This window comes from Parasteatoda tepidariorum, chromosome 6 (assembly GCF_043381705.1).
Source record: "Parasteatoda tepidariorum isolate YZ-2023 chromosome 6, CAS_Ptep_4.0, whole genome shotgun sequence".
Taxonomy (NCBI): Eukaryota; Metazoa; Arthropoda; class Arachnida; order Araneae; family Theridiidae; genus Parasteatoda; species Parasteatoda tepidariorum.
The window spans coordinates 74,602,958-74,675,046 of NC_092209.1; the positions used below are offsets into that span (position 1 = coordinate 74,602,958).

General features: G+C 30.2%; 3 non-coding genes across 3 annotated transcripts; all 3 read left to right on the plus strand.

Annotated features, from left to right (window-relative positions):
• The first annotated feature begins 40,172 nt into the window (after positions 1-40,172).
• On the plus strand, positions 40,173-40,243 carry TRNAG-CCC (transfer RNA glycine (anticodon CCC)). The gene has a single exon. It is a non-coding gene; the product is annotated as a tRNA-Gly (tRNA).
• A 593-nt stretch (positions 40,244-40,836) lies between these two features.
• TRNAG-CCC (transfer RNA glycine (anticodon CCC)) lies at positions 40,837-40,907 on the plus strand. Its single transcript has one exon. It is a non-coding gene; the product is annotated as a tRNA-Gly (tRNA).
• Positions 40,908-42,421: 1,514 nt separating this feature from the next.
• Positions 42,422-42,492, plus strand: TRNAG-CCC (transfer RNA glycine (anticodon CCC)). Its single transcript has one exon. It is a non-coding gene; the product is annotated as a tRNA-Gly (tRNA).
• The last annotated feature ends 29,597 nt before the right edge of the window (positions 42,493-72,089 follow it).

Here is a 72,089-nt window from a genome sequence, read left to right on the forward strand (position 1 = left end):
ATATTTTAATCAGTTATAAAGCAATTTTAATCGCTTCTTAAAAAAAGTATACTTTTATTTTTTAAACCTTTTTGGTACGGAATATTTTTTATTGTTTAAGTTTGAGTTCTAAGATTTTTTTTAAAAAAAAAGATAAAAAGTTCTTATAATCCTTTTTACTTTTATTAATTCTCAAAATAAATAAAACTTTCGAAATAAATCTCAAAATAAAAACAATTCTTGTCCTGCTTTACTGCTTATCTCTCAAAAAAAAATTTTTACTTTTATGATATCTAAATATAAAATAATAAACTTTGTTTCTTCTTTACTTTTGAATTTATATTATATTTATGATAATAACTTTTTGGTCACTAGTAATTTTTATATAAAAAATTTATCATATTTGTATTTCATAAATCAAAATAATAAATTAAATTAATTTTAATTTTACAAACATATGAAATGCTGCTGCCGAACAAGTAATAACTAAAAATGAGTGAAGGAATAATAATCCAAAATGGATGAATGAATAATAATCTAAAATGAATAAAAGAATAATAATACAAAATGAACCATTGAATTAAATATAATCCAAAACAAACCTTTAAATGAATAACAATTTAAAATGAACCTTTGAATGAATAGTAATCCAAAAGGAATAAAAGAATAATAATACAAAATGAACCACTGAATTAATTATAATCCAAAATGAACCATTGAATTAATTATAATCCAAAACAAACCTTTAAATGAATAACAATTTAAAATGAACCTTTGAATGAATAGTAATCCAAAATGAATAAATGATGAATAATCCAAAATGTATGAAAGAATAATAATCCAAAATTGACCTTTGAATGAATTATAATCAAAAACAAAACCTTTAAATGAATAATAATCTAAAATGAACCTTTGAATGAATAATAATCCAAAATGAATGAATGAATAATAATCCAAAATGAAAATTTCCATGCTTTATTTTGCTTGATAACAGAAGTAGAAAATTCAATAGAGTTAACTATTATAGAAATTCGAAATCGAACTAAGTGTAAAAATTATTCTTTTTCTCACTTCATTGACTGCTGCTTTTTAATCAAATAAGACTAATAAAGAATGATTTTAAAATATTGTACAATTTGTAACCAAAAATAAAATGCATTTAATAACTGAAAAGTTCTTCGGCAAAGTAAAAGTAGAAAACTGAAAACGGTTATAAAAATGGGTCGCTAAAATGAACGTTTATTGAATATATTTGTATTCTTTTCGACATTTTGAAAAGATATTTTCCTTAAAAAATAATTTGCCAAAATAATTTATCAATTCTACAAATGTGAAAGGTTATTTGAAAAATTATAATTATACTTTAACAGAATCTGTAAGTGTAATTGCAGATTCTTATAAGTTTGAAAAGCTCCTTAGTTCTTGATATATTAAGACCAACTCAGATTTGTAAAGTTTGGAAAACAAAGATAAGTTTTGGAAAACAAGGATAAGATTTGAAGTGAAGGAGTAGTATCCTCTTCAAGGTTATATATTAAAATGTTATATATAAAGAACCTTACAATTATAGTTTTAGGGGAGACAAAATGGTAAAGTGTCTTTTCAGGAACTAGGAACTTTTATCCTTTTCCAATGATAGACCCCATATGACTAGTTTTCCAAAGTTCCAAAACTTTATGAATTTTCCCCATCAGTTTTCCTAATTCCTTTATTACATTCGAAGAAAAGTACCTTAGTTTTTAAGATAAATACCAAATAAAAACAGAAAATATTAACAATTGGCACTAAAATGTCACTTAAACTAATGTTATTTTTTTTTTATTCCCCAAATAACATGACCAAAAAGATGTAAGTTCAGAAAGCCGTTGGCATTAACTGAATTCAGACGATAAAAGTTGTCAAGTTTCTAAATGTAAAATCTTAATGAATGTTAAAATATACTTTGACGCAAACGATAATTATACTTTTATTTCTATCTTGCATTCTGAGGCTTCATTTAAATCGAAGTTAACCGACCTTTAAATCTCTGTTTACTTCTCCAAAGAGGAATCGTTACGTGGATTGAATTAACATCCTGAGCAGACGAGTTTTGCATTTCCCATTTTAAATTTAATTGAACGTGAATGGAACGACTTAGATCAAATATTTACAGCCACATGCTGGCAACGATTGGGTTTCCAGGCTAAAATGTCAAATGCCGATTAGTTTTCGCTTCACATTTTTATGCTATTATTGTCTTCAAATTTGTATCGTTCGAAATCTTAAATTTACTGTTAGTCTTTTATGATGGATGTTGAGAACTGAAAAAGAAGTTTTGTTTGAAGAAATGATTTATATGAATTGCTTTTAAATTGTATTTTAAAGAATGTTCTTGACTGTTTTTAGTTGACATTAGAAGTATTTCCAAATTGAATTCTTTCTTACTTCTCATTTATTGACAAGTTTCTTTAACAAGATCTGTAAATATATATCTATACATATCGAATTTTTAGTAGAGGAAGTATAGAAAAGTAAATTGACGAGATTTTTGGATCTGATTCAAATTGAAGATGGGTTGTTGCAATGAAAACTATAAAAGAGTTAAACGGTGACCGTTTTGCTGGCTTCCTCAAACAAATAACGTAGTACACAGATTCCGCAATAAACATCTTTAATTTTCAAAGTGTTCCGTAATGGCTGCCCTTGATATATTTAAGAGGGTAGCAGATATCGTTTTTTATAATCCTTGTCAGACATGAAGTCGAAATGGTATATAAATAAGGATCTCAAACTTTTACTAAAGCTTGAAAAAACAAATACGCTATCGAGCTTCAACGAATAACCATTGAGAAGGCGGAACTGGAAATATAAAAGTGTGTTTGATTATCGGAGGAAGAGAGGGGTCAAATGTGACATCACAAGTGACGTTTGAGTAAATTTAGGAACATTGTGTTTTGGAAATACAGCAGTGAATAAATATTCACTTTTTAAAAATATCACACTTTTACTCATACTTCAAACCTACGAAATCATTTTCAAATAAATTTAAAGGTCTCGCAAATTTAAAATGCATTGATTATGTTTTTTTAATTCTCTATCACAGAATGTAATTTTAAAAAATACCCAATTATTAATTCTATGCACTTGTGGTTTCTTTTTTAATTGAAGAGTTTAGTTGAACTTAGTGGAACAAGGTTCTGAGTGAAATTTAATATATATATATATATATATAATCGTAAATTTAATTTTAGATAATTTATAGTCAGTCGAAAAAGTCNATTGGAAGTTACAAATATATATATATATTCTGCACCTCTTTCTCCGACGTTTTTGTTTGCAGTAAAAAGATTTTCAGAATATTTAATAGCTTGAAACAAAAAAATTTTAATTTTTACTAAAGCGATTTTAAACATTACGCAGTATCAGTATTTAAAGACAAAGTATATTAGTATTATTGCATTTGCATGCGTAACAATTTCAAAATTTTTAAAAGGCTTCCTCACTATTCTTTATTAAAAGTATTACGGGAATTAAACAGAAAACGTCCTCATAAGGATACGAAAACATTCATAACCACTTTTTTTAAACTCTTTAATTCCAATTGCATTTCAAAAATATTTTTATGATGAAAAATGAAATAATTTTATAATTTTTCGACTTTAAAATTAAGTTTATCTAATAATCTTACTACAAATAGACAGATAGAAATTTTATTACTTTCATAATTACATTTACAGTACTATAAGTAGATTTTGAAATTATTAACTTTAAAAATGAAATAAGCCTGTTTAAGAGTATTATATTGAAAATAATCAGCTTACTGGAGCTTTAAAGAAAAAAAAATACGAGTATAGTGTCATTTTTCAATTATTTTATCTAAAGGGCGAATTATATTCATGAAACAAAAATGATTACTTTTCTAAAAACGAACTAAACAAACCAATCAAAAAGGTTTATCTTAAGATTGATTTTATTCCTGCTTAAATCCTAAAGGCATATTTTTAAATTTTCATTTTGCATTTAATAATTAAATCAGTATACTCAAACAATATCGAAATTATGCAACGCATAATTTAAACTTCGCCATATTTCAAATATTTATGTACACGAAAAACTAATTATGTTAACTGACTTTCATAGTTCTATTTTTGCCATAGTCCGAATTTTTTTTCAAAAGCCAATTATAATCTAAAAATATCTAAAGTAAAGCCGGTAGCTGATTTAATAGTTATTTATATACTTATATATTAATAAATTTATATTTAATAAGAGCTTATATTTAATAAGATTATATTTAATAAGATCCCAGATAGTGGACAACCGCACGGCAAATGTTGCATTTTCATATTCGTTAGGTTAGCATAGAAAGGTTGACTAATTAATAATTTTTTAAACTTAGTAGAAATATTAGAATGACATAATCTTATTTTTTTTAGCTTTTACTATAAACCTTGTTTTTGTCCTTTTTCCTTCTAGCTTTATCCAAACTCTCAAATGCAACATTCTGTTTAGGATGAAAACTTAATGATAAAGCTTTAATTTAAATTTTTTTAAGTGTTTAAAAAAAGTTTATTAAGGCCTGCGTAAATAATCCATATTTCAGTGAAGGTCATAAACCTCGATTAAGTGAATTTATCCTCGGTTTGAGAAAGCTTCTTACGCTTGATTTGCGAATGATAATTTATCCTCGATTTTAGAAGGTCTTTCTAGTCTTGTTTCGTAAAGACTTCAATATCGATATAAATGGGGCGTATGTTATTGACAATGCCAACTTTCATCTATGAGAAGGTACCCCGACGTAGTATCGGGTTAATGTGTTTTATATACTAGTGAATTGGAATTGTATTTTTGCAGTGGTAGATACACTACACTACAGGTTTGTTCATGTAAGATTAGTGTGAGCCAAACAGCATATAAACTGGCATAGTTTAAATTAACAGTGTTTCAAGCTTACGTGGTTTATTTGTTAATCATTTATAAACCTTGTTAGTTTTTGTGGTAAAGGTTGCTTCTTACATTAAAATCAACCTTAGATAGCTATCTAGGATTCATTTTTGACATTAGAATGTTACTTATAGCAAACTTGAGTCAGCTGTTAACTCTATAGAACATGTTTTTTAAATATATATATATATATATATATATAGATATAGATATATATATATAAAGAAACTGCCTCAAAACTACACTGAGAAAAAATCATGATCAAAACTACCAGATTTTGGTTACATTTACCGTGTTTCTGAATCTAAGAGAACAGCAAAAAATTTGGTAATTTTTAACGAAGTGCTTTGATTATGATTTTGATAAAATTAATAACAAAATATAGTTTCATAATATGCGATAAAATTTGGTAAATGTGCTAAAATTTGGTAATTATATCATGATACCTTAGAGCATGGCATGAAAACCATTTATTCGGTTTAACTTACTCTTCTGCTTTGTATGTTTTACTAAATGTGGGGTGATAAGAACTATAATTTTGGAAACCATAATTTATTGAAAACCGTTACCATATGAACAAAACAATTATCAAATTAATGATTTAAATAATATATATTTTGGTTTTATTATCCAGAATTATGCATCTTTTTATCAGAAACGTCATTAATATGCAGTGGTAATTTTACCAGAATTTCTTTCTCTGTGTGCAATCGTTATTTTACAACCAACCATCTATAAACAAACATTCAAGAAAAAAAAAACAGATACCACAATTTTTAGACAAATAGAAGGAGTGAAAAAGTGTTATTTTCTGATTCAAGTTTCCAAACGCGAGTTGAATTGTGATTGGTTTTTTAAAGGAGTTAATCATTGAGGTTTGGACGTAAACTCCAATACTATTTATCATGCTGCAGAAATTTGGTAAGAATAACGAAATAATATTAAAGAAAGGTGAACCATTGGAATATTTAAGTAGATTTTCATGGAAGAAAATTGTGTAGTGCCACAAAATTTTTCACGTGTTTTCACGGAAAGATTAAGAGCGAACTTACTATATAGTAATGAAATGTTTGGTAAAAAAAAGTCACCCCACTGTATGCTAATGAAATTTTAGGCAATGATTTATTTTGATTTGAAATTTTAAGCAATTTATGATATTATGCAAAAATTGCTTAAAAAGTTCTCGAGACATGGAAATACGCAAAAAGTAAAATTCCCAATTTCCCAAATCCAATTCCCAAATTCTGACTATCCCGTATATTTTGGGGATCAGGAAACCGAATCCATCAAAAAAAAGGTATGTTTATTTAAAGAAAATACATTTTTGTGTCTGATTTCGTAACTTGAAATATCGTCTGCACTAATTTATTTTAGGTCGCCTTTATGAACCATTGAAATCAAGTCCTAGAACCTGAATATCTAATCATTAGATCAAAAGTTATCTAATGTGGTCCGTTTATTTTTTTGCTGACTGAACGTTCTTTTTGTGGGTAGAAATAAAATTATAGTAATCGTTTGTAAGTTTTGCAAAATTTGAAAGCCAAAATTAACATATTTACTCCCAAATTTATATATATATTTACACTACTATTTAAATACAAGCATCAATTTATCATAATATTAAAATATTTTTTCGTAGCAATTGAATAACATATTTAAAAGCGATTAAAACAATCTGATTTTTGAAAGTGTTTTCTAAGTAGAAATAAAATTTCCTCAGTAATTTATAAGTTTTGAAAACTAATATTTGTACATAATTTTAGAACATTTAAATATCGAACTTAGCAAATACCTTCATATTTATGCTTGATAATCTTAAGTACTTCATACAGAAGTAAATACTTTATTTTTACTGTAAGATAATCCAGCGTAGCCCATATTTTAATATTGCAAGTGCAAAACTTCATTATTTGCGATTCCTTTTAACCTTTTAGCTGACAATTTTACAAATGTCTCTAGGAATTCCAATAAAATCGCTGCCATCTAGACACCAGGCGAGACAAATATATTAGTTCCAGAAAAATGCAGGACACGAAAGTGGCGTCCATTAAGACTTGCGCCTATTAAGTGGTATTACTGTCTGGTTAATAATATATTACTACTTGGTAGAAACCTTGGGAGTGATGGGGGAAAAAAACGAAGTGCTAAATCCTCTAAAGTGCTCAGTTATTGTATGTATTGTATGTTATTGTATGTATCATCATAAAAGTTCAAAATCAGAACTGATTTCGATGCATTTTTTTCTTCCTTTTTGGGGAAATTAAATTTGTTTGTGACCATTGCAATTAGTTGATCTGGAACCTTTTTTAATGTCCTTAAGAATTCTAAGAAATAATCTATTATTCCAAGTCTTTGCACATGAAATTGGAAGTTACAACAAACACTTTAAAAGTAATATCCTTACTTTTAGAAGTTTGGGTTATTATCGTGATGACAATTTTAAATAATGGGATGCAATTGTTAATTAGTAACATAAAAGTAATTTGCACTTATAAAACTGTATTGTGGAAAACATACGTTATCCCTGTAATTATTCAACATAAAATAAAATATTTTAGTGCTAACAATAATTGATGCTTAAACTACTTTGATCACAGCAAAACTTTTAAAATAATATCTAATTAGATATTTATATCATTTTAATTGGAAAAAGCCAAAAAAAATTTTTTCAGATGATTGAAAAAATAACAGTTAAATAAAAGTAGATAATGATATACGATTTGTTGTGTCAAAGCTAACAGTTAATTTTTTCCAGTTTACGAAGTTATATTATTCCCAAATCTGATACTTGTTTTCGAAGCTAGTCCTATTAATTGAAAAAACTATAAAACAATATTTTTTGCTTCATGTCAGGCGTTTATAACTGAAATATTTGCCTGTAAAATTTGCACAAAAACTGCATTCCGTTGCAATTTGAGAACAAAATACAATACTTTATAAAATTGCTTCTTTGGTGGCGCCATCTGTTAAAAATCTCATAACTAATTTTAAAATTTAACGAGAATGACAAAGTAGTCTTCTTCGCACTCCGCAGCTAACCGTAGTTGTTTTTAATTTTACTTTTCAAATCACCAATCTTTTTTGCTTTCCCGTTGGTAGGTACATTAGAAAATATCCTATCAGATTTTTAAGACAAAACTCATATAAAGGAAAAATATTCAGCAACTTTTCTGCGTTAACACACATGTAGCTGATTTCGTATTTTTAAGTGCGTGTTTAGGAAACTGTTTTAGGAAATAAATTTTTCTATACTGAACGACATAATAACTTCCATGATTTTAATCCGATTCACTTGAAATCAAAGCTGCCAACTACTACGATTTTTACGAAATATTTTATGGAGTGGTAGACAATTAAAATCCAAAGCTTTAATAATTTTGGACCATTTTTGCCAAGTCTCCCCACGAGAATGCTGTAACAAAAAGTAGCGTTTCATATGATCTTTTGAATCATTTCTTTAAATCAAATATACAAAAAAAAAGAATCATACGTCAAGACATGTATTTAGCTACCACTGGATTGAATTTTTCGCATCATGTATACAACATACATAGTTTAAGTTGCACGTAGGATTGTTTCCACTAATTTTATACTTTTAAATACCAATTAAATATTAAACTTTGTTAAACCCGAATCGATTAAAATTAAAATCGCCTTTTAGGACATTGTTTGCTCAATATGTTTTGCAAAAAAAAAGCATCTTTAAAATGTTTTATTGTTTAATATTGTTTACGTGAAATTTTCATTTATGGCATTGTTTACATGAAATTTTGTATATACATATTGACACAGTGTTTATAAGAAAAAATAGATCATATCCAGTTTTCAGATGTTTTTTTATCTTCTAATACACAGTGTTTAAAGGAAAACATGTTATACGTAATGTTTATAAGAAAATACGTTATACACTAGAGCATGAAAATTATATTGATGGACATACCCAAAGCCTGTAAAAATTCCGATCGGGCATTATTTTTTCTTCTTTCACAAAATATGAAAACAAAAGCGCAAATTGAGCGTTACTAGAGGAATTTTGTTTTAAAGTGCCGTTCTTACTGCATTGCTGAAGTGCGTTTGATTTGTTAGTTACCAAGGATGGGCCCGAAATGGATGTGCGCAAGGTAATATTATACTGGATAATTTTAAGAAGTTGACCATAAATAATTATGGAAAATAAATATTTATCTAAGAAAAAAATATAAAATTGAAAAGAGAAACATGACTTGCCTGTTTTGCACATAATTTTTCGCCTCGGATTTGCCCGAAATGGATTTGCACNTTTAAAAATATTAATATTAAGAAAGTATTTAAAAAGTATTAGTATTAAGAAAGTATTCAAAAAATATTAATATTAAGAAAGTATTTAAAAAATATTTTTTAAAAAAATTAAGTACACTGATTATGTATTAGAAAGCTGGGAAACAAAATAATAAAGAAGAGATATAATCCCATCATCAGCTCACACGATTATATCTACGAAAAAGTGTGTTTTCTAATATTATATCAATTTAGCCAAAGGAAAATTCAAGTATATCAATAGTGTGAGAAGCACTCAAAAAAATTTAATTGAAAATAGAAAACATTAAGTAAAAAATATATAAAGCAAAAAACAGAAAAAAAATTTAAAGAAAATACCGAACAAAACACGAAACGAAATATGTAAAGCGAGTAGCAAATTCAAATGAACTTTACACGTGTATAAAAAAAGAGAGGAGGAGATTGTAAATAAATATAATAAGTCTAAAACAGTCATATTATTCTGATTAATTACTTTGATTACTGCGTGAATAAATATTATACATGTAAAACAAACATATTACCCTTATTTCATAATTACCCTTATTTTCAAAAATTTGCAAAATCCTTTTTTTTAAATTAAAATGAAAGCTTTTGAACTTCAAAGCCATTGCATTATAATGCAGGAAAATGAAACAAAATGCAAAGGGTTAGTAAAAATAAATAAATATATAACTGAATAAAACTAATTCTTCCGGAAAAAATTCAATCTCAAATTAAATTATGAGATAAACTTCTCGGATTAAATTTATTGGAAATAATTTCTTCTTTTCCATGCTTTTCAAAGTTAAAATATCTTCTTACAGATTTAAAAAAGTCTTTCAGCTATGCAGCTTATTAAATATAAGTGAAGCAAAAAAGCATTTTTCGAGAAAATAATTCCGAAATATATGAAACCAAATATTTTGTATATTGCTTTCAATTTTTTCATTCTTATACATTTTAAATTAATTTAATTCAAATATTTATTTCGCAATTTTCATAAGACAAAGGAAAAGTAATATTTTTAAATATAAAACCAGATATTTCTTAATCTCATTTTGGACATAATATAAAGCGATTAAATATTATTTTTTTAGTTGAATAATTATAAATCTGATTAAACCATATCATCGTGTTTTTAGTTATTGTTTTAGTGCAAATGGTCAGAAGATTGCCTATAATGTCATTAGTTTTCAAGTCCCTCACTATCTCTAATCTCAAGAAGGAAAGTTAAGCTGTAACAGATTAATCATTCCGCAGTATGCTACACGAGAAGTTTTTATTTAATTTTTTTTTTCAACCGTTGTTGAACAGTCGACCAATTTTCGGGTTTACGACTACTAATGTTCAACTCCGTAGCCTTGTAATTTTGTACCCAATCCAGAAGACAAGGGAATTCCTAGATCAAGTATAGAGAGAAATTTGCCATCATGAAGGACTTTTTGATAGAACTAACCCGCACTTGCGTTAAATGGAGAGAAAAACCACGAGAACCTCCCACGGTTAGCCTGACGGCTAGGGGACTTACCCATGATCCGTCTATTACTGAGGATATTTCACGTCAGTACTATGGTCGGTACAAGCTGGATGCGGAATTCGTATCGACCAGCCATCGCTGGGATTCGAACCCGGTTCACCTCATTGGAAGGCGAGCGCTCTATCCCCTGAGCCATCGAAGCTCGAATGCTAATATCACTGTGTTTTTTCTCAGGCAAATTATTTTACCACTGTACTTTCTCTATACATCATTAAACCTTAATCGCAAATAGCGTTCATCTTTCAATGAGGTGAATCAGATTCGAGTCTTAGCGGTGGCTGGTTTATACGAAAACGACTTTTTTTCCCATGAAGCATCAGATTGCCTCGGTGTTTCCAACACTTTCGGTAAAAATTGGAAATAAACCCAGGTAAAACTCAGAACATATTGGTAAATATCCCGTGATTGTGTTAAATTGGAATAGTGTTCTTCATTCCAAACACAAATCCTAGTCAGTTTTAAAACGTTTCAGTTATAGCGCAGAAATCAGTACAATCTGCATAACGTATTCTCTGCACACTTCAATCAATATCCCTTATTTGAATCGAAATAGATTTTACTTCTCTTCTAAGCCGATATTTAGTATAAAAAATGCATAAAACAAACAGATTACTTCAGCATTTTGCCTTCAAGAACAATTTTGCTTCCTTTTTTCCTCAAAACGATTCCACCAAAGGAGAAAAGTAGTCGGGTTTTTCTTCTAAAAAAGAATTCCAAAGAAGAACATCAGAATCATTTTTAAAATTAATAAGAAATAATATAAACAATTTCAGATTAATTCATTGCTACTGTCATTAATTTACTCACATATATAAATTATATGCATAGCGGAATGCAATTACTTTGCGCCATTTCTCTTAACCAATAATAAATGTCTAATCTGCAATTTTAAACGCTATGAAACTGTAATAGTAGTTATAATTTACAAAAAAAACTCGATTAATCAGATCATATTGACAAATATCAAGTAACCGTATTAAACTGAAATACTGTTCTTCACTCAAATGTAAAAGAATAAATCAGAGTTAGTTTTAAAACGTTTTAAATTACAAGGTATGCTTACTTTAACCAATATACTTTATTTGAAACTAAATCGATTTTACTTTCTCTTCTTAACAGATATAAAATTTAAAAAAAACGTCTAAAACTAACAGATTTATTTAACATTTTGCCTTCAAGAACAGTTTTGCTTCGTTTGAACCAAACGAGAAAAGAAGTAATGTTTTATCTATAAAAGAATTCCAAAGAAAAACACCGAAAACCTTATTAAAAGTTTAAAAAAATAATATGAAAATTTTAGACCACTTTATTACTATGTCATTATTTTACTCATGCATATAAATTATATATAACCTTTTGTTGGATCATAGCGGATTGCAATTACTTTACGCCATGGCTCTTAGCCAACAATAAAGGCCTAATCTGCAATTTAAAATGCAATGAGACTGCTATAGAACTCATAATTTACATTTAAAAAAATCGATTAATCAAAACCTATTGATAAATATCAAGCGATCGTATTAAACTGGAATGTTGTTCATCACTCAAACATAAAAGAATAAATCCTAGTCAATTTAAAACGTTTTCAATTACAGGGTATACGCACTCTAACCAATATACTTTATTTGAAACTAAATCGATTTTACTTTCTCTTCTAAATCGATATTGAATAAGAAAACTGCATAAAACAAACAGATTTCTTTAACATTTTGCCTTCAAGAACAGTTTTGCTTCGTTTCTTCGTTCAGAATTATTCAACCAAAGGAGAAAAGAACAGACTTCTTTTTTTTTTCTGTTCCATGAAGGAATTCCGAAGAGGAGCATCAGATTGCATCGGTGTTTCAAACACTTTCGGTAAAAAAGTGGAACTCGAAATGATTTCCGTAAAGTGGAAAGTTTTTCAAATAAAACTTTGAAATTCAAGTTAAATCAAGATGTTTCTGATGTGAGAAGCGAAAGAATATATCTAAGTTTGGCTTGAATGGATTTTCGAGAACGCTAAATTTCAGATTTGTTTTTTCAAGTCAATATTCACAAATACTTTGGCAGTTTTTGCATTTTTACCCCAATATTATATTTCACACGTATTCTTATAAATTTTATTTAGTAAGTTTGCTAATAGATTGGTATTTTTTTTTTGCAATCGTCTATTATTTATTATTATTTTATAACCGTCGCTGTACAGACAATCCAATTTTCAACTCCGTAGCCTTGTAATTTTGAACCCAATCCAAAAGACAAGGGGACTCCAGAATCAAGTATTGGGAGAAATTTACCTTCGTGGAGAACTTTTTTTGGTGGAACTAACCCGCATTTGCGTTGTATGGAGAGGAACACCACGAGAACCTCCCACGGTTCGCCTGGCGGCAAGGAGACTCTAACCCATGATCCACTGAGGATATTTCATGTCAGCACTGTGGTCGGAGCAAACCGGATGCGGAATTCGTATCGACCAGCCACCGCCAGGATTCGAACCCGGTTCAACTCATTGGAAGGCGAACGCTCTATCTCATGAGCCATCGCGGCTCCATTATCTAATATTATTTATTTATTTATTTATTTTATCCGTCGTTGAACAGCGAACCCAATTTCGGATTTACGACTACTACTGTTCAACTCCGTAGCCTTGTAATTTTGAACCCAATCCAAAAGACAGGGAAACTCCTGGATCAGTACCTCCAGAGGTATTGATCTGATTATTGATTATTTAATATTATTATAATTTGTAAGATTACGATTGGGTACTTGCACTTCAAGAAGAAGACCCACACATGTGACCTACGATGTGAGTGCCAGCTAATATTTATCAGCAAAATGGCGTATTAAAATTGAGCTAAGTTTCTTTACATAAGTTAGATTGAATTTGTTGTATCGCATATTGAATTTGTAAAAATGTAATTCTTTCTAGTCTACATCTTTTACTTTCATTATTTGTAAATGCATTTTATTGTAACTGAGATCTATTTTGTTTCATGTACCTAGTAACTTCGATGCAATAGTTTGCTTATGTTCTTCATGTCGCCTGCCTTTGTGTAAAGTTTTCGTGTAAATATATAGTGAAAGAATCTTTATGAATCTTTATGTGTAGAATGTGTCACTTAATAAAATTGATACTTGCGGCTTGGCTTACACGAAATAGAATGAAAAGAACAATTGCTAACGTAAACAAATGCCACTCTTCAACAGCCAATCAAGATCAAAATACCCAAACTACGTCACTTGCAAGTATTCCATTGAGGAGAAGATTTTACATTATTTTTCTTTACTCTGGTCTGTTATTTTTATTAAATTTATGAAGACCATAAATAAAAGGATGATTTTTTTTGTCTTTTATTTTTTTATTATTATCATATTTTCATTATTTTTTCTAGATTTCAAAGAGAAGGGTAGATATTATATTTTTCATTAAATATTACACTTAATTACAATTCTTTTTATTTTTTAACAAGTTTACAAGTAATTGATTAGTTCTCATATTTATTCTTAAATATTATATGATATAGTTTGTTAATATTAAATTTTCTTATTTTTATCAAACTTAAAATAAGGTAATTTCTATATTTCTTTCTTAACAATTGTATATGGTAATTTATAGTACACAATCACAATCTGTTATAATGGAGCCGCCATATATTTTGATATAGAGCGTTCGCCTCCGAATGAGGAGACCTACCTAGGTTCAAATTCCAGCGGTGACTGGTGGATACGAATTATGCTCCCAGATCACACCGAACCGGGGTTGCGTATTTTTTCTTCTCCAAGAAACGCAGATGTGATTTAGTATATCAAAGAGTCCTTCACGAAGGCTAGCTTGTTTCAATATTTGATCCAGGAACTCCCTTGTCTTCTGGGTTGGGCTCAAAATAACAAGACTACGGAGTTGAGCATTGATAGTTGTAAATGAATCTAATGAATCTAATAACATTCTACATACAGATCAACACGGTTTTCGGAGAGGTAGATCGNAGTCTTGGAATTTTGAACCAATCCAGAAGACAAGGAAACTCCTGGATCAGTACCTCCAGAGGTATTGATTAGATTATTGATTATTTAATATTATTATAATTTGTAAGATTACGATTGGGGACTTGCACCTCAAGAAGAAGACCTCTCAGACCCACACATGTGACCTATGATGTCAGCGCCAGCTAATATTTATCAGCAAAGTGGCGTATTAAAATTGAGCTAATTTTCTCTATATAAGTTAGATTGAATTTGTTGTATCGCATATTGAAATTATTAAAATGTAATTCTTTCTAGTCTACATCTTTTACTTTTATTATTTGTAAATGCATTTTATTGTAACTGTGAAATATTTTGTTTTGTGAACCTGGCAACTTCGATGCATTAGTTTGTTTATGTTCCATATGGCTTCATGCCTGCCTTTGTGTAAAGTTTTTGTGTAAATATATAGTGAAAGAATCTTTGTGAAAGAATGTAGAATGTGTCGCTTAATAAAATTGATACTTTGAGGCTTGGCATACGCGAAATAGAATGGAAAGAACAATTGCTAACGTAAACGAATGTCGCATTTCAACAGCCAATCGGGATCAAAATACACTCACTACGTCACTTGCAAGTATTCCATTGAGGAGAAGATTTTGCATTATTTTTCTTTACTCTGGTATGTTACAATTTATTTTTGTAGTTTTATTTTGACTAAGATTATAATGGTTGGAAAATTCTTCAACTTATTCTTAAATATTACATATTATAATTTAATATTGTTATTTTTTGGTTATTTTTGCAAATGGTAATAATGGCAGTGGGGGCCAAATAATATAATAAATCTGTAGCTCTTAAATTTATTCTTAAATATTACATGTTGCAATTTATTGTTATTTTTTATTATTTTTTCAAATTAAAAATAAGAATAATGAAATATTCTAATCTATAATTCTTTTTTTATAATTACATGTTGTAATTTATTGTTAATAATTTTTTTTTTTTTTGTATTTTTTTCTTAAATTAGGTTGTTAGTTTTTATACATTTTCTTTATTGTGTGTTACTATCTGTCATTAAAATTTTTACACATTTGAAAACAATTGAATAGTCTATTTGATTTGAATAGTCTATATTGAATTGTCTTATTGAATAGAATTGTATAATTGCAAACAATCAAATAATCCTTAGATTTATCTACATAATTATTTCTCTTAAGTAGCATCAAAAACGCGTGCATTTCTCTTTGCAAATTGGCAACACTGTAGTCCTCTATTATAATTCATTTTGTTAGATTTTCTTAAGTAATAATTTTAAGTAGTGTTAAGTAATTTATTATACGTTAAGTATTAGTTTAGTTAAGCTAACTTAAGTAATAATTTAAGTAGTACTGAATAATTAACTGTACATTAAATATTTGTTCAGATTCATTTTGTATTTTCATAAAAATAAAAACTTAGCTACGAATTAATTATTTAGATTTATTTTTGATCCTTTCTAAAACGGTTGTAGAAATTTTAAGCATAAAAGGTAACAAGGTGCTATATACTGCCATACGAATTATTGCTGACGGAGTTGCCTTTTTCGAGTAATAGTAAATATATTGTACGATGGCTCGAGAGGTGCGTGAGGAAGTAGTACAGCACGTAATGGAGTATTAGGATGAATTTTCTGTACTATCTCACTACAGAGAGTGAAATAATTTTAACTAGAAGGCTTCGCCACCTGCTGGCTGGTGCTCACCAACCCCCGGAACTGCCTTCGCAATTCATTTCGGATTGCTTCGCAATCCGATGTTTGCTTCGCTCGCTCATTGGATACGTTCTTAACGTCTAGCTTTTGTATACTTTTTTGAACACTGAAGTTCCGAAACCTTTTCACTGTAGAAAATTCTAAACCTGTGCATTTCAATATTAATTTGAAATTGCAAACAGTTCTCATATTTTTTTTAATCACACTATTCTAAATTTCAGTTGTTGCGAAAAGTAACTGTTGTAAGTTTTGTTTTAAAGTCTTTCCCACCAGAGGGCTAAAATCATGTGTTGTAAAACAATATGAAATAGTACTGAACGCCGGATGTAAAGCATCGGCTTCGATGAAGCTAATTTTGCGAGAATTTTTTTGATAATTCGGTGAGAATTCACCCGATTAGACATATGATGCTCACTACGTGCTCTTGCGCGCCGAAGCCTATCAATTAAAAATGAAAACTGTTGCCAACGCGAGAAAGAAATATCATCGGTTTTATTGATACATACGTATTAGCGTTTTATATAATATAGATATTTTTGCTGAAGGTACTGAACTCATATTTACTATGGTTTGGGTGATTTAATAGCTTCCTGACAGATTTCAAATTATCACTGAAATTCAATGCAGAATTTCAACAGTATCACAAACATCTTTTGAAAATACTTATGAAATCAAGCACTTCTGCACTGGCAACGCTGAGAGAAACAGATAGCTCTTAAATATTATATTACTATGTATTATTATGTATTATTATGTATTATATTATTATGTATTATTGTTGCTTTTTTGTGTCTAGCAATATTATAATAAGGTATATTTTATATTCTCTTTATACAATTGTTTGTTAAAATTTATTGTTATCAATTTTATTTTCAGTAGGATGACATATAGCTAGGTAGTTTTCAACCTCTAGTTTAATTTTGTATGCCTAATATTGCGCATTGTCTATTTTTATTAAATTTGGGAAGACCAGAAAAAAATGGGTTTTTTTTCCTTGTCTTTTACTTTTTATTATTACCATATTTTCATTATTTTTGGTTAAATTTCAAAGAGAAGGGTACATATTATATTTTTCCTGAATAATACACTTAATTACGATTGTATTTATTTTTTAATAAGTTTACAAGTAATTGATTAGTTCTCATATTTATTCTTAAATATTATATGGTATAGTTTATTAATATTAAATTTTATTGTTTTTATCAGACTTAAAATAAGGTAATTTCTATATTTCCTTCTTTACAATTGCATACTGTAATTTATGGTTATTAATTTTATTTTTTGTTCGATTGCAAATAGCTTGGTACTTTTCACATAATTTCTTTACTGTTTGTTACAATCGCGATTACTTTTGGTATAGAGCGTTCGCCTCCCAATGAGGAGACCCACCTAGGTTCAAATCCCAGCTGTGGCTGGTGGATACGAATAATGCTTCACCGATCACAGTGCTGATGTAAAATATCCTCAGTGGTGGATGGAACATGGGTTAGAGTCCCCTCGCCCTAAGGCTAACTGGGAGATTGGCTTGCGTATTTTTTCTTCTCCAAGTAACGCAAATGCGAGTTAGTTCCATCAAAGAGTCCTCCACGAAGGCTAGTTTGTATCAATATTTGATCCAGGAACTCCCTCGTCTTCTGAGTTGGGGTCAAAATAGCACGACTACTGAGTTGAACATTGATAGTTGTAAACTAAGAATCTGGACTACTGTTCAAAACTTGGTATTATAAAATATGCTGCTACTATTTAATTAATTTAGGAAGATTATAGATACATGAAAGATACATGTACGCTTTGAACAGCAAACATTTCCCAAATGGAATTTCTCAGCACAAGATCACGTTATCGATTCCTACACATTCGAAACTATCTGCATTACCATTCATCAGGATAAAATCATTCACAACTATCTGNATTGTTACTGTTTATTTTCTTTGTAGTGTTTGTTTCCTTAGTTTATTTCTAAGTAGCACCGTTTTCTGGATTTCATATTTAATATTCCACCTATTTGTTAAAACTCTAATTTGAAAATTTTGAATATGTTTGCTCATGTAATTGAACTGTTACGCTCACTTCGAACTTTCGGAGTGCCCCCGGATGCCCCCTTACGGGGGCGGGACGGGCTTAAGCTTGTTATTGATAGTTGTAAACTAAGAATCTGGAATACTGTTCAACGCTTGGTATAATTAAATATGCAACTACTATTTCATTAATTTTGGTAAATTATAAATACATGGAAGATGCATGTACATACGCTTTCAACAGCAAACATTTCCCAAATGGAGTTTCTCAGCACGAGATCACGGTACCAATTCCTACACATTCGAAACTACTATCTGTATTACCATTTATCAGGATAAAATCGTTCAAAACTATCTGCATTACCATTTATCAGGATAAAATCATTCAAAACTATCTGCATTACCATTTATCAGGATAAAATCATTCAAAACTATCGGCATTACCATTTATCAGGATAAAATCAAATTTCAACGCGTTTTTCTGTATAATAGACAGTTAAACTTTGATGTGAGCAATGTTAACTCCCTGTAGAAGTTGCTTTCGTAGTTATCTATATTATATAAAACATTTAATAATGCTTATTATTTCACGCGGGTAACATAACAGCTTAGATTCATATTTTAGTTTTAATGATGCTTAAAAATTAATACTCTTTTTAAGTACTTATGATTGGTATGTGTACAGTGAGCAAAAAAACGGACCACCCTGAATAACTTTTGATCTAATGATCGGATCTTCACGTTCTGGGACTCAATCTTAATGATTCGAGAGGGTGACCTCAAATATGCTATTTAGTAATTAAAAATAAGACTTAGTCAAAATTTGATGTCTCAGCAACCATTTGACCGATTTCGCTAAAATCTTGTACTTTGCCATGTGAAATTATACTCCTTAAAATGATCAAAAAATTTCATACCTTAGAATTAAAAATGTTTTTGACTATTATTAAATAAAATAATAAAAAAATAATAAATATTTACTAAAAGTTATTTTTGTTGTAGGTTATTGCTGTTTTCCTCTCCATGTTGCGCAATGTGGGTTAATTCCATTTAAAAGTTCTACACGAAGGCTAATGTCTATGTGTACTGTTTTGGGTTTAAAATTAAAAGGCTACGGAGAGTCATAAACTCAGAATCGGGTCAGTTGTTCAACACCGATTATAGTTCAAAATAACTTATTGAGACGTATTGGAGAGGGGGGAAAGCAAAATTTGCCGAAACCATGGTAAAAGAGAGGGTGAAAGCGCGGAGAGTGGGAAAATCAAGTCATGTAAACTTGAAACGCCTATTCTATTTAGCAAAGTGTATAGAAATAGGTAAAAGTAGATAATTAGAAACACTTTTAAGTTTTATCAGGAAATCTAACTTGTTTTGGCATTTTTAATTCGACTTGGGTTCGCACACAATGGGTTCGAAATATTTTAATAACGTTTTTGTTTATCCTCGCTCTATTAATAGAAAATTAATTCCTAAATTTATAATCCCTCTATTAATAAAAAATTAATTCTTGAGTTTATAATCGCTCTATTAATAATTTATATATCCTCGCTCTATTAATTTTTAAATTTATAATCGCTCTATTAATAATTTGTTTATTCTCGCTCTGTTAATAATACAACTCCAGAATAGTTCTTGACCATTTTACTAAAAAAATTTATATTAAACATGCACTTTTTATACGTACTATTATATGTTTTAAAATTAGAAAAAAGTTTTATCAAAATATCAATAGTGTGCCTTAATACTTATAAAATTCGTTTTCACATATTATTATACACACATATTTTGTCAAAATACTCGCATATTTTGTCCCAAAATCTTCCATAAATCTTTATTAAATTTTTAATCCACATTTAAAATAATATACTTTGTATAGATGATGATACAATGGAACAATTTAATAAAAACGATCATTTTTCAAATCCTAAGCTGTAATTATAAGTTTCAAGATTAAATTAAACTTAAACTAAGTTCGAAATTATACTTCTTTGTTATATGGGAATTTGAACGAATTGCGTTAGCATTTACCTAATTTGTTTCTAAAAAAGAATACAGGAGAAAATTGGATAAAAGTTTCTTTTAACTCGAAATATCTCTCTTATAAGATACACTCTCTTTAATCCAGTTTTTTCCCTCCATTATCATAATAGGATATTTAAACACGGAACCATTTAAACGAAAGTGGAATTTTTCGCGTACTTTCAGATGTTTCATTTAATTATTGTAGCTCGAATTATATTCGTTTTTATTTTTCTCGTTCTTATTTTATTTCGCAAAAATATTGCATTTGCGTAGTGTTACTTTCCTACACTAGCAATTCTACAACACTTATTATTAGTATGTGATTGGAGTTTTATCAACATTGTGGGAAATTCTCGTCTTCGATTTATAGAATTAGGTACTCTGAAAACTATGCGGAGTCTTTCTGTAATGACCACCCTAAATGTATATTTTTAAAATCTTTATCAAAAGTAAAGTAAAAAAGTTTGCACATTAAAGGTCTCTAATTATCGTTCGTGAACGGAAAAACTGAAAAGCTATCAAATTCTTACGACTCATTACTGAGTAATGCTGGATTTTAAACATAAAAAAGTGGAGATGTAAGGCGATTATTAGTTTCATCTGTTTGTCAAATTGTTCTTGGATTTTCGTTTTTTCTCAGTCGTTCCTTTCTGAGTAGTGGTTCAAAAGATTTCGATAGCATTTGGTTACAACTTAATCGGTGTACTTGATATAAATTGTGTACTTGATATAAGTTGTGTACTTAATTAAAACAAACATGATATAAATATTTTTAACGGTGTAAATTGCACCATATCCCTATTCAAAATAAAGCATAATATCATGAAACCATTTCTGCAACAGATTAACATGTACAGTTATAAGGTGCAATGTGGCACCTTACCATTGTTGCAAAACATTTTCTCTGTATAAAGGTCCAACATAATTGTAAAATTTTAATGGTGTAAATTGAACCATATTCCTACTCAAAATAAAATAAAATATCATGAAACCATTTGTTCGACTGATTAAATTGTGATATGGTAACACTTGATTAGGTAAGTGATATGGTAACACTTGACACCTTACTACGGTTGCAAAAGATTGTCCTTAGATAATGATCCAACATGCATAGATTTTTAACTATGTAAATTGAACCATATTCTCATTCAAAATAAAACGTAATACTGTGTAACCATTTGTTTGACGAACTAACTTACTTAATAGTATGGTGTATTCAGACACCTTACTATAGTTGCCTAAAAAATTACCTGATAACATGCAAGAAAGTTGCAAATTGAAACATATTCCCGTTTAACATGAAACATAATTCGGGTAACAATATGTACAACAGATTAACTTGCACGGCAATATGGAACAACATGACGCCTTACTATGGTTGCACCAAGCTTCCATGATAGCCTGATCCAACATGAAACTTTAATTTTTAACTATGTAAATTAAACCATATTCCCATTCAAATAAAACGCAATACTGAGTAACCATTTGTTTGACAAACTAACTTGCATGTTCATATTTTGCAACCAGACACCTTAGTATAGTTGCCCCCAAACTTGCATGATAACATGCAAAAAAGTTTTTAACAGTGTAAGATGAAACAATTCCCGTTTAACATGAAACATAATATTGGGTAACGATGTATGCAACAGATTAACTTGCACAGGAATGTGGAGTTACTTGACTCCTAACTATGGTTGCACCAAACTTACATGACATCATGGTCAAACATGCATCAAATTTTAAACGGTGTAGGAAGAAATATATTCCAGTTTAAAATTAAACATACTATCTGTAAACATGTATAAGACGGATTAACTTGCAGGGATGGGTGGTGCTCACGTGATATTATGGTTTAACATGCATCAAAATTTTTAGCAGAATAAATTGAACTAAATTCCCATTTAAAATAGTACATAATATCGAGTAACCATGTGTATGTCGGATTAATTTAATGCACAATCTGATAATTTACAATGTTTGCACCAAACTTGCCCGATACTACTGCAACGATAGATTGGGCCATAACCTTGTTAAAATAAAACCACAATATGGTTTCATCATGTGTATGATGGATTAACTTGCATTATGATATGGTACTTGTGAGGTTTTTCTTCTTTTATGGGAATTGCAGACTTATGTAAATTAGTTGTGCTATACATTCAACATATTTTATAACAGCGCTTTTAGTACAAATAATGCATCAAAACAAATTAGAAATGCGACCGTATGTGTATGATGGATTAACTTGCATTATGATATGGCACTTGTGAGGATTTGCTTCTTTTATGGGAATTGCAGGTTTATGTCAATTAGTTGTGTTATCCATTCAACATATTTTATAACAACGCTTTTATTACAAATAACTCACCAGAACAAATTAGGAATGCCATTGTATGAGTTCGATAGATTAACTTGCACTATGATATGGCACTTGTGAGGATTTGCTTCTTTTATGGGAATTGCAGGTTTATGTCAATTAGTTGTGTTATCCATTCAACATATTTTATAACAACGCTTTTATTACAAATAGTAAATCAAAACAAATTAGGAATTGCTATCAATCAGATCCTATACAACCTCTGGCATACTTTATCATATCACACCCAACGTAATTAAACATCGCTGACCGCCATCTGTGGGTATAAAAGGACATTGCTTACTGTCCCAAGTTGCAAAATAAGGTTTATTTTCACTCAAAAAACCTTTAAATGTTAATCTAAAAAGGTTTTTATGCGGTTTACGTGTAAACCTTCCAACCTTAAAACGAGATCTGTGACAATCTGCTCTATTCTATGCAAAACCTTGGAAAACAACCTTCTATATAAAAACCTTAAGTCAAGGTTGTCTTAGGGTTTTCAAGCGTGAAAAAATCTTTTAATAAGGCTAGTTTTAAGGTGAAAATAATCTTAAAGTTTCCTTTCGCTAAGTCTTGTATGCTGAGCTAAAATCCACCTTGTCATTAAATTTCAATGGACAATGCAATTTGATCCTATCGCTAGTGTAACATCAGTCAAAACATCATTATCTAAGTGACTATTTTACCTTAGAGACAATATTTTTTAAAAAAGCTTTAAGAAGTAAATTTTAATCCTTCTAGGATGAATGGTTTGTAACTGAAATATTTTTCCTTCATTGAAAAAAGGTTTTTAGTACAAACATTTTCTTGACAATAAAAAGAAAATACAGACACAAGGTTGTTGTAAGGTTGCCGTTACATGCTTTCTGGATATGATTCATACGCTACAGTACTGACTGTCACCTTACAAGGAATACGCGATACATGCAGAAAACAGCAGTACAACTTGCAGCAAAAGTCTAAACAAAGTCATTTCAAATACGTAAGTTGTAACATTTCTTCTCAAAATCAAAGGGCCTTTTCATTTTATTATCCAATTTTTAACAGAGCATTTAAATTGCGATGAACATCTATAGCTATCGATATCCATTGGTTTGCCTCTTTCTAAAGTATTCCTCCTTTATTCAACTTCAAATTAAACTGTTCGAAAAGTTTAAAGCCTCAGTCAACGTGCTTTGAATTTCTTATTTTAAGCTCATTTTGCGAACGTTGAAAAATATTTACTTTGTGACACTTTTAAGCTTTCGAAATGGTCAATGCAAAATCAATACAATCAAACATTTAAAGACATTTCAACTTAAGGATTTTACGAATAGTGTCTTATTTACATTTATAAGGATCTGATCGAGTACAAATTTAAATTTTAATTCATAATTTAGTTATCGCGGAGTTAAATATACATTTTCATTTTATATTCGATATGTTTTAATATTGCGCATGCATGTTTTATTGTTTATTTGTTAAAATAAATTCTAATAAACTTAAGTCTAAAGCAATATTCATTAATCATAGTTAGCAGTTAGAAATTTTTGAGAGTGTTAAATCACAATATCGGAAAAACCAGAAAATTTGCCGGAACCGTAATAAGATGCAATTTAAATTACCATGTTATATTACAAACTAAACCATATTATCCTGCAAGCTAAACCCTCTTTAACTTGATTTCATGATATTATGGTTTTACTAAAACGAACAAATGCACGCTTTTATCACATTATCAAGATTACAGCATATTTGCTAAATATTATGGTTCAAAATACTTAATGTTAAACTAAATAGTGTTAATTAAGTCTCGTTATTTACGCTAAGAAATTTTGCAGGTGGAATTTTAATATTCTTATTTTGTACATCAATCGTAATTTTAATTCAATTTAATTTAATTTAATTGAAATTTAATTTAATTTAATTTAATTTAATTTAATTGAAATTTAATTGAAATTTTATTTTATTTTATTTTATTTTATTTTAATTTAATTTAATTTAATTTAATTTAATTTAATTTAATTTAATTTAATTTAATTTAATTTAATTTAATTTTATTTTATTTTATTTAATTTAAATTAATTTAATTTAATTTAATTTAATGTTAAATTTAAATATAAGGTTTAACTTCGTCATTTTGAAAACAAGGTAATTTGGCCCTATTTGCTTCAAATAGAACGATAGTATCGGAATGGAAACACAGAGCTCAACAAAGGATGAAGCGAATTTGTACCATATTCCGGGTTTGCGTTACATGGAAACGAAAACCACTAAACCTTCTATGTTTAGCCCAACATCGAGGGAGCTTTAACTTATGACTTATCTACCATTACTGAATAGACTGAAAAATATTTCCAGAAAATTTTTTTAGAAAACTTTTATTTTGTTCCAGTCTATCAAAATCTGTACTGTAGATATTGAGGGTTGGTTGGTTGGTGTCGTATCCTCTATAGAATCATATTTCATGGTGTGCTTCAATAGTTTTTGTTATTTCTATGGCATTAAAAGAATACGAATCCTCTTCTGTGGGGTAGTTTAAGAGGTGAAGGCCTGCAGCGACTGCAGGGCAGTTAAAAACATGATATGGTGTCAGTTCCACATTAAGACAGTTGCCACAGTTTTGATATTTTCTAGTCTTAACTGTAGAAATTTTCATGTTTTTATGATGTTTTGTTCTTAGTCTGATGAGAGTAGTGGCTGTCTTCCAATCGATGTCAAGATTAGTTATTTGATCGTGGGCTTTGATTTTTAAAGGGGTGAATAGTCTTGACTTTGCATAAGCATTTGCATCTGCCAACGTGGTTGGGATTGAATTTTGATTTAGATCTCTGGCATTTTTAGCCAAGGAATCAGCTATTTCATTGAACTCTAAGTTCACATGGGCGGGAATCCACTGCAAGAAGCAATTTTTCCGGAGACGCTGAAGTTGTCCAAGTTGTTCTATGATATTCAGGACAAGGCTTGAGGTACCTTTGCTGAGGGCCTGTAAGGCAGACCTGCAGTGTAGATATTGATATGGATACTTATAAAAAGACAAACACTAAAACAATAAACTAACTAAATAAACCTGTAAAAATATAAAACCAATATGGGTTTAAATACTGTTAAAAAAAGTATACGGTAGTTCTAACAACGAAAAACTGTTTTCAACTTGTTGTTGTAATTATTGTAGGCCATTATGGCAACGAGTATGATTGTTCTTTTCTTCCAGGAGCGTCATCTATGGTCAATAATTCAACTTCTGCTACAACCATTTATCACACCCGTTTGTAGGGCAAGCCCATTCATTCATCCACAAATCCCAATTTTAAACCAAACAAGAGAAAGATCAATCTCCAGTTCAGTATCTCCAGAGTTATAATTCGTTATGGCAACATGGAGGACTTTGTGACCCACCAGTCGCCATTTACTACGAGGGGGATCTTCGGCCGGCTAGATACAAACTCCCGTTCCCACGAACGTGAATCCAGCGCTCTGCCAACCAGCCAAGCCCAGCCCGTTTTCAACTTGTAAAGAGGGTTATCAAAGAGGAACCCCAATTAGATATTGTAAAATTAAATTAAATGTTTATTTTTATCCTAAATTGAATTTCTTTTTTTTTTATAATTAGCGTTTTTACTAGAATCGTTCTTATGATTTAAAAAAACTACCCATAAACCAAAAAAATACATAAATAAATAAAAATTGGGTCTTTAAAATGCTCAAAAAAGTAAAGCTTATGATCTAGTACTTAGTATGTTTAAAATCTTTACTTCTTAACGGTCAGACAGCTTATTTGCTTAGTATATTACAAATTAAAAATTATGGAAATAAAAAAATTTTAATATGAAGCAATTAGAAATTTTTTACAACTCGTACAAAGCAAAGTTAGCTTAAGAAACATCATTTAATTATTAAAACTAATAAGATCAATTTACGGATAGTTGATTTATCTATATAAATTAAAGCTAGAGAAGAATTAACCAATTAGTCTAGACAGTTTTCCTTTTGTTTTATTTTAAGAGTAATTTATTACAGTTAGAAAAATAGTGAAACATATACATTTCAGTTTTATAATTGCATTTGAATAGTTCGCCGATTGGATTTGTTCGTTTTAAACCAATTTTGATATAAATTTAGATAATTTGATTTCGAAGTAATATATTTTGAAGAAGCATTCACTATTTTTTGATTAAACAAATTTTAAAGTTTCCATGAAGACAGTTAGGACAATCAGCTTAAAAATGTTTCAGATTCGGGTTACAAAAGATAAGGATATCGGAATCAGTTACTACACTTGGCGAAGCTTCTCTCAAATTTCACTTTTTTACTCCGCATCAAAATCGTTTTTACTGTATAGAGCTAAAAGTTTCGTTTCTTACCAGCCAAGGAACGAACTCCTAATCTGCTGAAATTGTTGACTAACAGATTCATCACTTTGAATGTAAAAATATAGCTTTAATTTATGCTTGTCTGCAAAATATTATATTAGGAATAATTTCTTTGCAAAAAAAAAAAGTAGTGTTTTTATAAGAAAATTAAGAATTTTTTTTCTGATTTTACATAGAATAACATAAATAACTTGATCCGCAAGTTTATCTACCATATTTTTGTAAAGCTAATTATTTCCTAGAATATATGGGGCAGTTCAAAAAGTACGTAAATCCCAAAGGGGGGTAGGGAATTTGTTATTTTGTACGGTTTTGGACGATGGGGAGGGGGGAGGTATTATACAAAGTACGTACATTATAAGCATACACCAAATTTAAATTTGACTTTTTCCTACACATGTATTATACATATGTTTGTTCTTGTATTTTTTTTCACACGGCGATCACTTGTTAGAATGAGTAAATCAGTTCTCAAAAAAAGTTGTCTCGCAAAATAAAAAATTGCAAACACCAAACTTTCCCCGATTGGTGGCATTTCCTCGTTGAGTGTTATTGTTTAAATAATTTAAATGAATAAATTATTTTAAATATTTAATTTTATTTAAAACATAATTATTTTAATTTTTATGAAAAAGGGTGGCAGACTAATAAAATTTACGTACTCTAAGGGGGGGGAGTAAGACATTATGTACGGTAATGTACGAAAGGGGGGAGGGGGTTAAAATTTCTCCATATTTGTGTACGTACTTTTTGAACGGGCCCTATGGATATTTAACACTATTTTAAAATAATAAAAGGAAGACTAATACCGATTAAACTAAGGATCTTGTAATTTTAACAGCGGGTGTAAGGAGCAGCAGCCCTAATCTTTAAAAACGTTTAAAAAAAATCAGTTCGTTCGAGAAGTATAGATGAAGAAAAGAAAAAAACAAATTTTTCTCATTTGTTAAGCAATATGCATTGTTGCAAATCAAACTGCTTACGTTTTTATTTTCCAATTACTCAAAAAATGTTGATTCTTAAGCTTAATTAAAAACGAGTCACAATGGGAGTTTTTTGCGTATTCTCTAATTATCTTTTTACTGAGTGTGCCAGGAAATTCAATTAAAAAAATTTAGATGGTATTTAAAAGTGACATCTCACAATTAGCATTTCTAATTCTATCTGAATCCACAAGCTCAAACTTTGTTTGTATTTACTCTGATTGGCTATCTGTTAGTGACGTCACGGTAGGCAAATCATTTCATTTGTGTATTCGGTAGCCAATCAGGTTCGACACATTTCGCGTGACGTCGCTTACAGGTATGTTGTTGTTGTTGTTGTTGTTGTTACTTTACGTCGCACTAGAGCTGCACAATGGGCTATTGGTGACGGTCTGGGAAACATCCCGGAGGATGATCCGAAGACATGCCATCACAATTTTGATCCTCTGCGGAAGGGATGGCACCCCCCGCTTCGGTAGCCCGACGACCTGCGCGCGAAGTCGAGCACTTTACGGTAGCACAGTCTAACGAGGACCAATACCGCACACCCTCGGTCCCTACGCAGACTGATCCAAGTGGTCACCCACCCGCACACTGACCGTAGCCAGTGATGCTTGACTTCGGCTTACAGGTATCCAATTAAATCTTATTTAAATCCCATAATTAGGCATAATCACTTCACTTCTTCTAGAGTTGCAAGTACCCAATTGAAACGTGTTTCAACGAACCTAAATAATGTAAAATCAACGGTAATTGAACTATCCAACAACTTAAGTAAATCGTGATTGGCAACAAATAATGACAAAAAGAAGTTGAGATCATTTTAACTGGTTTAATTATGTCGGTATATAACTCATGATTGCATTAAGGTCGATTAATACTGGTTTATAAATTTTTGCCATTTTTTTTTTCAACCGAATGAAATACGGATGATCAGATGGTATTACAATAGAACAAGCAACGTGAACAGGTAATAACAGGTTTGAATAAGATCAGCCTTTGATATGGATGTTTCAACAAAAATATCTGCTTGCAATCGTGTCAGTTTCCATAGCAACGTAAAATGTTTTAGTGGATTTCGGCTTGACTGAAAATCATCTCAAAAAAANAAAAAAAAAAAAAAAAAGAGCGGTTGAAACAGCTGCATATGAGTACGACATAAAATCAGAAGCTGTTCCTGCCTACTTTGCCGGAAAGCTGGAAAAAAAAGCACAACATTTTTATCTGTATTTCTTATTCTTACAGAAAAATAGTAAAGATCTTTTTACAGGATTGCTATCCTGTGATTGTTTGCTTTTTTTTTCCACCGTATTTTTATCAGTTTTATAGTTTTCTTTGAATTTGTTCATTAATAGGCAAGCATTTTACCTTTTTTTCTGAAAGAAAGGTGAAATGTTTTCAAAGCTTCTGCCTCAGTATTAGAATAAATACAGAGATGAAAAAATGTAATCTGTTTATAGTCCGTGAAAAAGAATCATAAACAAAAGAGCCATTTTAATATTTCTATAAATGTTTTGAGTATACAGTGTGTTCCAGAATGATATATTTATCAATATTTTTAAATTTAAGTCAAGAAAGTATACATATTAGGGTGCGAAAATTAATATAATTTAATTAAATTAATATTTAAAATGCTACATCTAATTGCTACAGATTTGCACATTAATAGAATTTTCAGCAGTCTGTCCATCCGATTAGCCGTAAAGTTTACGGTTTTGAACAAGTCTTTACCTTTACGGTAGAGAAGCGTTTACAACAAATATGGTTAAGAAACCGTGAAGACAAAATTATATGGTTGGTTTTGAACAAGCCTTTACTTTTACAACGAGCATGGTTAAAAAACCGTAAAATTATGCGGCTTCTTGCACAAAATAGCATGGTTTCAAAACCTTAAGAATGGAATTTAATTGGAGATAGGTATGTTAGGCTTTTCGTTAGAAATAGACATTAGACTTAGGTTGTAATTAAGTTGTGTTTTTTTAAATGAACCATGGAATGTGGCTAAATTAGATTATCTGGTTGTGCCACCTATCGTGGGAAATGGGAAATTTGTGTTAAGCAGCTTTCTGGTACTGTCTACTATGCGTGAATGAGAGTTTCATATTCCAATAGTCCAGGTTCACCAATCGGGGTGTCTGAAATGAATCACTGAAACTGTGTTGAAGGAATGAAAGAAATATTGTGATGTCAACGCTGATATTCGAATCTCCGTTCAGCTGACCATGAGATTGACTTATTAGTATGTACCCAGAAGCTAGGAACTGAGGCTTCATAAGATGGGCCTAGTTGCTGCGGATAAAATTCTGCTTGTTTAAAAGCATCAGGTGCAAACAGTCAAAAATATATTTTTGACTATTAATAACAGTTCTAAAAATATATGTTATTTAACTTGCTACTACACTGGGGGAAAAAGTATAGTCAAAACTACCATAATATGATAATATTTACCATGTACCTCGATGGGAACACCAAAAAGCTAGGTAATTCTTACCGAAGCGCTTTGTTAATGATTTTGGTAAAATTAGCAATGAAATATGGCTTTATAATATTTGATAAATGTGGTAAAATTTTATAATTGCACCATGATAGAGTAGAGCATGGCCTAAAAAATATTTATTCGGTTAAATTTATTTTTTAATTTAATATTTTTTACTAAATGTGTTCAGAAGTTTTAAAAACGTTATCATATAAACGGAAAAATTACCAAATGAATTATTTAAATACATTATTTTGGTTTTTAATATAAGCATTATGTTGCTGTTTTTTTTACCAAAAATGTAATTACGACCATACAGTTAGGTAGTTTTATCAAAATTGTTTTCTCTGAATAAATACGCTGCATAATAATGAGTGGTCTATGCGTTGATAATCGTTTGTCTGTTAGTTTGATCACTAAGCATTCAGAGTTAAAACTCAAAGTTTCAAAATCATTTACTAACCTTTTTCTTTGGTTGCGAAACAATTTGCTAGTTTATATCTGTATCCAGTAATTTGTAATACAAAAGAAAATCATAATGAAATGAAAAAAAAGAAGTTGCTTCCGGGTCTTACAAGCGTTGAGATTACTGGTAACGGCACCACTGAGCGGTTTTCAAAGATTGCATTTAAAAATTAAACAGTTTACTATATATTTGTGAACTGTTGGAGAGTTTGTTAGGGTATAAAAAACGATTCAAATCAACATTAAAATATGGGTCTCATTTTTAATCCTAATAACTAGACAATAAGTAATCAGTTTTTTAATCAGTGCTCATAAAAAATTCCAATGTAGTCAGGTTTAAAGAATACGAGTTCAGTAATGAAATATTTTAATTATATATTTCTGTACAATATACCAGAAAGTTTAATTTAAGATTTTGAAGTTAAAAAAAATTTAATTTATGTCGCAATAGGCAACTCAAGAAGAAGAAGATCACTGATGCACGAACACCTGACTTATGACCTCAGCGCGAGCTGATATGAAATGAAAAAAAGCAGTATGGCGTGTTAATATTATAAACAATATGGCGTGTTAATATTCTGGATATTGTTGGCAAATGTCTAGCTAATTTTCTCCACATAAGTTAGAATGTTAATTAACGTGAAGTTAATTAAATATCACGCCGTATCGCTTATAAAATTGGTCAAAATATAATTCTTTCTTATCTACGTCTTTTATTTTAAATAGATTTATTATTTGTTATTTTATAGGAATCAGGATTATTTCTGTTTCGTGTATCTGGCAATTTTGTAGCATAGTTTGTTTGGGTTCTACATGACTTCGTCCATGTCTTTGCGTTACGTAAGAAATAAACTTAATCTTTCTTTGTGAAACAATATAGAAAGTGTCACTTAAGATATTTCACATTTTACGGACTAGGCTTACTCAAAGTACAATGGAAAGAACAACTACTAGTATGAACAAATGCCACGTTTAAACAACTAATCAGGATCGATAGACACGCTGACGTCACTTGCAGGTAACTAATTGACAAATAATTATTTAGCATTTTATAAGGTAATGAACTATATTTTCATTTTCCTTTCGAATAGAGTATAAAACCTGCAATTTAAGACTTATAGTATACACTTTTAGAATCCTTGATAAACCTTATTGATCTTTAAAAAAAAGTTGAGTGAAGATCTGAACGCTAATCTTTAAAAAGTAATTCTAGATCGGCTTTAAAAAATATTTACTTCCTTTTTCTCTTCTTGCGATTTAGAACTATATATTTCAATATTTCGTTTTTATATTTTTCAACATTGCATGTTTTATTTGCAAAAATAACTAAAATTCTTTTGACTAGTACACTTGTAACACAGAAATTGCATTTAATACAGTTGCTAATTAGTCTTAATATTCAAAGTTTTTTTTTTTTTTTCGTTTCTCCATTTCAAATGAAATTCTATTTTGGATCGAATTAAAAGCTCCAAAGACCATGTTTTGCATTCCTCATTTTAAGCCTAATTGAGCATAAATTGAGCTATAGCGAGTAAATATTTGCTTCCACTATCTGGTAACGGTCAGGTTTTAGGACATAAACTTCTGATGCCAGATAGTTCTATTTAATTTTTTTCTTTCTTTATTATCTCTGATGTCTCGGTTGGATCATTTGAGGCTCATTCGATAGCGCGGCATTAATTTTCATTCCTTCTCCGTTAGAACGCAGGCTCTTTATAACATATTATTTTTAATTTACGACTCTAGAGAGGGCTGTTTACGATTCGGATTTTCAAGGAACACGTATGGTTTTTCCTGGCTTAGGAGAGCTGGAAGCTGTGAGAGGGTTATGTTCAGAACATCGTTAACATTTTTAAAGACCCTGTTGTTAACGATTTTTTAACGATAAATAAAACGAAGCTGAATTTGTTTTAGAATACGGCTTAGAGAATAATGAAACGGCACCGTAAAATTCGATATCTTTTCCTAAATTCCAAAGTAACTGTAGAAAAAAATTAGTTGCAGAAGCTGTTAAAGAACATTTTCTAGGAGTTAATTGCTACTGCTAGCCCGGGTGTAGTACAATTAAGTATATTTCCAAGTTAATATTTGTTATTTTTTACGATCTTATTTTTCGACGAAAATTGAATATTTTTTTAGTTTATAAGAAAATTACGTTTAGTTAATTTTTCTGTGAATTCACCACAATTTTTTCTATAAATGCAACGTCATGCAACATCTCTATAAAAACATTGCTCTTTGAAAAACATTGCTGTATAGAAACTTTTATGTATGACAAACATTTTATATAAACAAAGCACTAACAGAATAATCCTGAAATTATATCATTACACATTAGCAGTAACTTAAGATTAGTATATTTCTTAAGAAATTTCATTTTTACTTTTTTTTTTAAAATCCAAACATTTTTTTTTAAAACTTGTTTGTTTAAGATAAAAACTAAAATAAATATATATCATTTATAATGAAATAATGAAAATATTCACTAATAATGTATTTATTTCGGTTTTGCACTTTATTTGCTTTAATGCTACCCTACAATAATTTTTTTTATTTTTTTTCTCATCAATCAAGATTATCGATAAGAAAAAAAGATTGATTGATGAATGATTGATAAGAAGAAAAGATTTTAAGATATAAGATTGATCGACTTCATCTAACCAGCTATGTTTCTTCAGTTCATTCCTTAACACCGGAGTATCCAATCTTTGTGTACCTAACCTATGTTTGCCTCAAGTCTCAACCTTTGAGTACCTAAGGTTAGTGCACCTAACCTATGTGAATCTAAGATCTTCAACCTTTGCGAGCCTAACTTTTGTGCATCTGAGGTCCCCAACAATTATGTGCCTGTAATAACGCTTGGACAAGTAAAAGGTTCAAGGCAAATTTACAGCTGTAATTCACATTTTTTACAATTGGGTATACTATAGCCTACGTCACAGGTTGTGTTATTCCTACTAAATTTAACCCATGAACGGCATTTTCTGCGAGCCTAACTTCAAACCACAAATAAACAAACGAAGTGTTTGATCGTTTAAATAGCTGCTCGCGAGATTTTATTGCATTATAAAGAAAAGTAATTGATATTCGATTTTTGATTAATAATTGATTTATGTGGATAGTGGCATTTATGTGGATAGTGGCATAGAATTTAGCATTGCGTCATGGTAAATGTTATTCCTACTAAGTGGAAGTAGTTGTGTTTTTTTTATATTATACCCAATTGAAAACTAAAATATTTTTATCATGGTTGCATAGAGACGTAAACACGTGAAACAATAGGCTTGTGCCCAAGATCATAAAATTGGTGACTTCTGTCCTAATCCCAGATTGCAAAATAATGTTTATTTTCCCTCAGCAAAAACCTTTTAACGTAAACCTACAAAGGTTTGTTATATGGTTTACGTGTAAACCTTCTAACCTTCAAACGAGATCTGTGCCAATCTGCTCTATTCTACCCACATTACCCTAATGCAAAACCTTAAATTGAGGTTGAGTTAGGGTTTTCAAACGTGAAAACATCCTTTAATAAAGCTAGTCTCAAGATGAAAATAATCTTAAATCTAGGTAATTATAAGGTTTCTTTTCGCAGAGTTTTGTATGCTCAACTGAAATCCACCTTGTCTTGAAATTTTAATGAACAATTTAATTTGATCCTATCGCTAGTGTGACGTCAGTATGGATCTAAGTGACAATACTTTTAAAAAAAGCTTCAAAAAATAATTTTTTTCATCCTATTAGAATGAAAGGTTTGAAACTATAATATTTTTACTTTATAGAAAAAAGGTTTTTAGTACAANAAAAAAAGCCTCATTACAACTCTCCGAATGGCAACGTTAGAAAATCGACCAATGATTGCCGATAAAAATGTCACATGCCAAATCTATCTGAGATGGCTCAACATACAGCGCTTTTAAAAACGGAAACTGAAATAACCAGAAAGAGCATAAGCTAGGCAGAAGTGTGTAGTCTTTGTCGATAGATCTCTATTTTAGTATTTTGTCGAACGCTTTTTTTCACGAATTTACATATTATGCCGTTCATGGGTTAAATTTAGTAGGAATAACACAACCTGTGACGTAGGCTATGCGTAGTATACCCAATTATGTGCATGTAATAACGCTTGGACAAGTTCAAGGCAAATTCACAGCTGTAATTTATATTTTTTATAATTGAAAACTAAACTAAAATATTTTTATCATGGTTGCATAGCGACGGAAACACGTGAAACAATAGGCTTATGCCCAAGATCATAAGATTGGTGACTTCTGTCCTAATCCCAGATTGCAAAATAATGTTTATTTTCACTCAGCAAAAACCTTTTAACGTAAACCTACAGAGGTTTGTCATATGGTTTACGTGTAAACCTTCTGACCTTCAAACGAGATCTGTGCCAATCTGCTCTATTCTACCCACATTACCCTAATACAAAACCTTGGAAAACAACCTTAAATTGAGGTTGACTTAGGATTTTCAAATATGAAAACATCCTTTAATAAAGCTAGTCTCAAGATGAAAATAATCTTAAATCTAGGTAATTATAAGGTTTCTTTTCGCAAATTTTTGTATGCTGAGCTAAAATCCACCTTGTCTTGAAATTTTAATGAACAATTTAATTTGATCCTATCGCTAGTGTGACGTCAGCTCAAACATCAATATGGATCTAAGTGACAATACTTTTAAAAAAAGCTTTAAAAAATATTTTTTTTTCATCCTATTAGAATGAAAGGTTTGAAACTATAATATTTTTGCTTTATAGAAAAAAGGTTTTTAGTACAAACATTTTTGTGATAATAAAAAGAAAGTTCCGATACAAGGTTGCATGCTTTCTGGAAATATTTTTACATAGAGTTCAAATTCAGCATTATTTACATTGTATGATGCATTTCCTTTTGCTCATATTTAATCTAGTAGAAATTTTTTACCAAACTAATATTAAAGCTTTTAAGTACAAAGTTTCCAAACACCTGACGATATTTTAGAAACATTCTATATCTGAAAAATAAAATGGAAAAGGGGAACGTGTTATAACACAAAACTCAATAAGTACTTTCCTAAAAAGAAAAACAATGTTATTCTTAAATTGCAGCAAGGAACATTTCAAAAGGCGCAGTATAATTTATTTAAAATCATCAGAATCGTGCAACGTCAACAGGTGAGATAAAACTTCTTTGTTCTTATTTCCCCCCACTTTCATCAATGGCGAAATGTTGGCTATCATACTTGTTGCCATAGCAACTCAAGCAAAAAAAAAGTTGAGTAGATTTCAGCATTGGCAATCGTCTGCAGAAAAGTGTGGCTGCGGCAGGTGCAAATGATGGCTACATAAAATCAAGAACTATTCCCACTTACTTCAACGGAAATAAGGAAACAAAAGGGATTTTTTTTTATCCCTTCCCGTTCCGTTGAAACAAAAAAAAAACCTCCTGAATCTCATCCTTTCAGCATAGCCTATTTCGGATTCAAATAACTGCGTTTTTTTGTTTTTCTGTTACTTTTATGGCCTCCGTTCAAATTTGTCTTATCAAAATATGCATAACTTTTATATATTCCACTTTGCTTTTCATTTTTGTACTGAATAAGCGAAAAATCTCTAAAACACCTGTTACCGAAATATTTTCAGTTTAGTGCTCAAAAGAATGTTAAAATAAAGCAATGAAAAGGAAATACTTGATTTAATTTTCTGAATTTTGTTTCAAAGTATTTTATTCGATGCGAGCAATCATTTTTAATGAATTGTGTAAATGAATTTAAATTAGAATTAAAATTGAGCACTCATTTAAATATGACACATATCAAATTTCTTCTGGGTGTTAAAAGTTTCTCTTTATATTAGCTATTTATGGAAGAGTGATTGATCTTAAATATTTTAATAAATTTAAACTGTTCATAATTTTTGCGTTTTAACTTTATTTATATTTAAGTTTTTATTGCGAATTATTTTAGGAAAGAATATAATAATAAGAGTATAATTGGATTTAAAATAGGGAAACCTGCACTAATATGAGATGAAAATATTATATTCTAACACTTTTCTTACAATTTTCGAAAAATTTTGCTCTAGTAATTTATTTAAAAAGGGCACATTTAAACTTTTACCACACAGAAGAACTAAATATTAATTATTTCCTTCGTATTTAAGTGCATGGCATGTAAAATTAAACTAATTGAACGTAAAATAGTTCAGTCAAATTATCATGAATGGCTACAAAAGGTAAGGTAGTTTTGATTTCTTGATTTTTTGTATTGGTTGTATTAGTTTTCCAATTCTTCTAACCACCGCGTGCGCCTCTATTTTTAAAAAAGACTACTAAATTATTTTCCCTTTTTTCCAAATATCTCCTCAAGTATTGATCTTAAGTAGAATATATAATTTGTTATTTTTTACTTAACTAAATTACCTGCAATCTGAGACAAATATAGAGCTTGCTACTTTAATGCTTTCCAAGAAAGAGTTCTTTGAATATTTAGAATTTTTCATAAATATATGAATTTCTGTAGGTATTTCTGGATTTCAACTAAATGGTGAATTGTAAGACAAAGTTCGGTGAGTTATTGTTCTATGTTAACTAAAAGGTGAATTATACGATGAAGTTTGTCAGAATAACAATTGGAGTAGACATAATCTAGATTATTATAGATCCCGAGACACAGTATTTTAGAGCATTTTCAATGATGATATTTATTAAAAAAAATACATTAAAAATGATACATACTTATTATGCCGCACGTAATAATTTTTGTCAAAGCTGAAGGAGTTAATTTTTATGCCTTTTTTAAGAGGTCTTGGGGATATATTTCACTAGACCTCAAGTCTAAAACCGGAGGAGGATGGTCTGGGATGGTTTCGGAGCGTTTTTCTTATCATGGATTGAGCCCGCCCACTAACGTGAACCACCATGTTTATCTTTACATTCTGAATGCTTGCCTATCAAGTCAGTATGTTCATTGTGAGTATACTGTCCTCTATTTTTACGAGAGGACAAAATTCAACAGGTTTGAAGAATTGTGAGACTTTATATGTTCCTAATACATCTGGCCTGCAAAATCACCTGACTTGAACCATGTGGAAAATCTGTTGTTGGAACAGCAATTAAAACGCCGAAATCAGCATCGTCAGTTGATTTACACATCCAATCCTAAGTGAGTGAATTAAACTAGGTGCCTTGTGGGCAGGTTTTCTGTCCAAAGCAACGTAGTTATCCAGTCCAGAGGCAGAGTTACCAGGCATTAAATAATGGTTAAGTAATGAATCACTAGTTTATGGTCTAAAATTGGACTAAAGTTGGAGACAAAACAAGCATCCTTCTTAAACTTCAACTTATTTCAAAGTACCACGACGTTCATCTTCAGGGGATACCATCACACGTTGACATCTTTGACAATGAGCAAGCGGATCGCTTGACCAAGGAGGGCTGTAGTCATTCAGCACCTTTGTCCTTAGCCCTTACCTACTCAGAGAATCAGTCCAAAATCAAAAGAGTGGAGGATCCCCCCCTCTCATAACTGGTATGCGGCCAAGGAACCGGGCTCTTCACTTGTTCATATAGGTGATAGAGTGTCTCAAACAGCAATTTCCAGATTGGCAAGTGGACACACGAATAGTCTCTCGTACTTTGAAGGAAGAAAGACTTATGCAGTCTGCTCCAAATGTGAAGCCCAGCAGGCCTCTGCCGAACATATCCTTGACTGCTTGGGACTTTCCAAGGAGGACTTAACGCTACTCCACTTCTTTTCATCGACTTTTTGAGGGACAACAACCTATTGGTTCTTGTCTGGTCAGACAATTGGAGGATAAGAAACAACAACAAGAGTAACAACAAGGCGGACTTATACGCTACTCCAATTCTATTCATCGACTTTTTAAAGGAAAACAACCTATTGGATCTTGTCTGACTCCGTCAGACATTTGGACAATAAGGAACAACAACAACAACTTAGTAGTATCGAAAACTTGTATATAACCAAATAAAGAACGTTTTCCGTGTTTTGTTAAGTAAATTGTTTTTTTTTTCTTTAGCTTTGTTGAATTCTATTCTATTTGTTGAAGAGTTAATAAAATCGAATTTGTTAAACATTAAAATTTAAAATACTACCTTAATAAAAGTATAAAACGCTTCATTTCAATTTTTTTTAACATAACCATAAGTATTGAAATATTTTAAAAATACAAAATACCCTTTTCTGGCATAAAATATATTCTGAATATATCCAAAAAAAGAGAGAAGATTTCAACCAAAGGGAATAAAAAATTGCCTTTTAATCCGCTTATATTTTTTCCTTATCAAATTTCCCATCAAAGATAACGAATCCTCGAAATCTAAAAGAGGTATAACTCTAGATTGGGGAAAAAAAGAACTGGAAAAAAAAAGCTTTAGTTTCTTTTTTTTCTTTTTTCATTATAAAAATAAATCGTTATCTGGTAAAGGCATACTAATAAAGGAATAAACGGTGGACTGCATACAAGAATTTCATATTTCTTCATAACTTTTTTTATATTGCTATAACCAAAAAAGGTCTTAAATATCGATCTTTTTTGTTTCCTCTCTTCTTAGATCATTTTTTCTTAAGTAGTTTGGAAATAAATTTGAACTTTTTGCTACGGGATTAAAAATTTATTTTAATATCTTTTTCATTAAGTTTGCTTAAAAGGAAATATCACTGTAAAATTTTCAGATAAAAATTACTTTTATTATACAGAGCGCACCATAATCACTGTCCTTACTAACATGACAAACTCGGTCAGGTAAGTAGTCACCATCATTAAATTTCAATAAAAAAATTTTAAAAAACTATTTCTAAACAATTTTCGATAATAATAACAGGAAAACATGAAATTAACATAATTTAGATTAATATAACTATCAGTTCAAAATCACAATGAACTCTTCAATTTTCGTTTATTTCAGCTCGTTAATTTCACGTTAAGTAATGAAATAGAGTTCTTGTGAAATAATGACTCGAAACTAATGTCTCCAATCTACACACGCAGTTGAAATATTTAAAGCTTAGGAATACTATTGTTTTAATGTCGCTTCAGAACTAGCTGGACTGGCTTGAGAATTGTTATGAGAGGCAAGCATGGTAAGCACTGGTGGTTCAGTGGTAGAATGCTCGCCTCCCAAGCGGGCGATCCGGGTTCGATTCCCGGCCAGTGCATTGTATTTTAATGTTTTATTTGTTGAAGTCGTAGAGAATACACAGGTGCATTAAGTGAGTAAGAACGCTTCAATTTTCGTTTATTTCAGCTCGTTAATTTCACTTCAAGCAATGAAATAAAATTCATGTCAAATAAAGACTGGAAAGTAATGTCTCCAATCTACACACACAGTTGAAATATTTAAAGCTTAGCAATACTATTGTATTAATGTCGTTTCAGAACTAGCTGGACTGGCTTGAGAATTGTTATGACAGGCAAGCATGGTAAGCACTGGTGGCTCAACGGTAGAATGCTCGCCTCCCAAGCGGGCGATCCGGATTCCATTCCCGGCCAGTGCATTGTATTTTAATGTTTTATTTGCTGAAGTTGTAGAGAATACAGAGGGGCATTAAGTTAGTAAGAACGCTTCAATTTTCGTTAATTTCACTTCAAGCAATGAAATAAAATTCATGTCAAATAAAGACTGGAAAGTAATGTCTCCAATCTACACACACAGTTGAAATATTTAAAGCTTAGGAAAACTATTGTATTAATGTCGTTTCAGAACTAGCTGGACTGGGTTGAGAATTGTTGTGAGAAGCTACCATGGTAAGTACTGGTGGTTCAATGGTCGAATGCTCGCCTCCCAAGCGGGCGATCCGGGTTCGATTCCCGGCCAGTGCATTGTATTTTAATGTTTTATTTGTTGAAGTTGTAGAGAATACAGAGGTGCAATAAGTGAGTAAGAACGCTTCAATTTTCGTTTATTTCAGCTCGTTAATTTCACTTCAAGCAATGAAATAAAATTCGTGTCAAATAAAGACTGGAAAGTAATCTCTCCAATCTACACACACAGTTGAAATATTTAAAGCTTAGGAATACTATTGTATTAATGTCGTTTCAGAACTAGCTGAACTGGCTTGACAATTGTTATGAGAGGCGAGCATGGTAAGCACTGGTGGTTCAATGGTAGAACATTAGTAGTCGTAAACTCGAAATTCGGTTGGCTGTTCAATGACTATTATAAAATAAACTAATAATTTGGCCGGGATAGCCTGTTTGGTAGGGCGTTGAACTCGTGTTCGTGAGAATTGGATTTCGAATCCGAAGAATACCCATGTATAAAATGGTGACTGGTGCATGTTAAATCTGCCGTGGTCACAAAGTCCTCTAAGTTCTCACAACAAATCAATACCTCTGGGTACTGATCCAATTCTCTTGTCTTCTGGATTGAGTTCAGAATTATAAGATTATTATTCAATATTATACGGAGTTAAACATTTGTAATCGTAAACTCAAAATTAAGTCGGTTGTTCAACGGCGGTTATAAAAAAAATGAAACTAATAATCAAATTGTATTTTCTTATGTTCTTTCTAACTCCTTGCTTATTTTTGACACACCTTCATAATTTCATGTTTCTAAGTCATAGAGGAGCAAAGCGAAACGCAACGTTAAAAAAAAAAATCGTAAAAAATAAATAAATAAGTAAATAAATCATTTAAAATTCCAAATAACATATATTCAGAATTTCAAGAAAAAAAAACTCTGTTAAACATATAATGGTTCTTCTAACATGCCAAATCTTTACTGTGTTCTTAAAATGTGCTTATGATGTTCTTAAAATGAGTTTCTGTTTTTTTTCTCGTTCAAAAAATATGTGCAATAATAGAAAGGCTCTACATTATAGTCCCATCACAACCAATATATTTAACAATCAAGCAATATTATCAAATTTTTAATAATATAATGTTAATATTCAGCAATAAAAAATACGACAGTTTACTTCAGGTGTATAGAAATAGAATTTAACTTAAAAGGGCCCCATCATTTTCAGTAGCTTAGGGCCCCGCCAAGCTTAAATCCGGCCCTGGTTCAATGGTCGAATGCTCGCCTCCCAAGCGGGCGTTCCGGGTTCGATTCCCGGTCAGTGCATTGTATTTTAATGTTTTATTTGTTGAAATTGCAGAGAATTTTTACATTAAATGAGTAAAAACGCTTCGATTTTCGTTTATTTCATTTCGTTAATTTCAAGTCAAACAATGAAATAAGAGTTCATGTCAAGTAATAACTCAAAAATAATGTCTCCAATCTACACGCGCAGTTTAAATATTTAAAGCTTAGGAATACTAATGTATTAATGTCGTTTCAGAATTAGTGGGACTGGGTTGAGAATTATTTTGAGAAAAAACCGTGACGCGCACTGGTGGTTCAATGGTAGAATGCTCGCCTCCCAAGCGGGCAATCCGGGTTCGATTCCAGGCCAGTGCACTGTATTTTAATATTTTATTTGTTGAAATTGCAGAGAATTCATGCATTAAATGAGTAAGAACGCTTCGATTTTCGTTTATTTTATTTCGTTAATTTCAAGTCAAACAATGAAATAAGAGTTCATGTCAAATAATGATTCAAAAGTAATGTCTCCAATCTACACACGCTGTTGAGATATTTAAAGCTTAGAAGTAGTATTGTAGTAATGTCGTTTCGCAATTAATAGGTCTAAGCACGGCACACATTTGTGGTTCAATGGTTGAATGTGTTCTCCCAAGCAGTTGATCCGGGTTCCATCCTTGACTAGTGTACAGCCGGGGATAATTTTTTTTTTTTTGAATCTGTAGGGAATTCAGAGCTTAGCTAAATGATAATATATTTTTCGTTTATTTTAGTTAGTTAATTTCACGTCAAGTGATGAAATACGCTTGGTCAGAAGAAAACAAAGTACGCTCTTTTTACGATAAAATGAAATGTCTCAAGTGATATGATTTATGAACGAAAGGAAAAGATCTTCATCCTGAAAAGTAACATCTGCAATCTGTAGTTGCAACTGAAAAAATTTATATTTAGATATATTTTTGTATTGGTATCGTTTGATAATCGGTACTTCCAGACACTATATAACATGCAATATTATAAGAAAAATTTATTCATTTACCGTTTCACGATTATTAAGTGGTATAATTTTACTTATTTTTATGTTAAATGTTATACTAAACTATGTCCCGTCATCATATTTTTTTAAAACTATAAATAAAACTGAGTGTTAAAAAATAGTATAAAATATCAGGAATTATCTTTTCATACCGTTGCTAAATTATCGTTTTGACGAAAGCTTTTAGTAAGTTTTGATGCAAATGAGAATTGAATACAAATCGTAGAAAACAAATTTGCGAATGAAGTTTCAATAGTAAGCGAGTGAAATTATTACTTTATATCTTATCTCAATAGTATTGAGAACATTAGCTGAAGAATTAAATCTTTTTTCTGCTATTAAGAACTTTTCAAGTCTTTAAATAGATTAATTTTTAATTTTGATGTAATAGTCTGTTTATCTTTGATGAGCTTAGCAACTGAGGTACCTACATCTCAAGAAGAACACTGAAATAACATGATACATCTATTAGTCCAATTAAATCTGAATCGAAAATTGATTCAGCTTGGTAATAAACTAATTATTACCAAGCTAAATCAATTTTCGATTCAGATTTAATTGGACTTCTGGAAGCGATGTCACGCGTTGGGGCTGATTGGCTACTGAATCGTTGCATAAACAAATGCCATGTTTTACTCATGATTAAAGATGCCTTCATGTATACAATTGGATACCTGCAAGGGACGTCATCGTAGATAAGTTGCAGCATTTGAAAAGTTTAAACTTCTTTAAGCCATTACCACAGACGAAGTCTCTACCACCACAAAACAGACTTTTTGTCTTGTCAGATGATCTCGTCTGCTTTTAAATGAAAAGAAAAATGCAAACTATAATTTTCTAAACGAAATTATTAAAACAAGATAAGAAACCGACATTTTGTATGAAGGATTTCCATTTTTGATGAATGTTAGAACAATTGTTTATTTAAATATTATTTTTTATGTTTTCGTTATAAACTAATTTACTCCAAATTATGTTAAAGTAAGAGTAGATAATATTTATGCAAATTGAAAATAACGATAAGTGTTGTTTTTATAATAATTATTAATAAGATGCCTGCAAGTGACGTAATCGTAGGTAAATCGTTGCATTTGTCAATTCAGAAACCAATCAGGTTCGACCCACGTGGGTGACGTCCGTTACAAGTATCCAATTAAATCTAATTTAGCTGTAAGTACTCAATCGTGGATAACAATAAGCAAGTGTTGGAGCCCCCCAGTATATTGTATGCAATTATGACTTCTTAATTCAANCTATATTTGTGGTTACTCTTTTGAACCTATCCAATTAAATCTAATTTAGCTGTAAGTACTCAATCTTGGATACCAATAAGCAAGTGTTGGAGCCCCCCAGTATATTGTATGCAATTATGACTTGTTAATTCAAATAATAACTGAAACCTTTTTATAAATTAAATTATATATTGAAAAATACAATTTACGATAACTTATTCGCCATTTGGAATTAAAATACAACCTAAACTTTTAAAACATTTAAATATGCAGCATTTAACAACTTCTAAACTATTTTTAAAAAACAAGTTTCACAGTTTCTTGAACGAGAATTATTATTAAGTTAACCTTTTTAATTTACCAAACTAGATAGCATCATAAGCAACAACCCATAAAGTTTTTTTTCTTAATGCAATCGGTGTTTTCGACGTAGTATATGATCAATAAAAATAAGCAAAAAATAATTAACTAAGAACTTTTACGGTTTTCAACTATCATAAAAAGAACCATTCAAAACACAAGTACTATTACTTGCTGAATTAATTCTAAAAAATCGAGTTTTATGACGACATTTTGCTATTCCCTAAGCTCGTCTCCAAAATGAAGCAACCGTAGTTTTGCTAATCGCTAAAAAATCGTTAACAAGTAGTACTTAAAAAAAAAGTTACTGAAAGTATATTCTAAACACCGATTCACGATATTCCCAAATCACACACAACTTACATTCTAGAAAAATCTAAGCCAGACGATAATTCCTCTTGAGAAAGATATTTCAAAAAAGATATGTGCTATAATTTCCCAAAACTAACATAACAAGAAAAATGAAAATTAATAGCTTAAATGAGGCAACTGGGACTTTAAAAATAATCATATATTTAAAAAGAATAAAATTTAAAACCAAGTTTCTGGCATCTAATGTTTGGACTTAAAACTCTTTCGTTGCCACTTCACGGAAGTAAATATTTACACTCCGTTGCTACATTTACGCTCAATTATGCTTGAAACTGCGAAAGCATGTTATAGACTGTTCAAATTTGCTTCAGACTTGGTTTTTTTAAAAAAAAAACGCTAAAATAAATGTGTGGAAAAAGTAAATGAATTTTTTAAAAAGGGGAAAAAAACAAAGTAAACTTTGTGCTTGAATTTGAAAAATTATCTCATTAAGTAAACAATATTCAAACATTTAAAAACCTTACATACTTTTTTTTAAAATCAGTTTCCTTTTAATATTTAATTTAATGCCTGGTACTTTATATTATATTAATATTATCCTGGGCATTAAAAAGGATTTCATTGTAAACATCAAAAGAATTATATCGGTAAATATTATTCCACTTCTGCAGATTGAAAACCAATTTCTAGAATTATAAAATATAAATGGTATATTAATGTTTATTCTCAACTTTTAAACATTTTTGTTTAAACTGGAATAGACTAGAATCGACCATTTATATTTTTCTAATGCAAAATAAATGATTACTTTAAAATATTTTTTACACTAAAATCAGTCAATATAAATAAAATCCATTTAAACATATTGTCATTGATTTGTAATACCATTTTTAAACTTTTGGTAATTAGTAAGATCTAATTAATGTAATAAAACGTTTTATTCAAATCAATTTCTTCAAATTAATTATTTTCTAAAATCAGCTACTTTAACTCAACCAAATGAAATCAACTGCAACAGTGTCTCCTTTTTGAAAATCCAGATTCTTGAATCGTAAAATGTGGAATTCATTTTATTAGTGCCTCCTTTATGAAAACCCTTAACCCATCAATCGAAAAATATGAAATTCTTTTTAATGGTGTCTCCTTTTTTAAAACCCAAACCCTTCAATCAGAAAATGGGGAATTCACTTTATTAATGTTTTTGTTTCGAAACCCTGAACTTATCAGAAAATATGAATAATTAGTTTTAAAGTTAATTACCGTAAACGCAAATCTTATAGGCGATTTTCTGTATTTTCAAATCACTTTCACATTGTTTTGAATTAATAATTTACATCAGTTTATTCTAATCAATAACAAATTATTTTGATAGAATCCGTTTATTCCCACACTAAGAAGGAAATTCAGAAAGTTTCCTGACAAATAATGGGCATCTAATGCCCTTAACATTTCTTGAAGAAAAATGGGAATATTTTTTTAAAAATTCAGAACCTCTTAACTAAAAGCTAATAACTTTACTGAAATCTTTTTGAAGAAATCAAAAGCTTTCTTAATGAAAATCAGTAACGTCTCTGAAATAAATCAACAACTTTGAGTTGTGGTTGGGTTATGTTTTCTCAAGACACAATAAACCCTGGAATGTGACTTATTTATTTGACTGACGGTGCTATTTTGAGTGAGAGATAGATAGTGCTAGAAATTATGAACAGATATCCTGTGAGTTGAACGGTGATGAGTTGGACTGTGATGCTGCCATCTACGTCTGCTTGAGATACGCTTTCCAGTTGTCCACGTTCACAATTTCAGGAGTGAATGAAAATGTCCTATTCTTAAAATTTGATTTCTCAGGCACTATTCGACCGATTTTGTTCAAATTCCATATTTTGATCTTCAAAATTCTGTTCTTTAAAATAATGTAAAATTTTTATATCTTCAATTCAAAAAATTTTCGACTATTATTAAATAAAATAATAAAAAAAATAAAAGCTTACTAAAAGTTATATTTTGGGTAGAATTATTTTTTTATAAGTGAATTTTTTAACTGTGTGCAAAAGGTGTTGAATTTGCGTAAGAAGTTTGAAATACAAAAAAAGTAAAGACAATATAAAAGGACAAGGTATAGACAATATAATATATTGGTAAAGACAATATAATTTCTAGGGACCATTCTAAAGATAAGAGTAATTTACTCATTTTCAAACACAAATAATTAATAAAAGATATTTTCAATTTTATAATTTTTAATGGTCAGATCTTTGCTAGGAATTAAGATCGTAAAAGTGCGTCGAGAATCTTAAAATATCTTTAAATAAACGAATTTGACAATTATGTGCAAATTTTTTTTTCGATTTTCTTAAAAAGTTCTCGAGATATGGCGAAATGCGAAAAAAGTAAAATTAACACCAAGGGGTCTTAAAATATCGTCTGCTGTAATTAATTACTATATTTGTGGTTACTCTTTTGAACCATTAAGATTGAGTCCTAGAATGTGAGAACCCGATCAATAGATCAAAAGTTATTCAGGGTGGTCCGTTTTTTTATTTTGCGCACGGTTCATTATAATTTAGTGACTCAGAAACTGCTCTCTGGAAAACTTTTAAAGCAATGCTTTTGAATACCATCTCGATTATTTTTCCTTGTAACTTGTTTGTACTCTGTAAAAAATTCCAGATCAAATTACGGTATAATGTACCTGCACTTTGGGAGCATCATTCGTAAAATCCATTTTACCGCAAAATCCGTTTTTACTGAAATTTTTATTTAATTAGATTGATTCGGTGATTTTACGGTAATAACAACTGTAAAAATTGCGAAAAACAGATTTTTTGTTCTGTAACATGTTCCGATGATAATGTGTTGTGTTTACCGGTAAAATATCCCAGCACCCTGACTACCGGTATTTTTTTACCGGAATTTGATCCGGAATTTTTTACAGTGAACTTTTGCATTTTCCTTGAAATTAGAAGTTAAAAAAGAATACAGTTATTTACCTTTAAAGCACATTTTTAAATGGATAACTAAATTGATTTATTGACTTAATTATCTTTTGATCTTTTTCAGCTTGATTTAAATCAATTATTTGAAATAATTTAATATAATCCATTAATTCCAATCCATTCGTACGTTTGGCATAGATATATAGTGGTGATTTTTAGCTGTTGGTTTTAATCAATGGCATCAACATCCCTTTCTTCAAAATCATCTTTTTTAAGAGAAAATGGCTTTATTAATGTTGCGCCTCATTTCTACAGCCCTAACCATTTCTTTCAGAAATTATGAATATTCCTTTTGTTGTTTTTTAAAACACAAATACATGTTTTAAAACCTTATTATTCTAGCAAGTAACCAGAACAAGTTTTAATAAATAAAAACTCCTTTATTATGGATATTACAAGAGAATAAATATTTTCTTTTATTTTGAGAGTATTAGAAGTTGGGTTTACTTAAAACACAAATACATGTTTCAAAACATTATAAATAATGTTAATCCAACAAGTTACCAAAACAAGTTTCAAATAAATAAATAAAAACTCCTTTATAATGGATATTATAAAAGAATAAATATTTTCTTTCATTTTGAGAGTATTAGAAGTCAGGTTTACTTATCAAATCTTGCACCAGATTTTAGTAAAAACCACCTTTCCGAATTTTCACTCTGTTAATTCTCGAACTAGACATTCTATTTACTTAAAACCGCATAAAATTTATCTAATAAAACCATCTTATAATTTAAGCTTATCGAATTTATGCTCTTTTTTTACACATTCTGTCACCTAAACTCTTGACATTTGCGTTTTTCTAAAACAAAATCCTTTCAGAAATCAAAACTTTATAGTCTTTGTCAAAAGTTTCATTCATAATTGACTTTAAATAAAGTCTTAAGCCAAACATTAAACAAAACTTTTCTCCCTTACCTTTTCGTTTCGCTGCCATTTTAGCCTGGAGGCTAGGAAAGTTTTTACACTTTCAATTTTTTACGCTAGCATATCATATGCCTGGAAGGGTTATAAAAAATTTGAAAGAACAAATAAATCTGCGAGTAAAACTTTCCTTTGGGAAAGGAAAAATCCTTTTCTTAGTTTTACAGCTGCCATTCAAATATTCCGAAGTACGAAAACCATATTTTTTATCGCATCATATTTTCTTTTCCCTAAATATTCTCATGAAAAAGAAGATTTCTTTTTATTTCCTTTTTCACAACAGAACAAAATAAATAAAAGAAAAACTCGAATGTGATTATGCTTTAAATCAGATTATACATTTTTAAAAGTTTGTAGAATAAAAGTAGTTTCATTTAAATGTTTTTACTCACTAATGTTTCATTTTCCTTCAGCAACCCAACTTAATACACCAATCACATGCGCTTTCTCAACTAATAAGAACTCACCAATTCACAACTCCTTATTCCACGAAATGTAGAGATAGTCTGTGGTAGTTTTCTAAATTTTTTATTATTTTTCTATCCATGGGATTTATTTGAAACCGGTTTCATATGAAAAATTAGCATAATGATTTTCGAAAATATCTACATATACATATCTCTGAATATTTAAAGAACATATTAAAAACACATGTTTATAAATTCTTTTTTAACATCTTAAAATAATTTAACTTCTAATAAATACCTAAATATCGACAATCATATTTAGCCTGAATTCCGCTAATTTCATAAAACTTTGTTCGAAAAACTATATTTTCTTTTTATGAAAACATCGTCTATGAAGGTTTTGGTAAAGACAATATAATTTCTAGTAACCCTCTTAAAGATATTACAGATTCACTTACTCATTTTCAAACACAAATAATTAATAAATGATATCTTCAATTCAATTGATAGATCTTTGCCAGAAAGACAAGATCGATAAAGTATGCTGAGGAGGAAGTCGTCACTCAGCTCCCAGAAAGATCAATTTCTTACGATTAATCAAAAATCAAACCAATTGCTATAAAATTTGCCAAATTTGAAAATATTTTTAGAATAATAAATATTAATGACGTTACGAATTATGATAAACCTATAACTGTCTAGAATATTTTAAGTAAATATAACAAGTTAAAGAATGAATATCTATTTAAGGAATTTGATCTAGTACTACAAGCATTTCTTATAAAAAGATTTAATATTTATTTTGATAAAAATATTAATTAATTAAAGATAATTTTAAAAATTACAAGGAATTAAAAAGCCAAGAAAGAGGTGATTCAAATATTACGCAATTATTTAATGAGGGTTTGAGATTTTTTTATTTTTGTTAATAATAAGGGAGAAGGGGTATGACCCACTCTTACGTAAAACAGTAAAATAAATTTACAATTCAAATTTTTTTTAAATAAAAAAATTTATAAAAACAATTTTTAAAGAACATTACGTTTAAAAAAAAGTTTTTCAAACATTTTTAGGGGTTAAGATTATTGCCTACATAAAAAAGCACAAAAGATTCCGAAAGATTATTCTATTCAAAATTGAATTACTGTGCAATTTTTGTTTTATTCAAAATTGAATCTTTTACTTGAATTAAATCCCTGAAATTTACATTCAACATTGAATCAAAAAACAAGGGGGTATTACGACTTTCTTACGTATACTTGGGTGGATTTTTTTTTTAAATTTATTTATTTGTTTATTTTTACGGACAAAAGGGGGGGGGGATGTATCCATAAATGCCAAAAACATGCTTACGTATTACTTTAACAATCCAAAATACGCAGTTCCAATAATGGCAAAACATGGCGTTAATTATAAATCTTTAATGTTTTCTTTTAAAACTTTATTAATTAATAAAATAATTACGTTGTTTATCTTGCTATTTCTATAAATATTAAAGCTGATTTAAGTTCAGATTCCGTAAATTACATCTTAACACGTTCTTCCAGCAATTACATAATTACTCACATTAATTAATAAAAATTTATTTAACAAAAAAATATTAATTATTAAATAGTAAAAGATATTATAGTAATGTTGAAATAATTTTAAAAGTTTAAATACAAATATTTATTTCGAACACGGTTTAAAAACTTCGTTATGTCTAAGCAAAATGTGTGTTTAAAAGTTTACAACTTTTAAATTGGAAAAATAAACAGAACTTTTCCATCAAAATCTTCCCTCAACTTATGTCTCACCAATCTCAATAAATTCAGTAACATAACATGTGCCGGAAAAATATGGTGAAAAACCTCCCATTCTTCCTTTAAATTCCACTCCAGCCATATTTAACATCATATTACGTAGAATGTTTCACATAAATAAATACCCCTCCAGGCTTGGATTAAGCAGCGATTGGGGGTTGGGGGTGGAAGTAGTTACTCATCGGAGAATATTTCTACGTGCCCAGAATAGGGTGTTCGGTTAAATCAAACAGAGAAATTTTAAAGAAGTTCGTCCAAGCGTTGCTGTTTGCTGTCGAGATTAAAACCGAGTTTAAGGTGGCCACTTTATACATACTTAATAAAGGCTTTTAAACGCCAAGTCTCTGTAACTACACAAATTCGGTTGAAACTGCAGCCTAACTACAATCAGCACTTTCTATCAGGGATCCGGTAGCCCGTTACCTTTTAATTAGGTCTGGGGAATCTGGCAATCTTAGAAGCCGTTTCCCGGCGTGCTTTGCGACCCGATTCCTGAAGGACAACAGCAGATTTTCAGAGTTGAATAGATTCTGCCGGGTGAACTGAAGGCTTTTCTGAGACCAAATGGACAGTGAATCATGTAGTCAGGTTCTTTAATTATATGAATAATTAAAAATTCTAACCAACCGGGCTGTTTGGATAACAGAAATAGAGGGATATATTGAATTTAGGATAGGGTTTCCATCATACAGCATTTGAGTTATTTCAGGATTGATTGATGATTGAATTGGAAGATGGTAATTGATTGATGATTAAATTAAAAGATGTTAATTTATTAATGACTAAATTATAAGATGTTAATTGATTGATGATTGAATTGGAATATGTTAATTGGTTGATGATTAAATTGAAAAATGTTAATATATTGATGATTAAATTGTAAGATGTTAATTGATTTATGATTGAATTGGAACATGTTAATTGTTGATGATTAAATTGAAAGATGTTAATTTATTGATGATTAAATTGGAATACGTTAATTGATTGATGATTGAATTGAAAGATGTTATTTAATTGATAATTAAATTGAAAGATGTTAGTTGATTGATGATTAAATTGCAAGATGTAAATTTATTGATGATTAAATTGCAAGATGTTACTTGATTGGTGATTAAATTGAAAGTTGTTAATTTATTGATGATTAAATTGCAAGATGCTAATTGATTGATGATTGAATTGGAATATAATAATTGATTGAATTGATTGATGATAGAATTGGAAGATATTAGTCAATTGATGGATGTTGTTAATTAATTGACGATTGAATTAATTGATGACTGAATTAGATGGCGATAAAACGGAATGTCTTTGATTAAAAACAACAGCACAATTCCCATTGATACATTTTCCAAATAAATTAAGAAAAATTGTTAATAAGTATACTACTATAAATCAGTATACAAAATCAGTATACAGAACAAATAGTACAGAAAAGTTTTAAGAAGAAAAAGCAATGATTGTTTTTTATCTGTTATTTGATAACACAGACTTAGCTATATGGGGATTTATTTATTTTTTTATTATCATTTTATAAAACTCAACAAAAATTTAAACAAAGTTTTTATGTATATTTTTAATGACCTTATATTTGCAAATTTTGGCAGTGTAAATTTGAAAGAAAATCTATTGGAACGCTTACCGAATATCTATGTTTTTAAGACTTGTTGATTTGGTTCTCATAATGTCGTAAAAAAAGTAGAAGCACGATTATTTGAAATATGCTGTATATAATTTTTATTTCTTCNTTTTTTTTTTTTTTGAAAATTAAGCCCGGAAGATAGCGGTTGAAAGGACCTTTTCTAGTGCAATTTTTAACAATGTTATTACAAAACATAAAATTAAAGATACTTTATATAAAACAAAATACCGGTTGGTGCAAATGCGCACCAACAGGAAGTCTCTAATAGGGAACTCTCCTAGCGGCGTAAGATGACATTTCATGCGTTGGGTTGCAATTCATTTCTCAATGCTTATGATGTGTCCTACTTTCGATAGAAACCAAAATCAAAAAGTCATTCACCCCTAACACAACCTAGTTGACGATAGTAGAAATAACCAGGAATAAATTATGTAAAAATTAAATAACTGAAAATTGAAGAGATAAATAAAAAAAGGCAAAGCAATGCAACAAAAATATTTTTATAAGAAATATTCTTTTAAATTCTCTTCCTTTTGAAACAGCTTTTGTATTGTTCGATTATTCAATTTTGTGGGTGTTTACTGGATTTACTTTTGATACATACTACATAAAATTAAAATAAAAATTAATTTTTACTCAGAAAATTTTTGAAGGAAAGAACCAGCGTGGACAGTGCAGTAATTTTTTTAATTGTTAGTTTTATCTAAAAGGTCTAAAGACTAATGTTTTGGAACACTGTTTGCAGACATTCCTGGGATTGGACGAGTGTTCCTCTAGTGAAGATCCAGACTGAAAACATAAACTAACGTGACTGATAACACAAAACCAGTTTGATTGCAATGTTAGACTTGAAGATTTTCTGAATGACCCTATATTCTTTTTTTGCAACAGATTCGTAAATATATATTAACCTTTTATAAGGCCGTGGGAAGTATCCTTCCCACCAACTTCATTATTTTTTTTACTGTTGGTGGGAAGCTATTCTCCCACCTATGATTTGTGCCGCCATCTATTGATAATTTCAAAAAATACAAAAAAAACAGTGAGAGGCTTTGTTTACATAAATGTGGGTAATAGTAAAGGTTTGCAGGGATCAAGAAGAGAGATGCGAGCACTAGAGAGCAATTTCTTCCTGCGCGTTATGTGTTCGTTCATTTGATCATTTCTCCCCAAGATTATTTGTAGTTATTAACAGGAGTTTATAAATTTGTTTATTTATAAGCTGGGAAGTTAGAGTTTCTGGTTAATTCTTACAGTAGGTAAAAATTTGAAAACTCACTAAAAAAATATAATTAATTTTAGGTAATAAGATAAATGAATTTCTGTTTATAAATCAATTTCAATCACAAAAAAAATTTAAGATAACATTACTAGAAAAAGATGGCCCCCTAAAGGGCTATTAGGGAACAACTTGCATGCACTTTTTATTTTTTTTTAATTTACTCCATGTACAAATACGAGAACAGGAAAGAGAATTGCAATAAAAGAGATCAATATCCAGAAAAAAAATGTCTCTAATAACAATAGTTCATATATGAGTAATCAGAACTGGAAAAAAAATTAGCATCAAAATATTTTATTACATTCACACGCCTCATGCAAGCTTTGTACGTGCGTTTACGTGTACGTGGTACGTGTGCCAGAGGCTGAAAACTGTCAAGCCAGGCAATAACATGTAGTCAATAGGTTGGCTATGTGGAAAAGAATTCAAGCAGACATACGACCTTCTTGGTGCAGAGTGTCTTCGTAATTACAAAATCGAAACTTTCAATTTAAGCTAAAATTTAAACTATGTGGAAATAAACTAAAGAGAAATTAACTACATGATTTGTAATTCACAATTGAATTTAAGTCAATCCGTTAATTTTTCTAACTATGCATGCAATCTATCTAATTACGATTTAACGATCTTATATGTTTTGTGTTAAATTTAATTTTTAAAAAGTGTTCTATAAATATTTGACTCCGTCAGTATTTTAAAAATCATGTTTTCATGGGAAACCGGTTTCAAATAAATCCTATTGATCAAAAAAATTTTTTAAATAAATCAAAAATTGTTCGTAATAGACTTCAAAAACAAGATGAAGTAGACTTATCAAGCTTAAAGGAGAGAAGAAAAAAAACAATTTCGTGATTAACTAAAAAAGATGACTACATAGTATTTTTCATTTTACTCAAAAAAAACATTGTATAAGAAACGATATTAGCGCCATCTGTTTTCCCGATCTTGCATATTTTGAACTGAATTCGATATTTTTGAAACTATTCTAGATATATTTCTCAACGTTTATTGGTATTTTTAAGAAAATGCGCCGCACATTCTTTTATGAAAATGGTTTGAAACCTGTGGATCCAAAAATTATTTTAAAATATCGAAAATCGTCTGCCAGAGTTTCCATAAACAAAATACAGCTAACTAGTGAAACATATGCGAAAAATCGTTTTCGTAATATAGCCCTATTAAGAGACATAGCATTTTTCACTTGACTAAAAAATATTTTTTTAAAAAAGCGATGTTAACTCAACATATTCTCTCAATCTTGCATCTTTTAAACTAAATTAGATGTTTTTAATAAATGTGCTAGGGAGAGAGACTGTTCAAATATATCTTAATGACGAACAAATCACAAACCCCGTCCCCCCTTTTTTTCTTAAGAAATAAGGGTATAGACAATGTTTAAGCAAGTTATAAAATATCCCTTACTTAAAAAATTTTCTTAAAAAGCAAAATAAAAATATTTAACAAAAAACTTTCCAGAGGAATAAAAATTAATGAATAAATAATTAACTTTAGTAAATTATTAAATAAAAATTATTAAAATTAAATTTCTTCGAAGAGTTTTAGAGGTCAACAGTTTTGAACACAAAAACTTTCTAAAGAATATTCTTCTCAAAATTTCATAAAAGGAATTAAAATGTAAGCTTCGTTCAATATAATGTTGTATCTTTTTGTTTGAAATTAATTCTAAAACGACAAAACAGAAATAAAGATCAAAATTAAAGCAAAAACCAAGGGAAAGGTACAATTTGCTTACGTAACAATGAGAGTGGGTTCGTGTTTTGCTTATTTTTGATAACAATAGGGGGGGAGACCGAAATTCCCAAAAATATGCTTACCTAATATTTGAACGGTCTCTAGAAAAAATTCTCAACACTTAAGGTTATTTTCGAAAAATATGACAACCGTTTTTTTTTTTTTGTGTGTGTGTGTGTGTGAAAAAAAATTACATGGAATCTATACATTTTTCCCTTGATATAATTAATTGTATCAGAAAACATTAAAAAAACTAGACAAACTTTTCCACAATTTGCGAACAAAGGATTTCCTGTTACAATCCTTAGTAACCATAAAAAAGAATGGAACCGAACATAATTAACAGAAAAGTGCGCTATTCTGATAATTTTCAAAAATTATTAAATATTTCCAGTGTTGTGACCATGCCTTTTGCCGGTAATACATCTTAAATCAGATAATAAAGTTTCATTTTTATAACTATACCTTTTCTGTATTATAAAAAAATTGATTTCAAAATTAATTAATTAGTTATTAATTAATTTTAATTAAAATAATCAATAATTAATTTTAATTAAAAAATAAACATTAATAAATTTTTAGTTAATTATTGATTAATTTTAATTTAAAATAATCAACAATTAATTTTAATTGAAAAATAATCATTAATTAATTTTTAGTAAATTATTAATTAATGTTAATGAAAATTAACTAATGACTTATTTTATTTATTTAACTAATTAAAATTAATAATTAATTGGGATTAATTTTTTAAAAATTATGTTTTACAGTGAAAACACAAATTTGACATTCTTGTAAACTAAGTTATCAGTGAAATTAAAATCTCTGGTCATTTGTGTTGAAAGCATCAAATGCAGTTATTTATTTATATCGTATATAATATTTCCTTAAATAAAGCGCGTGTAATTCTATTTCATTGATAGAATAATTTAATAAAATTTCCCAATTTGGCTCGACTCCAGTTGAAATCAAAATTGTAAATAAAAACGTAATCGTGTAATGTCAACGAACCTTCAGAAATTGCCTGATGCTTATCGAAATTTTCAACATTCATTTTTTTTAAGTTTTGCAAGTTTGACAACGCTTTAACATTTACGCCAAACAAAGAGGCGCCAAGACCGCCACTTTGCCAACTAATAAGATATCGCATCATTCTTCATAAGGGAGAGTAAACAGTTTATTTTGCAGAAGAAATGATTTGATAACAGAAGATTTATATGGCACACAAAATTCCAGGATTTTCCCCAATGGTAGCCCCAGAATTGTTTAGACATGTGCGATTTGAAGAAAAATAAAACTTTGATATTCACAAAACAGGCATATTTCCTTAGAAATAAATGTGTAGAAAACGTATATAATAAAAACATATATTTATTTTTTGCATTATTCTTCACGTTTAGTATGTGCGAAATAGCTAATAAAAATAATTATGTAGAACCCCCTAAACGCAATCACGAACTTCCATTTGTAGACATCTAAAAATGACAGATAAGACAATTTATTCCCATTTTATTCAATTTAGGAGATAAGTGGCAACTTTGAACTTGGAGAATTAATAATATCGTTTAAATATAGGTAAATAATTGTTCATCAGGCTATCGTCCCACCCCCCAGTGAGTGTTGAAGACTTCTAGGGGGCGTTGGAACTTCCTGGAGGACGTGTAAAAACTTACAGAAAGAAAATACCTTTTAAATATCAAGTACATTTCAAAATATAATAATTTTATTTTATTTTGTTTTGAATATCCAATAAGTATTGAACTCGGCATAAACTAATAATCGGCTATTAAAATAAAATTCACTAACTTATTAAGAAATGGATAACCAATTTTAGTGTAAAACTAGCGTTTCACTTGCTGTTCTATACAAAAAGTTTTATACATCAGGAAATTTAAATTTACTATATTTTTTCTCAAAATTCAAATTTTTTTTTCTTTAATTTCTTTACAAATTATTTCGATATATTTTTTTTTAATTCATCATAAGCATATTTTTCGTTAATCATGAAGATAATGTTTCAGTAGATTGGGAAGCTTAAACTAATTTGTTGAAATTTATTTTATGCTCTGCTTCGAATTTCGTGGCAAATATTTCTTTCATTCATAAGGGCTACTTTCATAGAAAAAAATTGCTAAAAAAGCGGTTCAAATATAAAATCATTAATCAGTATGAATTTTCAGTAAATTAATGATATGATAAGAATTTGTTGGAATTTGTGATCATTGTAGCAGAAATCCTCCAACACGGCAACAGATTATAAGAGCATCTGCAAATTGTCGCTGCAGAATCTACAGATTTTAAAAACAAGCCTAAAATATGATGGAAAAGAGCAATAGAAAAATTCACTTCATCATTCCCTAACATAGTCAAATAGTATTGTTTCAAGTTTATAACAAAATTCGTTCGCAAATATGCAGATATATAAGCAAACAAAAAGTGATGTCATTAAAGGATTACAGATAAGGTTCTTTGATCAACTGGAATCTATACGAACAAAAACTAAAAAAACAATTTCATCGATAACGATTTAAATCGTTAACCATCAAATTAATGACTCTCAAATCGTTAATCTTTAAACAAAAGGTTATTATGGATTCTAAGCATCATCTGGTTCAAAATATGTCCTTAATTTAGTCATTAACGATTCAAATCATTAACTATGAAATTAAGGATTATTAGAAATTGTAAGTATTTTTAATCATTTTTAATCAAAATGAGCCTTAAATTTATAGTAAAATTATTCGAATCAATAATCATTAAATTAGAATTCTTAGAAATTCTAAGCGTCATCTTGGTCATTTACTAACAGCTGCTTGCATCTAGCCTCACTAATTGTCTATTTAAACCGGCACTTTAATGCCTATAGATATAAATTGCCAAGCAGGCCTCAAATAGGACAGTCTATTGACTTTAACAGTTAAATATTTAACAATCCTGTTAAGCCAGTAAAATCATGTACGAGATTATGTATACATACAGAATTTATCAATATATCCTTAAAGATACCAAATCAATTGTACACAGGTGACCGTACAAATACTTGCCCTAAATCAATAGGGAACGTGGATAACAATGTTATTTCCATATCACTAATATTGTACTAAATAGGAAATTCGATCGAATGATTTGCATTTCATTGACTAGAAATCCGTTTCCATATGGCATCATCAGATGTGTTCCACAAATATTGCTGCAACTGGAGGTTATTTATTCTGATGACAGAGTATCGTTTTCAAAATTCATATTGTAATGTTCTGAATTCAAACTGCTGTTAAAATCCAACTAATGATATTGTCACCTAATGCTACAAATATAAGGGTTAAGTTTAACTTTTTTCTCATCGCTTACCATCTGTACGTTATCGCGTACCACTTGAGCTAAAAAAAATTAAATCTGATAAATAAGTTCGAAGTTCTTTTAAATATTGTGAACTACAAGAATTTCATAGACATAAAATTGATGGCCGTCATTTATTCTGATGGTAGAGTATCATTTTTCTTAAATTCATACCGTAGTGTTCTGAATTCAAACTGTTGTTAAAATCCAGTTAATGATATTATCACCTATTGTTAAAAATACACGAAAAAAAAGTATTATATAATAAGTAATCGCTTTTTTTTCTCCCCGTGTACAATCTGAACCTTATCACGTATCACTTCAGTTTTTTTTTTTTTTTTTTTTTTTTTTTTTTTTTTTTTTTTTTTTTTTTTTTTTTNTTCTTTATGGAGCCAGTAATCTTTTTGAATTTAAACAAAAACTTAAACTTTATGAAAAAATTAAAAGTGACTTAGATAAAAATAAATTTCAAGCTAATAAGGGACCATATGTTAAGAAGTTAGAAAACCCGAAATATGACATTAAGTGCTTTAAGTGTAATGCACCAGGACATAAAGCCCCGGCTTGTCCTAAAAATAAAAATGTAACCCCGAATGTGACAAAACCCAAAATACATCATACTACACAGGAGAACCCATTGAATCAATGTAAATATTGCTCAAAGAAAGGACTTTTGAATCAATTTCACATGGGCTCCACGTGTGTAAACAACCCTAGTAATGTGGTTGATGTGAACGTTCAAAATATGACAAGTAATCAATAGCAATTACTAATATCCGGATATATAGTAGAAAATGAGTACCTAAATGGATATATAACTGTGAATGAGTACCGTAATGGATATAAAGTTGAAAACGAATACCTAAATGGAGGTAAAGTGAAAAATAAATACTTAAAGGGACGTCCAAACAAAAAATATCGGTGTGGATACACCGCATATTATATATATATATATATATAGATATATATAGAGAGAGATAGATAGATAGATAGATAGATAGATATAATGACAGGGTTACATCCCTGTTATCATTGGTTTTATTTAGCTCAAATAATTCAATCGTGAGCCAAAATAAGTCTTCAATAGTTTTATTTAAAGGTAGGCTGTTAGTGGTAGTAGCTCACATCCATTTCTCTACACTGGAGGGTGCGGACAGCACTCTTGGACAATTCCAACAGATTTTATCAGGATCACATCATGTTGAAAGAGACACGCAAAAACCATTGCTCCTGCATTATATACTAACAGAAAATGAGGTAAAAAGGCTCAAATCGTACATACTTTGTAACTCTACGCATCATCGATAATCATTTAATTCTTCCTAATATGGAAGTGAAAGAGTGAAAGATTTTAAAAATAACTCCTCCTTTGAAATATAAATCTAATTATAATTCATTCAGCCTTGAAGTCCCAAAATAGAATATCTCTACACCCATTCTTTACCAAAGACACTTTATGAAAAGATTTTTAATGCTTTTATTAATACAAAAGTATTTATAATTTTTGTATTAAATATTTATATAATAGTCGTGTATATTAAGGAGTGTCATTACTAAATCTGCATCTGAGAGTTCATCATCAGGACAATGAAAAATATTTTCTTTTTCCATTAATTTAATTAAAATGCTCGCTAGATTCTTATTTAAGGCACTATTTAACCAACAATATCTGGCTGAATCGATGAAAGAGCGAATAATCGATCAGCTTGCATTAAAGCTTTTTTTTTTAAATGAATTTAGATATTTTTAAAAGAAAAATCCTAATCAAGACATTTTTTTAATGTATCACCAAAAAAATTTACTGTACCACATGATTCACGTACCACCAAAGAGAACTGCTGCTTTACAACTGGTAACAAATATTTGTCAACGTGTCACGTTTTGAAACTAAACAACTCAACTCACCAAAAGTCTATGTCAGAATGCTAATAAAAGCTTTAAAGAAAACTAGACGCTCATTATTGGTAATAATGAGTTTTCTAGACAATTGACATTTTTTCTAAACAATTGACATTTCGTTCCATTTATTCACATTTTTAATATAATTTTTTTGAAAATGTTTAGAAAAAATTAATGACAAAACATAATTTTACTTTTCGCAATCGATTTTAACAAAAGAAAAGAATAAGAAAACATGTGCCCTAAAAAAAAATCAATAAATTCCCAGTCCAAATAACATTATTCTTGATAATATCTCTCTAACACTTTCTTCTCTTATTCTTTCCCTCGCCTTTTGCTCATCGCTAATTGAATCAACGATCGAACAAATTAAATAATGCAGAAAAAGTATTCAGTAAGAAGAATAAATGTAAATTTATCGAACTGAAAATTAGTATTTTCTTCTTTAGACGTACGTCCAACGAATATATTGACAAGTTTAACAATATGATGAAGTTATCTTTTGCCAAACGATAAAATAAAATGAAAAAACTTTTTGACGCAAGAATTCCTTTTTAGTTGACGGGTAAAAAGTAAATAAAATATAAAAAAAAGGTAAGAATAACTTGACAGCAGGTCCACTAAAAGCAATAAGAAATTACGTTCAGTCGACGTCGAGTCACTGGGTAATTTGGGGGGACGGCAGTTCGAGCGTTAAAAATGCGAGTTTAAAAGAGTCGAGAATTTCCTCTATACTCTGTTATTATAACGGTGTTTGACTTTCGCCCTTGCATTTAACGTTAAAAGGGTCTTCTCTTTTATTAGAAGAGTTTCAGTCGTTTCCATTTGTTTCTGAACTGAGCTTCCTTTGTTCCCTTTGTGTTCGCTATAATATCGCTTGGCTTTTTGAATTAAAGGAGTTGAGTTGTTTTGCTTCTTCTTTTAATAAATAAATGAGATAGGACTTTAAAAAAAATCATTCGATATTTACTCTTTCAGATACTTTTTTTTTCACTTTTACGCGTCTATGTAATAGAGTTAAGTAATGTTAATTAAATACATTGGTGAACTTTACAAATGATAAAAGTTGTTCCATTATTTAAATTTCTTTTTTTTCTTTTTTTGAATACGTTAAGTGAAAAGAATTTTAAAGTGATTTTATCTTAATGAAAGAAGCTTTTGAATTTGCATTCATTTATCAGTCTGAACTAGTTTACGTAATAGTATGTGGGTATTTAAAATAAATTGTAAAAAATATTTTGAGGAATACAATTTTTAAATTGGAGATATACATTTTGACATTTACTTAACGTATACAGTAAATGCATGATTGAGGTTAGCTTAAAAAAAAGTCGCTATGCATTAAATAAAATTTGTTCCATGTTTGAAGAGGTGGTTATAAGAAAACATTAAGTCCTGCAGTTTCGACTGGCATTATCATTAAAGTTACCGTTTTATTTTTATTTTTTTAGGTAAAAGTAAACGTAAATTCAAAATGTCTGCTATTTACACTCACGTTGTAGTAGAGCATCAAAACTGTCTCATGATGTCAAAAGCAATTGTAGGTGGTAGACTTTCTTTCTGAGTAATTTCTTAGCTAAATTGTTTAATTAAAAATTGAGAATCCTTAAGAGCCTATACTTTTAAAAAGTTAAGTAAATATATTCTTAATTTAACACTTCTTATGCATGCTATGATGGTATGAGTATGGTATGAGTGATGGTATGAGTAGAGCATCAAAACTGGCTCATGATGTCAAAAGCAATTGTAGGTGGTAGGCTTTCTTTCTGGGTAATTTCTTAGTTAAATTGTTTAATTAAAAATTGAGAAAGAACCTATACTTTTAAAAAGTTAAGTAAATATATTCTTAATTTAACACTTCTTATGCATGCTACTGACCAACCAAGAAAAAAAATTAGGTTTTAAGTTTTTAGGTTTAGATTTACTTTGGTTTAACCGGTCCGGTTAAAGTTGGGGATTACCAATCCTAGTCAATTATAGTCCGGAGAATTACTAATAGTTCGAATAATAGTGAAGTAATACAGCTTAGGCAAGATTGATACATTCGCCATGGGGTCTCCACACTCATTCGCGGTGGTTAGCACTGCTAAAATTAAATCTGGATTGATCACTGAATACGATTTGGTTGCAGTCCTATCATGTCGAGAGCGTCAGCACTCCAAAAGAAGGCAACGGCAGGTGGGTGTCAATTCCGCCTATGCTGCACAGCAGTATACAGCTTCTACAATTGGTGTGATGGTCGTGCGACGCACGATCATTACTGATATTGATTCGTGCGGTAGTTGACTGATCGTAAAGACACTCTTCCCAGCAGAACACTGAAATCAAACATCACTGGCTGCGGTCAGTAAGCGTGTGGGTGACCACTTTGATCAATCTGAATAGGGACCGAGGATCTGCGGTATAGGTCCTCGTTAAACTATTCTGCCGTAAAGTGCTCGACTTGGCTAGCAGGTCATCGGTGTAAAAAGGGGAAAGCAGGGGATCAAAATATTTATGGCATATTCTCGGATCATCCTCAGGGATGTTTCCCTAACCGTCGACAATAGCCCATTGTGCAACTCGAGTGCCACGTAAATAAAATACCTACCTACCTGATATTGATCTACGCCAGGGGTTGCCAAACTTTTTTGATCATCGACCCCTGTATAATTTTTCGAAATCTCCATCGACCCCTACAAACGTATTTTTCTGTTAATTAAAATAAAACTCTATTAGATACTGTGTTTGTATATTTATTTTATGATTTTAAACATTTATTAAAGTAATAGTACATTGTGTAACAATAGTTTTATGAAAAATATATTAATATTGAAATTTACAAAAATTGGTCAATTTTGTAATTTTCGTAAAAAAATACAAAGTGTGCTATAGTTTTGTCGCGGGCTGTACTAATCCATATTATTAAAGCTTACCTTCTTTTTTGTGCATTGATAATTAAAATTGATAACTAAACCAAACGAATGGTTTTATCGAAACAATAACTAATCATCCAAAACTATAAAAGTTTTAATAATGACACTGCAAATATTCAACACAGTTTGCAAAGATAGTTGAAACTGCGTATGATATTTGCATTTGTAACGTCAATGCTCGCCACACGTGACATTTGGACAAGCGCACATATGCATATGACTTATAAACTGCGCTCAGTTCGTGCCACTGCGCGGTGGAACGTAAATACTTGTTTCACCCCAATAAATATACGTTTATTAATTTATGTTTTATAAAGAAACTGATATTGAGTCAATCATAAAAAATTTCACAAATTTTACATACTTAATTAGGTTTATGTGATTTGCGTATTGAGAACTGTTTTTTTTTAAACCCACAATCGACCCTTCCGATTCGGATCGACCCCCATTCACCCCCCTGTCTCAGATCGACCCCCGCTTTCGTTAAATAGACCCCTGGGAGTCTATATAGACCACTTTGGCGACCTCTGATCTACGCTGTCATGACAGCCCAGCGGTACGTCTGTGCGATTCTTGAGCCACATGCGTTGCCACTATGGCAGGGCTCCCAGGGGTCAATTTTCAACAAGCTATGCTCGACCTCACACAGGGTTGTCTCAGTAATTCCTACGGCCCATTGCCACTCTTCCCTGGTCTGCTCGATATCCAGATTTGTCACCGAACGAGACCTATCTGGAGTCTACTTGAGACGGCAAGCTGGGTCAGCCTCCGAGGTTAGTCGATTTAGCGGTATTTTTACAGCAGCTTTTGAAGGAGATGCCGCAGGACATCAAAAGGATTTTATGCGTCTGAATGCTCAACTGTATCGCATTTGAGTTAAAGATGGCCCGAAAAGGTATTAAAACCACCATTATTTTGCATTTTTTTCAGCAATAAGTGATCATTTTGCTTTGATTTTTTTTTAATCACTAACTTATGTCATTGCAATGGCGCATGCGAAATTTCGTTTCAATTCATACAATTTTCATTTTACAAATCAAGCAAGTTAAATATCGATTTGTTTTGAAGCTATAAAATAAAATACAAAAAAGCGTCACTAATACAATTTAAAAATGATGATCTTATTTTTTTTTTCGTCAACTCGTTAATTTTTTTCGTCGGTCTCTGTTATACCGAAAAATAAAGTGAACGGCCGATGGTGGTTTGCATTTTAAGTTTCAGATTCATGTTTTCCAACGAAGTGGATGTTTTTTCGTGTTTCAACGACCACTTTTTTTAAATTGATTTTGCATTTAAAAAAAATTATGTGATTTAAGTGAGTTGCGTCCCTAACCGCTTCCAGTAACGGACGTGAGTGAGTGATGTTGTTGTTGTAGATGTAGTTCACTTTACGTCGCACTGGAGCTTTACAATGGGCTATTGGCGACTGCCTGGAAAACATCCCTGAGGCTGATCCGAAGATATGCCATCGCAATTTTAATCCTCGGCAAAGGGAATGGCACCCTCGCTTCGGTAGCCCGACGACCTGCACGCGAAGTCATGCACTTTGCGGTAGAACAGTTTAACGAGGACCGATACCGCACACCCTCGATCCCTCGGTCGGCAGACTGATCCAAGTGGTCACCCATCCGCACATTGAACTCAGCCAGTGTTGCTTGACTTCGGTGATCTGCTGGAACTGCAAGTGACTGGATATGTTGTATTCAGCAAAATAATATTTAATATGCTGAGTCTAAATATCTTCTCGTTGGTGTAGAATTGAAGTTAAAAGAAAAACTACTAACTTATGAGTTGACATCCATCATCTAATCAGGTTCAGAATTACGTGATGCTCTCTCAGTACCACGGGTAGAAATGCTCTGCTCAAAAAAATTAGGGGAGCAAGCAAAAAAGATAAGAAAACGTTGCGTGATAGCGTGATAAAAGGGCATAAAGTGAAAAATACCGGTTTAACAAAACGTAACAGAAAAGAAGCAAAAAAAATTGGATGGGAACTTTAAATATTTGGAATGGAATAAAGAACATAAAATGTTGTTTCAAGGCAACAATTTGATAACATGTAAATAACAAGAAACTGATTGTATAGAAATGATACATGATGTTTATTATGGTGTGTGGTACCCCCCCCTAAACTGCAAAGATTGCCGCACACCTATTTTGCATAGATCACATGAGGTTATCGATGAGACTTAGAGGAACACCGTTCCACTCTTGACGAAGTGCGACCTCCAAGTCTTGGGCAGTAACAAGAGGCCTTGATCTTGCATCAACGCGTCGTCCGAGTGCGTCCTAAGTAGACTCAATCGGATTAAGATCAGGAGAGCGTGCTGGCCACTTTATACGCTGCATTGGTTCAACTTCAAGAAAGTTCACCCCAATACGAGCTGTATGAGGTTTGCCATTAATCTGTACCAAAAACAAAAGTCACGATAGCTGCAGCGACGACATGGGGTCTCGGGATCTTGTCTGCATACCTTTGAGTTGTCAAATTGCCTTTCCGAATGAAATGCAAATCAGAACGTCCACCGATGCAACTTCCAGCTCATACAATCAAACCCACTCGTCTGTAATGTGATCCTTCCTGAACGAATATAGAGTTATTTCGAGTGCTCCTTTTTCACCATACCAAAAGACATCTGGTGTTACACTTTAAACTGAATCGGGACTCATCCGTAAACAGCACTGGACTGCATCAATATCGATGTTTAACAGTTCACTTTCCTTAGGCAGCACGGTGCCTGGCTGTCAAGGGAATACACACTATTGACCCGCTACACTTCTTCGCGTTTGCTCACATTCCAGTCTCCCGATAATACGCCTCGCCATGAATTCTGGTAGATGACGTTGCAGTGACATTTTTTAAGTAAATTTTCCACAAAACAAAAGCTGAAGTACTAAATAATTAGGTCAAGGGAGTACACACTATTGACCCGCTACACTTCTTCGCGTTTGCTCGCATTCCAGTCTCCCGATAATACGCCTCGCCATGAATTCTGGTAGATGACGTTGCCGTGACATTTTTTAAGTAAATTTTCCACAAAACAAAAGCTGAAGTACTAAATAATTAGGTCAAGGGAATACACACTATTGACCCGCTACACTTCTTCGCGTTTGCTCGCATTCCAGTCTCCCGATAATACGCCTCGCCATAAATTCTGGTAGATGACGTTGCAGTGACATTTTTTAAGTAAATTTTCCACAAAACAAAAGCCGAAGTACTAAATAATTAGCATATTTGAGGCCACCCCCAGGAAGCATTTAGGTTGACATTTATTACGTAAAAATCCTAACATTAAGAACAAAAAATATTCAGGGTGATATATATACATATATATTGCTTATTGTACATTATATGAGTTTAAATTTTACATATTAGGAAAGGAAAGTTCTCAAATATGAGTAAAAAACTAAATGTGTAAATTTTCATTGCAATTCATTGGCAATTTACCGTAGAATGAAAGGTTTTAAATACTGAATTAATTTACCAGACAAAAATCGAACTTTGTAGCCAGCTCATCAAATTTCATTATCACATTTCATGTTCGCCACATTATTAATTTTTGCCTGATAATTGGAATTTTATGACACCCATTTTAGTTGTTGACTTTTTATCTATTGATACTCAAAATAAAGCGACGGTATTTTTTTTCCTCCAAAAATTAATTAAACATAATGTCTAAGAGATATTCCCAAATTTCTGTGTCATTTAAGAAGATTCGAAATTCTAGTCTCAAAACTATTTATCGTCTGCGGTAAAGATTCAAAATTCTCACTGAAAACTATTTATCGTTCGTGAGCGAAGAAAAAAGAACTCGTCCGCTATGCGATCAACCGCGAAAATGTGTCTCAAAAATTCCATGGCTTTTCCTAGTTCCCTACAGAGCCTTTATAAAAATGATGTGAGCTTATCTTTTAAAAGGCCTAAAGTAGCGTAATTTTAATTACGAAGTTCCTCGCCCTATTTATTCAGAACATTCCATTTTTTTCCCCTCCGCCTTTTGGATTTTAAACGATTTGATAAACAACTTTAAACTGGCGATGAAAAGTTTCCGGGAATAAAAATTTGTCTCTAGGTTTTTATTCAAGGGATAAAAATAACGCCCTCCGCCATTTCGCGCATATTGCCTTCTTCGTAATTACTGTTTAACGACGAAAGATGGCGTTGTAAGCTTGTTCAAAAGATTGCTTATTTTTCATAATAGCGTTTTTGTTATTGCTCTTTTACAACCATATCTATCTTTTACAAAGTTCAGGGGAAATTTTAAAACGCCTGAAAGCATAAATAGCGATAAAATTTATCTTTAAAAGGAGTCGGATCCATTTATTATACGCTTGTGGAAGTTTCTTTGAAATTTCATGCACGTTCTAAGGATTGAGAAAAAAATGGCGTCCCTAAATATTAAAATAATGTTTACAAGGCTTTTCAACCTGTTAAAAGGAAAAGACTCATTACATCATGGTGAGCAAAAATATAGAAATAAAAAAATAATAATTTCCCTGCTAAAAGGATTTTGTTTGAGGTGACAACGACAAGTTAACCTTTCATATTTTATTGAGAATGTATTCCAATTCGGAAGTCATTTCTATTATCGCCTTAAGCACTAAACTTTTAGCGCTATATTTAAAAAAAATAGAAGTCAAAATAATTACAAAATTCCTGTTTCTCATTGAAATAAATTTCTGTGGAAATCGTTTGCTTTTGAAATAGTTTGCAAAGAGGAAACAGATTGTGCTGATAGTTTTCAAATATTCTGCACTTATGTTCTATTTAGAAGAGAAAAAAAAGAAACATATCTTTTTTTTTTGTATACTTTTAATAGATTTTAATATTCTGAAAAGACTGTTTTCCAACAAACTAACCTAATGTTTTTTATTTGTATGCACAAAACAGCTCCGAGCCAAGAAAAAAAAAAGAAAAGAGAAAAAAAAGAGGAGCACATGCATTAATCTATTGCTGTGAATGGTTGAAAAATATTAGGTAATAAAAATGAAGAATTCTATGGCAACAAAAATTTGTGAAACTAGTTTTAAATTGAGTTTGAATATTTTCAATAAAACTCAAGCTAACATACTAAAAGCGATAAGAACATTATTTTGTTACAAAAAAAACATGCTAAAAATTTATCAACGAGAATTTTTTTACTACCATAAAAACATGAACAAAGTTTCGAAGCAAATAAGACTATACTTTTTAGTGCCATTAGCTACAGTAAATGTTGGTGAATAGTTAAGATAGTCGCTCTTTTATTTACTCTCCGTTAACATTTTTTATTAAAAGCAAAATAACACAACTTAAAAATATTGTTGCACTGTGCGCAAACTAATAAACGTCACACACTGACTTAATAATCGGACTTTTACTTACAAAGTGCTATCTTTTTGATCTAAGACAGAGGGTTCCCAAAAGATGTTCCGTGTAATCCTAGGGTTCCGTGAGTTAGGACTTCTTATGAATCAGTAATATTTTTTTAAACTTCTAATAAGCCAACCAATTATCTATTATTTATATAATATTTCAGCTCATTTTATAAAATGATTAAATAAAAAAATATTAAAAAAACTCTCTAAAAAAATATTTATAATTGTTTCTCAGCCTATTCATGCATAAGTATTTATCATCGAATTTTAAAACTCAAAATAAAATAACCAAATTCAAGGATAAACAATAATTTTTCTCAGATAACCATTCTAACAGTATAAAACAGTTCTTCTTTAAACACCATAATTTAACTTATTTTATTCAATTCGACTTATGTGTAAGTCGAAAACTACTAGACAAAGAGCGTCTGTAGACCTATGAATTTAACTAAAACCTAATTTTAAGACTGTTTGATAAAACAATTAAAAAATTTCATTCTTCATATTAAATATTTCCAAATAATTATTATTTATTTTACTCTTTTTTTAGCATATTAACAGCTGCTAATTTTTTTTTTCAATGTCGGGGTTCCTCCAAAAGAAGCTCGACCTTTTAGGGTTCCGCAACCTTAAAAAATCGGGAACCACTGATTTAAGGAACCGAATCAGATATGCAAAGAATAATTAATATTAAGGCCAGATGATAATTTAAGTTTTTAATTCAGTAACAAAAACATTTATTCCCTGGACAAACACAACTCGTTTTCGATAAATTTGATGTTATGACTCCCACTGAAGACCGGATTAATAAAAATCTCGAAAATTTTTAAAAATTTTGAATATCGAACACCCCTTTTTGACGAATTGTATGAAAACTCGATATCAAGGTATCCGACTAGTTTCGTCATCATTTCAGTGGATCACCTTTCATCATTTCAGTGGATCTATAAAATAAGTACCAAGCGTGCTAGGGGACTAAACACTGGAAGTTCCGCTTTCGGCTGACCACCTAACCGGAACATCTGCTCCTGCACCCTAGAACCCAAGGTCAAGAAAACTGAGATGGGCTCAGTAGGCCCTGGCCCTCTATGAGCTGTCGCGCTACTGAGCTCAGTTTAGCTAGCAACAACAAAAAAATTATCTTCATTATTGTATTTTTATCTGACCAGTTCTCGGTAAAAAATCAAGGCATTGTTTCCATATACGCTAAACACTGTAAACAAATTTCGATCTCCTAAAACTAAAAAAATCATTTGAGGATTTTATTTACCAGGTTGTCGACTATATAGTACGCTAAACACTGTAAACAAATTTCGATCTCCTAAAACTAAAAAATCATCTGAGGATTTTATTTACCAGGCTGTCGACTGTATAGTACGCTAAACACTGTAAACAAATTTTGATCTCCTAAAATAAAAAATCATTTGAGGATTTTATTTACCAGGCTGTCGACTATATAGTACGCTAAACACTGTAAACAAATTTTGATCTCCTAAAACTAAAAAATCATTTGAGGATTTTATTTACCAGGCAGTCGACTATATACTACGCTAAACACTGTAAACAAATTTCGATCTCCTAAAACTAAAAAATCATTGGAGGATTTTATTTACCAGGCTGTCGAACTATTTTCTTAAAAGTAAATGAATATACTACTGCATTAGGGATCATTTGTTAAAAATGTATTTAATAGCAATGTAGTAAAAAAGCAAATTTTCCAAAATTTCCGCGCTTTTTTTTACGAAGAAACATGCTTGAAAAGTAAAATTTTTCTTTTTTCTCTTAGTCCGTAGTTCAAAACATGCGTGCCATGATCATAAACAACCATGAAAAGGACAATTATTTTAAAACAACATAGATTACATGGTTAAGGTACCGTAAAATGTGAAAAAATCTGATTTTGAGCTGAACGCATTTACAGACTTAAAATCACTTGTCTATCCACTGTTATCACCTTGCACAAAAACTGCTATAACTTTGTAAATAATTAGAGTGCAAGCAAAAGCAAAGTATGTTTAGAAAGCTAAGAGTACAAGGTGTCTAAATTTATGACTAACTCATTTTCAAAAATTTTGCCCTAAATCTCGTTTTTTCACCAGATGGATTTTATCTTATAAGTTATTTCAAGTTTAAACAATGCAATTTGTATTAAAACACATTTCCTTAAAATGACCTCTGTTGAAAGAACAATATTTAGTTAGACATACATTGTTAAACATGAGCGAAGAAAACTTTTAACTGTTGCAGTGTAACAATATATATTGCTATATTCTGTAATAATACATTGTTTTACAGTGAAATCCTCATTTCTAAAGTTTATGTGCTATCTGTAGGTGATTATTTTACAGGTGCTTAAACTTAATTAGAAAAATGGCAAAAGTGCTGAGATTTTTGCGAAAAAGGCTGTAAGTATCAGATATTAGTAATATTATCTTATAGTAGCATTAATTTAACTATTTTTTTTTCATTGAAATCAATTTTTCAACTCGAATAGAAAATCAACGCTAGCTTAAACTTCAATTTTAAACTCAACTGTAAATAGTTATCCAATAAAATAGCTTAGTGCATTTTGATAAGAACACTTATTTCAATCGTAACATTTACTGAAATTTATAATTTTTTATTAACTTTTACGAATAATGTCCACAAAGGTGAGTTTAACTGAGCAAAATTCATACCGTCGTTGAACATCCGACCCAACTTTTCTGGTTTACGACTAACAGTG